Raw genomic sequence first — 72,089 nt, 5'->3', positions numbered from 1 at the left:
TTGAAAGATATAAATTGCAAGTGAATTTGAGATATTTACCTTTGAAGGATCTAGATATCATCTTTAGGATGGATTGACACTTTGTTAATTGGATTCTTATAACTTGTGATGAATAGAAATCATATCTTCATATTAGAAGAAAATGTAGTGAATAGTTGCATAGTGTGGAGAGAATTGTAAGTTAAGGTAAGTTATTCCATGTTGTACTTTGAGATAGAGGTTGATTATGAAGGTTAGATAAGTAGTATGTTAACAATGTGGAAATTTACACATGTGTTTCCAGAAATGAGAAGGTCACTTTCCAAGATAGAAGTAGAGTTTTCTTTGAATTTAGTGCTTGGAATTAGTGACACCTTATAGGATAGTCCTAACTGAGTTGTATTGGAGATTTGATGGAAGATGTTGTTGGAGTTGCATTACAATATTCTATGAGTAGTTGAACTCTCTCGTGTTGAGGTTAGATGTATTCAATTTTAATTCTCTGTACTTCTACTTTTTGAATATTTATCTATGATTTCATTCAAATGTTTGAGGTTTGATTTGTGTTTGTTACTTAGATGAATTTACAACTCATCTTATTTCACTAGTTTAGATTGAATTGTAAGACTAGTATTAAACTATGGTCCAATCAAATCATTCTACTCTTCTTAGAAGCCTTTGCATGATCTATTTTAATTTAAAAGGTATAATCTTGTTCAATTAAATGGAATTAGAGATGTCAACGGGCTGGGTAGGGTACGGGTAATAACTCCCTCGTACTCTACCCGTTGGATAAATATTTGTGTTGTACTATACCCATATCTATGCAGGTATCCATTATGCAGGTACCCACATATTTTTTTAATATCCACGGATACCTGCGAATATTTACAAAAGAAAATTTTAATATTTAACAACATATTTTAATCATAAATTCAAATAAAAATACAATGCATAACATTCATTAATATTAAACAAAGTGTAAATAATCCATTTAAATAGTGTTGAATGACAGTCTACAAAGAAATGAAGATTTTTTAAAACTAATTGATAAAAAGTAACTGATTGAAAATTAATGTGTTAATGTTTTAATCATGTTTTTTATTTAATTTAAATTACAGTATAGCAGGTACGGGTGTCCACAGGTACAGATACTATGATACCCGCACCCGTCCCGTTAACATACGAGTATAAAAAATATTCGTACCCGTTACCCGCAAATATCTATTTACAATATCCATTTCCTACCTGTTGTGAGTTTTATATGCGAATACTACTGCGAGTATGAATTTTTTAACATCCCAAGTGAAATAAAAAGAATAAAGAATACCAAACTTCATATGTTAATCTATATACATCACTTAAATCCATGTGTTTGTAAGTTTTTAATCAATCAAAAACATGTTCATTTTAAGAAGACTTTTGAAAAAATATTTTAATATTTTTATAACTCTAAAAAATTAGAATAAAAACATAAATTCAAAAAAAAAAGATTAACAAAAAACTAGATTAATCAAACAACAAATTCATAATTTTTCTAAGCAATTTGGCCAAACAAAGTATGAATGGATACAAAAGCTTTTTTCAATGGATTATCGTATGAAACACTCATTAACATATCTTAAATAACACAACTATAATTTAACCTAAAGGATAACCGAAGAAAACTCAAGAATCACTTTATATATGAAATTCGCACCATACGTGATAATTAGTACCAAATTGTTTATTGAACATTGCCAAAAAGTGGAGCAACATCATTATATTCATGTCTTTTAATAATTTTCTTTTTATAATTGTAGGGGATTTGGTCCAATAGATACCTAAGCATGCTTATTATTATATGGTTGATAATGGTGCTCATTGGATTTTGACTAGAGCTCCACCATTATGATACCATTCATTCTTCAAATCCTCATAGTGTGAATGCTTTATGTTCTATGTACATATTTTTCTTTGACCCCTTTTTTTTGTGTCATCACTTCTTCAACTTCCACGTGGGAAACAACACAATATCTGACTTTGACCATGTTCTCTACCTTACTTTAGAATGAAAATTTATGACGGATTAATACAAAGTTCTTCAATAAACACACCCATAAACATTCCTTCATTCGATTCAGGAATTTTCACGATCATATTACAAAAGTCTCAAATATTCTTTTAGAGATTCCTTTCCTTGTGCTATGCCAAAAGAACTCCTATACTTGAGGTTTTATTTTTTTTTCTTTTAATTTGACGACAAATAATTTAGAAAAATTCTTCAAAGAAGAGATAAAGTCACCCGTCAACTAATCCAACCATGTGTCTCGTAAAATTCTCGTAAATATCTTATTAGTTAGTAGGATACAAATGCTGTTGTACTTCACTCCCAAGTTACCAATGTTGCTACATCTAAATGGTTTAATCTACCAAGGATTCACCTCAAGTAACTATTATGAGATGACATAAAAGTGTTTCATAGGTTTTTTTACTAGTGTAATTTATTTCTAAAATTATCTAAATAGCATAATTTTTTTAAAAAAATTGAGATTAGACAGGTCGAGTCAACTAGACACGATTTCATAACGTAGAAGTTCTACCATGCAGAAGTAATTTCATTGCAAATGAGTTGAAGTGGTGCCAAGTCTCGACAACTTCTTTGAAAAAGTTGAAATCGCAACTTTGATTAAGATTAATTAAATTTGTAAGTCAAAAAGCAAAGTCCTGGCAAGACTTTAGTTTTGCTATGAAATGTATTGAAGTCATACATGTTGGGTATTGGGCTCCCTTCCTATGTGGAGAAAAGGCCCAAAACTTAAGAAGCACATGTCTCATTTAATCTAGTGGAGAGGGGGCTATAAAACAAAGAGAGAGGCAGAACAATAGAGTCAGAACACACTGAAAGCCCTAACACATAGAGGGAGAGGTAGAGGGAAAATTCTGTTCACGTTTTTCATAGAGCTGTCGCAGTAAATTCGGCGCTGCGGATTCGTTCACCGTTGGATCGGGCTGAAATTTTTACAGCAGGTTCGGAACTCATTACTCTTCATTCTGACCGGTCGGATCTTTGATACGAGGTCTTAGTTGGGAGATATTAATTTCGCACTGCAGCAGTGATTTGTAGAGGTTTCCTCTCTTGTTCTTCTCTATTTTGAAAGCTTTGTTGCTTTGTTATTTGGTTGGGTGTTGGCACTAACTTGTGCTATTGATTGAGACTCTTTTGTACTCTTGTTGATCATAGTGAAGCTATTTCTTTGGTCTGGACGACTCGTGGTTTTTACCCTTGATTTGAGGGGTTTTCCACGTTAAAAATCATGGTGCCTTTATTTGTGCTTTTGGTGATTTATTATTGCTGCTCTTTGATTATTGCTCCTCATAGATTCTTGCAAGTTAGGGGAAATTATATCCGCTGCATTCTCTGGTATATTGTTTGTTGTTGTTTTCCCTATCAGAGAGTGGCATCAGAGCTCTTGGTTGGGCTATATTTACTTGCTTGAATGATGGAGGCAAATGCAAAGATGGTTGCTTTGAATGGTACAAATTATCATTTGTGGAAGGGCAAGATGAAAGATTTATTATTTGGCAAGAAATTGCATCTTCTGGTCTTTACTACACAGAAGCCAGATTCTATGTCTAAAGAAGAATGGGACTTTGAGCACCAACAGGTATGTGGTTTTATTCGGCAATATGTTGAAGATAATGTTTATAATCATATTGCTAATGAGACACATGCCATAGCTTTGTGGGAGAAGATTGAGTCTTTGTATGCTTCTAAGTCGGGCAATAATAAATTGTATTTGTTAAATTGCTTGATGAATTTGAGGTACAGGGAGAATTCTTCTATTTTTGATCACTTAAATGAGTTTCAAGGGCTCCTAGATCAATTGTCAGGAATGGGCATAAAGTTTGATGACGAAGTTATGGGATTATGGTTGCTTAATACTCTACCAGAGTCTTGGGAGGTATTTCGGGTTTCAATTACGAACTCTGCTTCGAATGGTGTTGTTTCTTTTCAGATGGCAAAAAGCGATGCTCTTAATGAAGAGATGAGAAGGAAGGCACATGGTTCTTCATCTCAGTCTGAGATGCTTGTTACAGAAGTTAGGGGGAGAAGTCAGAAAAAGGAACATAAAGGTGGTAGAGAGAAGAGTAGGAGCAAGTCCAAGTCAAGATACAAGAATTTAGAGTGCCATTTTTGTCATAAAACTGGGCACATTCAGAAATACTGTTTTAAGTGGAAAAAGGAGAACAAAGACAAGAAGGGCAAATAGAGAGAGAATGATCATGATGATGATCGTGTCACCACTGCTACAGATGGTGATCTTGTTCTTCTTCGTGACTTTGAGTCCGTTAATCTTGTATCTGATGAGAGCATGTGGATTATTGATAGTGGTGCTACACTGCATGTTACACCTAGGAAGGAGTTCTTCACATCTTACACTTCTGGTGATTTTGGAGTGTTGAAGATGGGTAATGATGGTTAGTCTAAAGTGATTGGTGTTGGTGATGTTTGCTTGCAAACCAACATGGGAGTGCAGTTGTTGCTTAAAGGAGTCAAACATGCTCCGGATGTCCGTTTTAATTTAATCTCTGTGCAGTTGCTTGATGATTGTGGTTATGACAATCACTTTGGTTCTAGTAAATGGAAGCTCACTAAAGGTAACTTGGTTATGGCCAGAGGGGAGAAACAATCTAAATTGTATTGGACTAAAGCTTTGGTTGCTAAAGACAGTGTGAATGCTATGTATATGGAGGCATCTTTGTGGCACCGAAGGCTTGGTCATATAAGTGAGAAAGGGCTTAACTGCTTAGCTAAAAAGAATGTGCTTATGGGATTGAGAAATGCAGAAATGTTCTCATTGCATGGCTGGTAAACAAACCAGAGTATCTTTTAAGAAGCATCCACCCTCAAGGAAGTCAGAATTGCTTGAATTGGTGCATTCTGACGTTTGTGGCCCATTAAAGATAAAGTCATTTAGTGGTGCACTTTACTTTGTTACTTTTATTGATGATTGTTCCAGGAAGCTATGGGTCTATGCTCTTCAGCGGAAAGGTCAAGTACTTGAAAAGTTCAAGGAATTTCATGCTATGGTTGAGAGGCAATCAGGCAAGAAGCTGAAATGCATCCGTAGTGATAATGGTGGTGAGTACCGTGGACCTTTTGATGTTTATTGCAGGCACCATGGTATTAGACATGAGAAGACTCCTCCTAAAACTCCTCAGTTGAATGGTCTAGTGGAGAGGATGAACAGGACCTTGGTTGAAAGGGTTACATGTATGCTTTCGGAAGCAAAGTTGCCTAAGCACTTTTGGGGAAAGGCATTGCTTGCAGCTGTGCATGTTATTAATCTCAGTCCCGCAATTGGTTTGAATACTGAGGTGCCAAACAAAATTTGGTTTGGTAAGAATGTTAGCTATGATCATTTGTGTGTCTTTGGTTGCAGGGCATTTGTTCATGTTCCTAAGGATGAAAGATCCAAGTTAGATAAAAAGACAAGGCAATGTATCTTTATTGGCTATGGTGAGGATGAATTTGGCTACAGGTTTTATGATCCTGTTGAGAAGAAGCTTGTTAGAAGCCGTGATGTACAATTCATGGAAGACCAGACCATTGAAGACATTGATAAGGTGGAGAAGACCACACCCGAGAAAGATAGTAATCTCACTGATGGTAATCCGATGAGGTTGCCCGCTCACAATTTGGAGAATGTTGAAACGGAAGCTCAAGACAATGAGCAACATGGTGATGTTGATGATCAACAGTTTGGAAGTGGAGTAGAGGTTCCAATTGATGATGCTCAAGAGGAACATGATGATGATGATCTTGGTGATGTACCTGAACCATCTCAAGTCCAACTCAGGAGGTCTAATAGACAGAAACAACCTTCTACAAGGTATTCTTGTGATGAGTACATAACCTTGACTGACGGTGGAGAACCTGAGTGTTTGAAGAAGCAAAGTTCATTGCTATTACTGAAGCATGCAAGGAGCTGTTATGGTTGAAGAAATTCTTGCAGGAGCTTGGTTTTAGGCAAGATAACTATTCATTGTTTGTTGATAGCCAAAGTGCTATCCATCTTGGTAAGAATCCAACTTTTCATTCTAGATCCAAACATATTGATGTGAGGTATCATTGGATACGTGATGCTTTGGATGCTAAGTTGTTGGAGTTGGAAAAAGTTCATACAGATGATAATGGTGCTGATATGATGACTAAAGCATTGCCAAGAGGGAAGTTTGAAGTTTGTTGTGAGATGCGGTTATCTCCACATAGTTGTGAGGGGGAGATTTGTTGGGTATTGGGTTCCCTTCCTATGTGGAGAAAAGGCCCAAAACTTAAGAAGCCCATGTCTCATTTAACCTAGTGGAGAGGGGGCTATAAAATAAAGAGAGAGGCAGAACAATAGAGTCAGAACACACTGAAAGCCCTAACACATAGAGGGAGAGGTAGAGGGAAAATTTTGTTCACGTTTTTCATAGAGCTGTCGCAGTAAATTTGGCGCTGCGGATTCGTTCACCGTTGGATCGGGCGGAAATTTTTACAGCAGGTTCGGAACTCATTGCTCTTCATTCTGACTGGTCGGATCTTTGATACGAGGTCTGAGTTGGGAGATATTAATTTCGCACTGCAGCAGTGATTTGTAGAGGTTTCCTCTCTTGTTCTTCTCTATTTTGAAAGCTTTGTTACTTTTTTATTTGGTTGGGTGTTGGCACTAACTTGTGCTATTGATTGAGACTCTTTTGTACTCTTGTTGATCATAGTGAAGCTATTTCTTTGGTCTGGACGACTCGTGGTTTTTACCCTTGATTTGAGGGGTTTTTCACGTTAAAAATCTTGGTGCCTTTATTTGTGCTTTTGGTGATTTATTATTGCTGCTCTTTGATTATTGCTCCTCATAGATTCTTGGAAGTTAGGGAAAATTATATCCGTTGCATTCTCTGGTATATTGTTTGTTGTTGTTTTCCCCATCAATACAATACTGTGACGACTTATGTGTTTACGGATTATATTGAAGTCATTATTTTGTGACGACTTCTTTGTTTTTTAGCTTAAAATATTCTTAACTTTAATCAAAGTTGTCTCAGCATGTGATGATTTTAACTATTCCGAAGAAGTTGTTGAGACTTGACACAACTTCAAAGCATTTGCAATGAAATTGCTTCAACATGACATGACTTCTTCATTACAAAGTCGTGCCAAGTTGGTACAACTTGTTAAAGTTTGATTTTTTTTTAAATTGCAACATTTTAGTAATTTCATATAAAAATTACACCATTTTGGTAAAAAAAAAAGGTGTTTGGTAAAAAAAAGGTGTTTGGTAAAGTCAATAGGTTAACTAGTAACTTATTTGACTAGTTTATAAACTATTTTGACCCACACAATTGATGAGGTATTTACCAACACTTTATATTAGTAAAACTAACTTATAAACTAATCAAATAAGTTAATTGTTATAAGAGAACTATCTCTTAATGGTGAGTACATTTTTTTTCATCAAACTATATTTAAGAAGATATTAATTTTCTATGAAGAAGGTTAAATATGTTTTTAATCTTTAAATTTTAATACGAATTTGGAATTTGTTCAAACTTTGATATAATTTAATCTTCAAACTTTTAAAATGAATAAATATATAATTCTCTTAAGCCAATTTTGTTAAATTTTGTTGACGTGTTATAGATAGTGTTTCAAACTACTGTTTATACCATATTTAACATATTTAAAACACCGTTAAACACGTGAAAAAGAAAAGTTGAGTTCAGAAGACAATATTAATTTAACTTTCTAAATTTGGAGATTACGATTATATTTAACTCAATAAAAAAAAGAGTAAAAACTAGTTTTAATGATGATATTTTTGTTTAGAAAGAAAAAAACAAATCATGATATATAAATTTTAGATCTCATCCTTAAAAGTACAAGTTTATATATAAGTTCAACTTAATGAGTTTTTTCATATATATATTTAGCATTGAAATGAAAGAAGTTGATTACTTTTAAGTCAGTACAGAAATATTATAAAAGATTCATCCAAAATTATGTTATTATTTCTCTATTATAGATAGCTCTTTCACTCTGACTTCCCTCTTGTTAATGCTACGCGGCGACAAACTAAAGTTGTAATGTGTACGTGTGCATTGCCAATCAATAAGACAAAAAGAAGAAGAAGCTAATTTTCCATTAGAAACTAAATATAGAACTAAATAAAAATTGAAAAAAATAGAAATAGAAAGAATGAATTTTTAGATGGACGTAATTGAAAAGAAAAAAAATAAAAAATTAACTGCACCTCAGTTAAATTATTAAAAATACAATTTAGTATTCTGATAACTATAAAAACAACTCTATCCTCACCGATTTCATCATTTATATAGAAATGTTCAAAAGATTATTAAATCAATTAATGTAGCAGTGTTTTTTTTTTTTTCTCTGTTCTACACACTGAGCATAAATGGGAGACGATCGTGACGCAAAGCATGCATGCATGCAGTTGCATGAAAGCTGTGCCACGCTTTCAATTTCTTCTGAGAAAATGGTAACTGCGCCATTCATCGTCTTCACAAACATTTATGTTATTTTTGTTTCACTCGGCTCTGTCACCTTTAACTTTATTACATCTTTATTTCATACTCTTCCATCGATATCTTTATCTCTGGGAATTATCAATTTCTTGAAGCAATAACTAAACGTTTCACTGTACGTCCTTGAAAGGTGTGACGACCGAGAGTAAACGATAAAGAGTTATTGGCATATATGCCAGGTCAAACTCTTTTAAAATATTAAAAATCAAAATTTAAACATGTGTTTTTGAAAAACTAATTTGTTCATCATATAAGAGTGTACAGCATTCCATTCCTTAAACCATCTCTTATTGGAACTATGTTATATAAAAAAGTTTAAAAGAAAGTGCTATAATATTAATTTCTTTTAAAATAAGTTATTAATACATTATTAGTCAGGTCACATATTTCTTTTATTTTAAGCTAATGTGATTAAAATAGTATATTCTTAATTTTTTTAATTTATATAATTTTTGTAATTAAGTATAATATTAAGAAGCATTATGTCACATATATATAACATTTTTGTGCATATATCTACAAATAATTATAATCTATTAATAATTATAATTAATAGATTTTTTTTCTAATGTCACTGTTAATTAAGTGAGAACTCGACTTTTATGTATAATTTTAAAAAACTAATGTATTGTACCCTTTTACAAATTATATTATATTAATTATAGATTAATGTATATAGATTCAGATAGCCAGAATATTAGATTTTCAATCATAATGTTTCTGTGAGAAACATTAGTTTCTGTTTCTTGAAAGTTTATTGTTATTTATAGTGGTCACTTATACCTATTTTAAATACAATTATTTGATCTCTTATATTTTTAATTGAGTTTGAGTAAATTATCATTTAATTTTAAATTTACCTTTTATTACTTTCTGACTTAATCTTTAAAATTTATTTATTTTTATTGATTTTTGAAGGTATAAACTAAAAAAATGAAATTTGAAAAAGAGAATTAAAAACTCAACTCAAATCTCTATCAAAACTAATTTGGATTCATAACTTTTTTGTTGAAATCACCAAAACTATCACTATTCCTTCTCACTCGTATCTTCTTTCTAAACTGATTTCAATATTTGGATTATCTACATTTTTCAAAGTTTACCCTGCTATGCATCAGAGTGACCTCGAATTATATCTAAGATGCATAATCCAAAAGTAAGGCGATAGATAGCATGCATATCGACACGCTGCCATCTAACTGTTACATGGTCCAAGGTTATATAAATTTTCCACCGATTTAGTATAATGACAAATAAATTATATCTGATCGATTACTGATACATGCATGGGACCATGCTAGATACGACATTATTAGGACATAGTCAACTTTCATTGATATACATTATCCATTATGAGTCCTACTTTTTTTACAAACCTACATACAAAGTTTTGTATTTTCTTTTTCTCGACATCGGGTGGGTGAGGATGATCAAGTTGAAAGTAAATAAAGAAGTTTGACTTTAAATAGTTTTTGAAACATTTTTTTTCTTCTAATAACAAGACATTATATATGTTTATAATAATGACCAAGTAATGAAAAATATGTTTAATTTTTCAATTAGAGAGACAAATTTCTTTGGTAGTCAAAACATTGGTAGCTAATGTTAGTGGCTAATTAGATACCAATTCATAATAAAAATTATTTTGATTACCAATTTAGAAACCAATTATAATTTTTTATTTATAATAGAAATTATTTTAGTTACTAATAATTTTAAATTTATATAAAGGTATCCAAATTGATCACGATAGTGATTAATTATTTTTATTCAGTATAAATGGTAATTATTTACAAATTTTCTTGTAGTAATAGGAGATTATTTCATGCTATTATTATAAATAAGTTTTGAAAAAAATTTCAAAATATTTTAGTAAAGGTTGAGACAGTTCACACTAGCTATATGTTAAGATTTTAAGTATGAGTTTGATCCTACATAGAGTAAAATGAAAAAGATGTATATAATTTGTGATGATTGACTCAATAAATCTTATTAAAAGTCATAAATATATTTGATGCCGTTTGATAGCTAGAGATCATCTAATAGTTCAAATAAGTGATCAACAGTCATTTGAATGTCATAACCCATATGCATGAATCTTGATCATTACTATGCATGATGTTCATCGTTTCTTAAGCAATATGATACATTCTCTCCCTCAAACTAGATGTTTTCATTTCAGAAACACACTTCATCTTGTTTGAACATACATACATCACTTGAGCTTGAGTGATGAAAAGTAATGAGTGCAATGATTACACTGTTGTTCGATCCAATAGAGGAAAAAAAAAAAAAACTAAGGAAACAGTATCATATTATGTTTCCAAATCATTCTAAACATCATTTGGGTTGCTATAATGCTTTAAAAAGAATACTAATATTTAATATAATCAACCTATCTTCCAATTCCATAAATGCAAATATGTTTATTCTCACTTCTATTTTATTAATTCCTTTTAACTAAATTGAAGTGTTCCAAGTTGAAAAACTCTCTTGTGGTACTTTCAAAATCTCAAATCAAACCTTACAACGTTCTCGCTTAACAAATCATCCAATGAGAAGAAAAAAAAAACATCTTGATAGAGAATGATTTATTTATCTAAACTCAAGAACTGACAAGTTCATATTAATCTTCATCCTTTCAGTTTCTAATGGAGATAATTTGATAGCACAGTAACAAATCAGAGCTTTTTTTTTAGAGATAATATAGAATGAAAATTAAAAAAATATTTATTTATTTATTTAAAATTTATCTTAATATACAGCTATATCGTACACCATTTACTGGTTCTTTCGTTTAATTATATACTTAAAAGTTTTCGATAAAACCAATGTATTTGTTTTTTAGCATGTTATATTAGAATCTTTACATTTAAAGTACTCTTCATTTTACTAGTAAAATGACTATTTGAGCCATACACAGAAGCAAAGTAATCTCTCTGTTCTCTTATTTAATTATAAAAAAGTAGTTTTGCATAACTTGAAAAAGATGGTTTAAAAAAACTTTTTTTTTCTTTCTCTTTTCGCTTAAGATTTTTAATAGAAACAAAGATCACGAGTAGTCACTAAACGCCAAAGTAAAAATCTCTCAGAATTCGATGACTATCTTAAGGTCATAACAATTTGTACGTGTAAGAAGTATCATCACAAAAGAAAAAAAAAAGTTGCTTATTGCCTATCAAAAGGATGTGTGAATAACTTAAAAAGGGCACTTTATAACTTATTAGTTCAAAATGAAATAAGAAAAGGAAAACAATAAACTAGTTTGGGTTTAACAACCATTTTGAATGTTTTTCTTTGTTTGATTAGGGTTTTAAAATTTTGTATACAACCATATATGAAAGTATACATTAGCCAAAAAGCATCAAAATGAATGTTAAGAGCTAGAAATGAATTAGTGGTTAAGCATTTGCAATAAGGTATTTTATGACACTACAGCTTTTTAACCAGTTTTGTTTGAAGAATTGAAGAGGTGAAAAAGACTTTTGATGAGTGTCAGGGACCTTGAATAAGGACAAAACATGCAAACTCATCATCCAAAAAGAGTTCTGCAAAATAGAGTTAATAAGTGTGAAATGTGAGATCTACCAAGTACACATGAAATATGTTGCATAATTTAAATATTTTACTTATTTCGAAAAGGTAAATTGTTATGCATTTACTCTGTATCAAAAACCCCATTACCGTGTAAGAAAACATCTGGGGATGTGTAACATGAACTAAATGCAGCAACTAGAGTGTGGTCCTTCTTTTTGTCTTTATAAATTGGTCCCTTTCTTTATCTTAATCTTGTATCTAGAAAAGAAAACAAGTGCTAAAGTTGTTTGCTTTTTGAACGCCTCGTACCTGTTTGGTGGTCCAACAGGGTTAAGATTGCAGTTTGTGCAGAAAAAGGAAAGGATTGTAGTGGTTTCACCAGATCTTTTCTTTTAATAACAGTGAAAAGACGGCAAATACATGTCTCTATGCTAAAGAACCAGTGATAAATACATAATAAGTGTAGGTCATTTTTTAGTGTATTATTCTATGATTTAAATGCTTTGACACCATAAATAAGATTATGTGTCATCATGAATAACATAATCAGAATTCAAATACTAGTCTAAGTCTCATGTTAAAGAATGATATAAAGGTTGAGCAAGCAGAAGATCCATAGTTTTAAAATTTTTTATAGGTTAAAATCATGTTTCATTTTCCTTCAAAGATCATCATGTTTATAATATATTTCGGTTATAAATTCTTTTTCTTTCAACTCTATGTTCTAATATAAAAGGGGGTCACAAGTTCATTTTTACCTAATATACTTATTAGTTAATATTTTTGTACTTTAGGATATCAGGACAACTGAGGATAAGTATAAGATATCAAAGACATAATGTTATCTAACATGAGCTTCTAATAAAAAAAAAAAAACTCTTATTTCTAATATGTTATATATTAAATGAAGTAACCAATGTTAGGACATCAAGCGACTCAGAATTTGGTCGATTAAAAATATCTTAGTATATATTTTAATTAGTTACATTTTTTATTGAATACTCTTAAGTGGATTGAGTTCAACATAGAAAGTATATTTATTCATATTCAAGACCCTCCGCTCCTATTTTGTTACACCAAAATTCTTCAAACTCTTTAGTTTTATTCAATCTTAAGAATTAACTTAATTGAAAATAAATTAAAGAAAGTTGAAAAATAATCCAGTACATGTAAAATAAAAAAAATAAAAAATCAGAAATAAAACCATATGATAGGTTCACCAATTTGTAATCCCAACACATCATCTGCGTTGATTCGACTGAGGTATTTTCTAACTGTGCAAGTCAAATAAATATGTACTTTAGATTAGACATATAAAAAAACAACATTACCAAAACGACAAACCCTAAAAGTTGCTTACTGTTCAGCAATTTGTGTCACACCTCTGCAGGAGAACAGGTGTGTCTCTTTTAATGTGCACATCAACGTTCGACATGCATACTTATCACAGTTTTTTTCTCCAAATTCACTTCATTTGTGTGAAAATAGGGTATATAGATTCTCTGATAACCAACAACAATGAATGTAAAATGTAAAAATAATTACATCAACCTGTAAAAAATTTCAAAACAAACACAGTATTAATTAAGTTGAGTAAAACAGGTTATGACAGATTCAGAATGTAATTGTTTTCATTCTAACCACTGAATTACAATTTTCTGCATTCTGTCGAATATTGGAAAAAAAAAAAGTTTCTGCATTCTGCATAAAAAATAAAAGACTTCTGCATTCTGCATGTACTTTTTTACAGCAGACAATTCTGGTGAAAGTAGTTGAAATTGTTATAATCCCAAAACTACTGATTGAAAAACAATGGCACATGAATTAATTCCGTGATTGTGATGAAAGGGTAAAAAGAGTTATGGGGTCCATGGTGTAACATATATCTGAGTAGGACAAGGGGAGCTAGGTTAATGATAGCATGGAGAAAGATGTTCCAACTACATAAACAAGAGAAAATTTATTAGTATAGTATTATTATGTGGCCTAAGGGAATTGAAATGCTGTGTTGTTACTATTATTATTGAATATAATGGACCGTTCCTTTTTTTTCTTAGTGGAAGCCGAAGAAGCACACTATATTATGATATGATATGGCCATGTCTTGTTGTGTTGGTTGGTTGTGTGGGGTATCACACAAAGCACCCAAATTAATTTCCTTGTCTTTCTGGTTGTCCATATTTTTGGTCTCACACACCCTCATTGATTCTTAATTAAGACCTAAAAGCACAGAAAAATGGAGCTGCATATAGAAACTTCAAAATTGGACAAAAGAAGTGGTTCTAGCGTTTATGCATGTTATCTGACTTCTCTGACTTCCCTTCATCATTCCCATTTCTCTTTCCTCAGCTTTTCCATAATTTTTACTCTCTCTCTCTCTCTCTCTGTAATCTTATCTCTTTTTCGTTTCTTTCTCTTCACCACCTCATTGTGGTGAATTTTTCAAAAAACTAGTCCCAACGATAGTACAATATTTATACCTGCGTCCCCCCTCTTGTATAGTTCATATTCTCCAAAGTCCAAAGTAGCTTCTCACTACAGATTCTCTCCCTTTTTTTTTTATAGTACAGTACTATGTAAGTGCCTCTTTCCACTTGCATTTCCTTTCACCCTTTCTTCTATTTCCTACATGCATTTTTAAGCCTTGTCCCGCTTTAATCATTGTTTTCTCACTTTTTCTGGGGTCTGGTTTTGATTCTCTGGTCTTGCGGAGTTCAGTGAAGGCTCTCTCTACCTTCTGCAAGTAAAAACTTTTGCCTGTTCATTTCAGGAATCTGTGTTCACCTCTGTTTTTGTTTTAAGTTTTCATGACAGGGATGCATTGTGCCTGCTATTTTATTCTAAAAATTAGATCTAAAGGGGAAATATTAATTTCAGTTTCTCTCAAACTTTGTTTTCATAGACTCAGCCACAAACTCGGTGGATTGAGGTGGGGTGGGGGTACTTATCTTCTTTCCTTTCAGCTTGTGCAATTTTTCAACTTTCTGCTTGATTTCATTGTTTTGAACAAGCCTTGGGTGGTTTTGGGCCATTGCAAAAGATGTTTTTTATCAGAAAGTTTTTCGAACGAATTGATGAGTAATGTGGGAATCTGTTGGTTGGCATCTTCAGATAGCTTTTGGTTTTCAGTTCCAATATTTGTTGGCTGAAATGTGGAATTTTTTTTTTCCATTTTATGTTTTTATCCTTTATCCCAAAAAGTGTGTAACGTATACTTTAGGGCTGTAATAATGCCCAAGCCTGGTGGGTGTTTTTCAGATGTGTCCAATAGTGTTTTCTAATGCCGATGGGTGAAAATCAATTATGGCACATAAGGGTACTGAAAAATGATAAAAATCTTGCTAGTCACCGAAGACAACAATCAAGATTTGCCGTCTATATTTCCATGCATGAGTTCATCTATGTTTTCACTCATTCTATGATGTGAACTCTGTTAATTTTTTTTCAGTGATTGAAGTGCTTCTTGTATTTTTTAATTTTTTTATAAAAATATGCTTGAAATGCATTTGGACAAAGTGACACAGTCATTGGAAGCTCATGAAATATGCATGCATATCATCCATTGTGAGACACTCTGCATCTGTGATAAGAGCGCTGTTTTAACTTGCTGAGAGCTGGTCTATCAAAAAAGACATCAAACCTTTGTCACAGAAGATTTGAATCAGCTACAAGAGAAAAAAAACGTTTCTATATTTACTTTTTCATCATCTCTACTTCTTTTCCTCATGCAATCCTGATTCTTCTCCTTGTTTTTTTTTTTTTTACATATTCTATTACTCCTTTTAGTACATGTTTCTACCCTGCATGGCTAACTGGAAATTTTGTTTTGGTGTTTGCATGAACTGTTATTTAAATAATAGTGAAACATAGTAATGTCCAGACATTATTTTAACAGCTTTGAGTTAGGTATTACGGGAGCAAAGGTAAGGGAGTTGTTTTTGTTGCCATTTTTCTGTTCTGATGTTTTTCTCCTTTGCAGCGTATCACTTCTCGGTCTAAAGAAAAGAAAAATGAGACAGTTTCTACATCAGAAAATCTGCATGCATTATTTTTAAATTTTCTTGAGCTGGAGAGTTGCTTCTTTAGAGAGATTCATCAAATGAGCCAGCATCTAGATGAAATTTATTTTGCAGTTGTTACTTGTTCTTAAGATTTTTTTTTTTTTTTTTTTATCTGTGATTACACTTTCAGTAATATTAAATTCCTTTTTAATATTATCTTATGGAAGGAGATTCTCACAAAGTCTTTATGCTTTTTCTGCAAAGATGATTTGTGATTTAGTTTCTAAAACAGGTTGCATGTTTTCTTTTATGAGAAAGAGTTGCTCAGGCATGCTTTCTTTGTGCAGAGTTTTGTATGATCTGAGATTTTACTTTGTCATAACAAATAATGTGCTTCATCATGAATGCAGATGTGAAAGAAGTTAGCTGATAGCAGATGATGATGATGATGATGACACCAAACTTGAACCTGGAACCTGAAGAAGATTTCAAAATCTGCAGCCAAGTTGGATCGAATGAACTGCTACAAGAAACAGCACAAGATTTCATGGACAACACCAGCTCCTCCTGTCTCACAAAGGCTGATCCTGATTCAGGTTCTCTGTCCCTTGACCTGACTCTCAAATTTAATCACAGTGATGAAGAGTTCAAAGGTGCAAGTTACACAAACAGTGAAGTGGGAGCTGAAACTCATCCCCCAGCTCTAGCAATTCCCAGAGTTTTCTCCTGTAACTATTGCCGGAGGAAATTCTTCAGCTCTCAGGCATTAGGTGGCCACCAGAATGCTCACAAAAGGGAGAGGACAATGGCAAAGCGTGCACTGAGAATGGGGATTCTCACTGATAGGTACACAAGCTTAGCATCTCTGCCTCTGCATGGTACTTCTTTTCGCTCCCTTGGCCTTGAAGCTCATGCTGCAATGCACCAAGCACAAATGCAGTCACTGAGGGTTCCTGAAATACTACCTGCTCCAAAATTCACTAAAGACTATTTTCGGACACCGATCTTCGTGGATGATGATGATGGTGGTGTGTTTTGGCCTGGCAGCTTCAGAAAGAGGGAAGGAAGGGGTGTTTTTGGTGTTAATCTGAGCCCTGATGCACATGCTTTCAATCCGAGTACTAGGTTTGTGGCAACTGCACCTCCACCACAGACACCTGCAACTCCTGATCTCACTCTCAGGCTCTGAGATTTCTCATCCTCCAACAGACATGTCTGTTGTACAAGCCTCCTCATGATGTTCTCACTGTAAAGCTTTTTAAGCTTTTTCATGTTTAGTTCCATTCTCTTCAGAGTTGAGAATTTACGGTAATTGTACTACTGTACAGTGAGACCTGCATTTCCAATGGCTTATTTTAGTTTATTTCAATTTCCGTTATCAAGCTTTTTCTTTGCACTGTTGTTTTCATGTTTGTTGTAGCTACTGCACCATGCTCCATGGGTTGCAATGTCAGTTTCTGCTTGTACTTCTGTTAAGAATTTAGTATTCAAAAAAACATGTCTTTTATTTATTGCTTTTTCTTCAACCATGGCTTTGTAGTTATTAAAGTCTATTTCATTTCAATGCTTCTTTGGTAGAGGTTTGGTAGGTCAATGGAGAAATGTTACATCGGATTTACTCAAAAACTACCATAAATTTTCTGAACATTAAAGCTTACGAACTTTTCCAAGCCTTGGTGTATGAGAGGCAAGAATCATGCATCTCAAGACATGAAATTGTCCTTTAAAATATTTGATTTTTATTGAAGTTGAGTTGGATAATTCTGGTTTTTAGAAAGTGCATGTCTGTATAATTTAATATTTAAGAAAATTTTGTCATACAAAATTGTCAAACAAAGTGTAAACTGTATTTTAAGTTGCATAGCGATGGAACCTTTCAAAGAATAAAATAACCAAAAAAAGCATAACTTTAAAGACATATTTTATAGAATCATGTCTCACAATTTGCCACATATGTAAGAGATGACAACTAAATTTCATTTTTAAAATGTGTAGACAAAAAAAAAAATTTAAAGATAAAGGCAGTCAACACTGATTTGCATTTTAAAAAATAATTCAAAAAAAAACAATTTCTCATAGCAGATCACATCGTTTTTGTCGAATAATCTTTGGTTGGTTGCTTTTTGATTTTGAAAAAAAATAAATTGAAAACTTTATTTTATTGTAGAAAATGCATTTGATCAAAATTAAAAATATCCAAACCATCATGTTGTCATATGTAACACTATTTCTCTCTTTTTTTATTAGCTGAAACATGCTACCCACTTGGCTCTTCACCAACAAAACAATTGAGTAGGCATTTGAAATTTTTGTCATGGAAAATATTTCATGAACTCCATATTCATAGAAAAAAGTACAAGGTGTATCTTAAGGATAATTCTTTTTAGGAAACAAAAGTGTATTTCTGTTAAATACTAAAAAAGCTTAATTTAGTGCTGAGTTAGTGTTAATATATGATAAATAAAATTAAGTATTTTTAATTCTAGTTTTTATTACAAAATTTTGTTTTAGAATAGTTAAATTTTTTTATTTTCTTTTAAGTATTTCTCATTTGATTTTACAATCAGTCAATACAATAATTGTTACTTCGTCTTTTATTTCTAATAATTCATCAATTAACTTTTATATATTTTATTTGATCATTTCCAATTTTTCAATCAATTCGTCCTAAAACAAGAAAAGACGGAATTGACCCATGATCTGGAAATAAAATGAAGTCGTATAATCTAATTTATAAAAAAAAAATCAAATGATAAAATATTTAAAACAAAATATATTTAAACATTTAGTGTTTATGTAAGGCTGCCACAATTTTTAGAAAAATATATCTAAAACTGTTGTTTTCAGAAACACGAACACCATGACTAAAGAAAGATATTGTACACAAAAATATGTTAGACGGGTACAGAAGGAGCACTACGAAACTTAATGGCAGCATCCCATGTTGTTGACATCCAAAAACAATACTGAAAATGTATTTGGTTGATGCTGACGTGCTCTTTCCATCCATACATTCAACAAAACTGTTTTCTTCAATCAAATTACCTAAAATTATTTTTATTGTAAAACATTTTCATTAAAATACGTAGATGTCATACAAAATTCGAGACTTCAAATGATCTACAAAAATAAAAAAATTATTATTTAAGTTTTGAAAAATTTAAACTAAAATAAAAGTAATATTAAAATGTCTGTCTTTAAAGTTTCGCATTAAAATTGGAATTGGATGAAAGTGTTAAAATTTATATTGCTAGGACCACATAAAGCAACATCGTATACTATAACTCTTATTATTATATTGGAGAAAACTAAATAAGATTCTTATTCCTCAAACAAACCTTTCAGAAACTTTGAACGGTAATAATTCTTTTGAGAAATTTAAAGTAAATAATGTGACTAAATAAACCCATTTAAATTTTAGGTTCCATATTAATTTTTTTTCATTGATATAAAATTTTCTTACAAATTTCAAGGTATATTTGTACGAAATAAATATGATAGATTGAAATAGTAAGTAGATACACTTTGTTCTATTTTTCAATGTTCAATAACTCACCATAATAATGAGATTTGTGAACGATGCATGGTTGGTAAACAACCAAGAAAGAGATTTCAGAAGTCAGCACATCAGAGAGCCTATTCCAAACTGGGTTCTCTTCGCCTATTCCAAACAATATCTGCCACCACGAACAAATTTAAGATAGAGAAACATGTACATCTACAAGTTTAGGGAGGCATACACACTGATATTACTCCCTACTGTTGAATCACCAAAGTTGTTTCACATGGGTTTGATTTTGGAACAATTTTTTGTTTGGTGGAGCTATGATGCCAACCTAGAGCATCAATGTGTGCAAAATGTTTTGTTAAAGGGTTAGAACACTCCTCAAGTGCTCTCTTTAATTTAAATTTATTCTTTGCTGATAAAAAAAAAAAGAAGAGCTAAATAGCCATTGGGATTGGTACCTATTGAAGGAAAAGAAAAGACAAACCAAATAAAGAGTTAAAATACTCAGAACTAATGGTAATTCAAAAGAGTTTGGTGAGTTTTGTTTTACAAAAGGCATAAAACATGAGGTAACAATTGTTACCACTTTGTTAGATAACAACTCTTTACTTGTGAAAAAACTTTATTCATCTCTTGTTGTTGTTGTTTATTCATACAATACACAATACAATTTATAGACTCACATTTTCTGATCGTTGTACTCTCAGCGGTAATAAACGACTATAAACGACTAACTTATTAACTACCTAAACTCCAACGGCTAGTGCATTAACTACCCACAACGGTTAGTTTCTTACAACTACTAGTTACCCATAATGGCTAATACATTTAAGTTTACTAAAAATCCAACAAAACTCCCCTGTAAACTTAAATGTTTCTTTTATTCTCTGTCTTCGTTCCTTTATTCTTTATCCCGGCTTCCCATGTTCAATAACTTTTCTCACATTATACTTGTCCCTTTCATGAATAGTCAAGTTCTTCACTTTCTTCATGGCTGCCTTCGCTTTCACTTTGTCCGTGGTTGACCTGTACTTCGCTTTTCCTGTGGCTAACTTGTTCTTTGCTCTCTCAGTTTTTGCATTCTTAGTGGTAGACTTGTTCTTCTCTTTGGCCGACTTGTTACTCATTAGGTTCTTTGTCTCTGTGGCCAACTTGTCGTTTAACTGAGTTCTTGTCAATAGGCCGACTTCCTTTTGAAAGATCATACCACACCCACGTATTGTTGCGCTCAATCTCTTCATCCATTTCAAGTCGCCACTTCTCATCTTGCACCTCCAATGCAACTCTTAGATCCTTCTCAACTTGCAACTGTTCTTGCAAACTTGAAATATCTTGTTCAAGTTTCAAGCGCCACTTTTGCAAAGCCCATTTCCTTCTCTCTACGCTTGCTTGTAGAATTGAATTGTCTTTAACCTCCTTTTTCAATTATGTGTTGCAAATCTCTTTGTGCAATCTCTAACCTTTGAATTACAAGCTCTTTATCTTCAAATTTCGAGCTACTTGAGCTTTTCACATGCTCCATTGAGCTATCTGAGTACTTTACTTGCTCCATCGACTTAACCGAGCTATGTAGGCGCCCCACTAAGTTAACTAAGTTGGCCTCATGCTCCACCATGTTGTCTGGGTTATCTACATGCTCCACCACCCTGTATGGGCTATCTGTATGTCTCACCATCCTATGCAACCTACTTGGTTGTCTTGCCGAGCTATCCACGCTACTCGACTGTCTTGTTGAGTTATCAACTATACTCAACCTTCTTGCTGAATTCTCCATGCTACTCGGTTTTCTTGCTGAGTTCTCCATTTGCTTATGCTCGGCCCCCGAGCTACGCGCCATCATCAAGAATTTTGCTTCTTCTTTTCCTTCTTCTGTGAGGCTAATCGTCTCTTCTTTTCTACTCTTAAATTGAAAATCTTTTGCAAAATGTTCGACCTTACCATAATTGAAACACTTGCCTGAGTAACAATCCTTCGCATAATGGCTATACTTGCCATACTTGAAGCACTCAACATTTGAGTTGCTTAATCGACCTCTTCTCGATGGACCTCGTCCTTTTCCATGCCAATTTTGTTGACTTGACTATTCTTTCTCTTCTTGTCCTCGACTTTGACCACTAGGATCGCTTCCTATACCTCCTCGGTATCGTCCTCTACCTTAAGTGTTATGAGCCTCTCCTTTCATTTGAAGTAGTTGATTAAGTGGCTCCGCCTTCTTCTTCTTCTTCCGTTGCTCATGTGCCTCAAGTGACCCAACAAGCTCTTCAACCGTGAGCATTGATAGGTCCTTGGACTCTTCTATCGCGCACACCACGTTCTCAAAATCATTTGTCAATGACCTCCGAATCTTCTCCACAACTCGGCTAGCGGGTAACGTCTTTCTGTTTCTAGCAAGTTGGTTCGCCACGGTTTCAACCTGAGTTATGTACTCGGCTACTCCTTTTGTCTCTTTCATCCTCATGCTTTCTAACTCACCCTTGAGTGTTTAAAGTCGCACTTGCTTCACTCGGTCATCCCCCTTATACGCCTTCTCCAATATGTCACATGCTTCTTTTGAAGACTTAGCACTTGCAATCTTCTCAAAGTCGGACTCGTCCACAACTTGGTACAGGATGTACAAAGTTGCCTTGTCCTTCACACCTACTTCTTTCAACACTTTCAATTGGGCATTTGACCAACCTGTAGTGTTGGCTGGTTCATCGAAACCATCTTCACCAACCTCCCAATTTTCTTGGGAGCTAAGAAGAGCCTTCATTTTTAAACTCGAATTGTCATAGTTGACAACCTTTGTCAACTTGGGCAAGGAAACACTATTTGTAAGACTAGCCATCTCACTCTCTTTTTTTCGCAAATACTTAGCTCTCTTTATTCAAACACTCAAGCTCTTTAGCTCTTTTGCACTCAGACACTCAAGCTAATTGGCTCTTGATACCACTTTGTTAGACAACAACTCTTTACTTGTGAAAAAACTTTATTCACCTCTTGTTGTTGTTGTTTATTCATACAATACACAATACAATTTATAAACTCACATTTTCTGATCGTTGTACTCTCAACGGCAATAAACGACTATAAACGGCTATAAACGGCTAACTTATTAACTACCTAGACTCCAACGGCTAGTGCATTAACTACATACAACAACTAGTTTCTTACAACGGCTAGTTACCCATAATGGCTAATACATTTAAATTTATTAAAAATCCAAAAACAACCCCTTATACGCCATACCACAACAGTTTGGCAAAGAGGAGAAACAAAACATTATTGGATATGACCTGGTGTATGCTTAAAGGCAAAGGTCTACGACACAACTTGTGGGGTGAGGTTGTATCCATCGCAACCTATGTGTTAAATCATTATACTACAAAGAAACTTCATGAAGTTACACTAGAGAAAACCTAGACAAGACACAAACCAATGATTCACCATTTACGAATCTTTGGATCCTTGGGCTATTGACATGTACCAGATGAAAGAAGAAAGAAGTTCAATGATAAAAGTGCAGTGTTTATATTTATAAGGTATGTGAATCACCATGTTCTTATTAGTAGAGATATGGTTATTGATGAAGCCTCATCGTGGAAGTGGAAAGGTTAGCTGGAAAGCAGAATTCCTTGTGTTTTTGAAGATAAAGCTGCAATGCAGCAAGTGCAATAGAGGTGGGAGAGACAAGAAGATCACAAATGCGAGATAGTTCATCTAGCTTTCCTGACATGGAACAATCAGGTGGAAATAAGTAGTTGAAATTAAGGAATGGAAAGATGCAATAGTGGAGGAGTTAAAGACTATAGAAAAGAATAAGAGATGGAAATTAATGGATTTACCTCTACATAAACACCCAATTGATGTTAAATGGGTGTTTAAGGTGAAATTTTAGAATGATGGAACCATAGCCAAACATAAGGCCAGGTTGGTCGCAAAAGGTTTTCTGCAAAAATATGGTTTGGATTTCACTAATGTTTATGCTCCTGTGGCGAGACTTGAAACAATGAGACTAGTTGTTGTTGTGGCTAGTTGGAGAAATTAGCAAATCTGTCGATTAACCGTGAAATCAACATTCTTAAATGGTCCTATAGAAAAGGAAGTGTACGTGAGGCATCCACCGGGCTTTAAGGTGAAAGGAGAGGAGATGAAAGTATACAGGCTGAGGAAAGCTTTATATGGCCTTCGATAAGCACCACGAGCTTGGAATAAACTCATTGACTCATTTTTCTATGAGTAGGAATTTGTCAAAAGCAAGGTTGAATTTGGTGTTTATGTGAAAGAAGATTCCTATCAGAGGTTGTTGATTGTATGCCTCTAAGGTGAGACTCACTACATTCGAGATATTTTAAACTATGACATCATCAGCAAGGTTCCTACTATTATAGGATTTCGGTGACCTTCCCTTACCCTTGTGTTACTACCACCATTTGTTCCTACCTCTCCTTATGTATAATTATACAATCATTGCAGAAAAGAAAAGAAACAAACACAAAGAAGAAAAGATAAGGGTAAGCTAATGTATTTAAAAGAAGAAACTCAATATAGAAGCAATAATAACTTATTATAAAGATTTTCAAATCATATTTTGGAAATAAAATCAATTCTTAGTTCAATCTTTCTCAATTTTCCTTTACTACTACTACTACTACTACTACTACTACTACTACTACTACTATAATATGTGTAGAGCATACAATCTCTATCAAGACTAGTCTCTTTGTTCTTGTTCCAATTCAACAATCCCACTATAGCCCTAAAGCCTTACAAAAACTCTCAGGTTATTTATTCAAATGAAAATTCTCAATAAAAACCATCCACGAAGCACAAAATAGTTCAAATTTATCTAAAATAATTTATCCAACATCAGCCCACACAACTCTATCCAAAATTTGAAGTACATTAAGCCTAAATAACTCAAACAAAGAAATACATCTAGACACTACTTCTGGAAGAATAGTGTATTGAATGGACTCATGAAACTTTACAGATCATGCCTGCTTCCAAATCCTCTAGTGATCTTCCAACACTCACTTGCAATGTCCCTAACCAAGCCATGACAGGGTTCACCCCACTAGCTCCCTAACTGGGATCCTCTTTCATATCATATTGTCTGCCATATGGAGCCCCATTTGACTCACACCACTATATATTAGACTCCATGAGTGAGATATCAATTAAGTTAGGATAGTCTTAACACCCCCCACCCCAAAGTCTCATTCAATACACTTGGGCTCACCCTAGATTAGCATTTTCCCTTGGAAATCACTTTTGATAACCAAAACACACTAAAGTTTTCACAAATAATCCTACATTATCAATCATAACTCAATACAATCATAAGTATAATTTGTTGCATGCAAAGAAAACTATTTATCAAAATATAAACCACATCTAGTATGAAAAAGTCTTACAAAGTTAACCCCCTGATGCTAAGTAATTGTTGCCCAATGCCACACAGTCAAGGGCTCACTATCTCACCAACACCCGACGATATTCAAGTGTCACCCGTCGACAACTAAGCACCACCTAGTGGTGAGATCCCTGGAACGCCTCTGCTTGCAAATTTTTAAAGTGGTGCTCGACGGAGCTTACTTAACACCCAATAATGATGCAACAACAATTGGGTTTTGGTGTAAATTAAGTGCCTTATCTAACTTTAGATAATTCTCATCTCTCTCTAGCCATTAATCACCATTTATATAATTCCCAAAACAATGCCTTTCATCAATCAAAATAGATTCAACATACCAACCGAGTTTTACTTAAATTTGTTTGTGTACTTAATATCCTTAGGCTATAACTTTCAAGAAATATAATGGTTGTAAGTACAATCGCAATGCACAACAAAGACATACAAATAATTCAAACATAAGGTCACCAGTTTAACATACCATCATCAAGATCACACTCATTCAACAATTTCAAATAAGTCATCTCTTTTATAACTACATTTATACAAACTTCATATTGGTAACAATTTTAGATATAATATCCATTTAATACTTTCATCCATACTAAAGTACTATTTACCAATCGTAATCTTCATTCATATAAGAATTAATTTACATTGTTCTAACATATTAATGTTAGGAAACTTTGTACTTTATTAATATGTTAGGAAATGTTTGCTTATATATTATAACATGACTAGATATTTTTGTACTCAAATACTTGTATTTGAATTTTTGAGGTTATTAAAGCTAGATTCGAATATTTTATGTTTAAATTATTTGCTTTAATGATTTCTTAGATATTATATAAATTTTCTATAATGATGAACTTTAATATCTTGCTCCGCATAAGTATTATAGGAAAAAAGTAATCACTAAAGCTGACAAGCTATGGATTAATCTGTAGGTAATTACATACGGATTAATCTATAGGTAATTATACAATGATAAATCCGTAGATAATTACATACGGATAAATTCTTAGGTAATTACATACGGATAAATTCGTATGTAATTATCTACAGATAAATCCGTATGTAATTACCTATGGATAAATATGTATGTAAGTTATGTGTGACTAATTTACCTACGAAGTTTTGTCGGTAGGTAAAATTGTCTTACCTACGAATTTTCTGACTTACATACGGATTTTTGTTGTAGGTAATATGTTTTTTTTCTTGTAGTGATATCAAATCCCATTCAATGATTCTCATTCTAGTGCATATTTCTCATATATGTTTAATTCCATTAGGTATACTCCATTTCAATATCTTTCTAGATACAATATTCTAGCCACGCTTCAACCCTCTCAATACCTTTTTCATTCTATATTGATACATCAGTATGCATAAAACAGACTTTCCATTCATTCTTCAACAATTTCAAAAAATTAACATTCAAGACATATTTATAATTCAACCTTCAAACGGCTAACCATATCCACACAATAGTGCACTAAAAATCCAGAATTCATATTCAATTTAAGTTTATATTAGGTTTCCATTTTCCGCTGTTATAATTATAATTATCAATTAAAAAAGACCACATGACTAGTTTCCCTTACCTTAAGGTAAATTCTCAATATTCCTCTGCCCTTACACAAGTCCAAAGTCTAAAGTAGCTCTATCTACACAAAGATGAGTTCAATCAATGATCAGAGCATGATTTGATGATCTCTAATAGATATTGATCTACCTAGAGGGTAGAAAGACCACATGAAACTAAGGGAAAGCCCCATACAAGGGAGAAAATATATTACTTTAATGAAAAATGGTTTAAAATTTAACTTACTCCAAAGATGAAATTAATCAGTCCAAAATGTTCCTTTGCTCCTCAATTTCATTGTGGTGCAATTTTATTTTGAAAACAAAGTAAAAATTGGAGGTGAAATTTGAGACATAAAGGATAGGTAAAAAGTGATGGAGGCACTAGCGGGAGAAAGAGAGAGAGAGAGAGAGAGAGATAAGAACAAAGAAAAGAAAAAAGGGAGGGGGATTCAAATTAATTCGTTGCAATATGATCCAAGAAATGTCCTTGAGAATATCCAGTGAGTCAATGAGATGAAACTAGAAGAGCTTATCTAAAATGGGGTTCAAATACAACTTCAAAATTATTGTTGATGCTCCTAACCATCTAGATTTCAGGAATTTATTAACTATGCTTGAATTATGTCAACCTTTGGCAAGAACAATAAATTCAGTGACATTTTACTTGATTGATATTTTAATTCGTCTTATTTTAACTTTTCCCGTTTCTACAACTACAACATAAAGATCATATTTTGCAATGAAGATTATCAATACAAAACAACTGAATAAAATGGAAGATGAAGTTTTTGTGGATAATATGATTATTTACATTGAAAAAAAACTAAAACTTTTACTTCTTATTCAATTATCGATGAATTCAAGATTTTGAAGGAGCGAAGGACAATGCTTTAGATATATGTTCTTTATTTTATAAAAACATTTATACTAAATTATGTACTCATTTTTATTGTATTAGTGACAATAATTAAATATATAAATTTTGAGTTATTATTTTGGCTTCCCTAAATTGTTGGTCAAGATCGCCATTGTCCTAGTCGAGGGATAAGGGGAACAAGGGGTTTTGGAACCTCATTTCCATTCCATAAACGTCATCAATGTTTCAACCTCAAGTTCTTTGAGATAACATCATTAGGGTCAATCACCGCATCCAATGTATTATCTACTTTGGAACATGTGGAACTCTTATCACAATTTTATCCTTAAAAATTGTCTCAAAGGATTAAAGGAGGAATGTATGTTTAAAATCTCCTTAGCCTTGACTCCTAAGCAATGTGGAAGTTATGGGTGCAATGAAAAATATCTAATAATATATAATAACATGTAATAGCAACCAATTTTAGAGACCAAAATAATTAGTCACTAAATTTACTAAGTTAGTTACAATTTTATAAACTAAGAAATATTGGTATCTAAAATAGTATATACTATGAATAAAAATTACAATTGATTAGTAAATTAGAATCTAAATTGGTTTCTAACATTAATTACTAAAGTCTTACCTACTTATCTATTCAAATAATATAGGCTTAAATATACATTTGGTCTCTATTTTTGTTGTTTTTATTCAATTTGGTCCCTGTTATCGTGTTGTGTTCAATTAGGTCCTCATTTTCGTCAAATTATGGTCAATTTGGTCCTTACTAACGGTGTTTAAATATCAACAAAATCTACTACAATTCCATAAATTCAGGTAAGCACCTGCATATATATCGTAATAATGGATTAAATGACAAATACTCTTTAACAAATCATATCTCTTATTTTTACATCCTTTAGACATCTCGGTCAAGCTCGAAAAAACCTCTTAATACAATATTTTAGAGGAAGTAATCACTCAATTCTCAGACTCACTCTTATGTACTCCAAAAATTCATAAATAGAAAAAGAAAATAAAAAAAGGTTAAATAAATGTTTTTTTTTCTTTTCAAACAAATAAAATAATATTTAATTAATTAATAAAAAAAATTAGAAAGTCCTTTTTACAAAAATTGATAAAACAAACAAAAAGGGAAGAAAGATAAAAAAAAATATGGAGTCCGATCCATTTTTGTTACTTTTATACTTTTTGCTTGCTACACTCCTATTTATATTTACATCTCTCCTCCATCATGAGCTTGAGCTTATGGTCCAACATGTTATACAAAACTACCCTTATTTTTGTTTTTGGACCAATAAACCAATCTTTTTATAATCCATTTTTTCTATTTTTTTTTTTGTTTAGTGAGTATGAGAATACGTGTCCCTACCATACCTTTCTTTCACACATTAACAATACGTCTCCTTACCATTTCTCCCACTTTGAACAAATTTTCTAACACTTTCTCACCACCTCTATTCACCTATCCTCTATCTTCACCCACATTTGTTTTTGTTTTTCTTCCTTACCACCATTTGTTCCACTCTCCACATTGCAACCTCACAACTCTCTTAAAAACTCCGTCACCTCACGTTCCATCTACATCCCCTAACTTTATTCATTAATTTATGAACTTCTATAATCCAATTTTTTCCATTCCACTTTAATACTACACATCACCACTTTCTTCTCCATTTTTAGCAAAAAAATTCACTCGAGAGGAGCATCATCTTCATATCACTTATTCCTTCACGAGTAACCTGAAGCACATCCCATATCTCCTTAGCACAAATGCATTGCGATATGCTAAAAAATTCATCGAAATTTGAGTTTGAACTTATTATATTTTTTATTGTACGGTTATATTACGCTTTCTTCTTTCCTTCTTCAGTTCAGATCTTCTAGGACTTTTCTACTTGGACATTGTTAACCACATGTTTTGGAATAAAGGAACCATTTATAATGCATCCATATACCTTGGTCAATGGACTAAATAAATATTTCTCATTTTAACTTTCCAAAACTAATAATTAACTCAATTAAACATATGAGGCCTATGAATAAAGGCTTCTTTATCAAAAGGCAACTAGTTCTTGATCATTTTTCAGAAAAAAAAACCAACATCTAATTTTTGAATATTTTACAAGAACCAGTTCTAGATACCAATTTAGAAACCATATGACAACGTTCAAGAGGGGGTGGATTGAACTCACTCTAATTTTTTTTTTCAAAAACAATCTTTATTGCTTTTCTTTTGACCAAGTATATGAGATAAAATGTAAACAGATCATTTATTCAGTCAGTTTGAAAATCATTTTAGTTGATTGATAATTTGAATAACATATCAATCATAATAAACTCATATCGTAGATAAATCAAGTTATCATACTTGCATAAATTGTTAAATGTTATGCTTTGCTTTAGTTTAATCGAAAGACTTTAATATGAAATTAAAGATCAATTATGATAGATTTTACAAAACTTCTAATTGCATGAAACTTTAAAGAAAGATAGATAGAACAAGCGTAAGATTTATACTAGTTCACTCTTTAACTGCTACATCCAATCTATTTTGCAACCTAAGCAAAGTGTTCCACTAAAAATCAAGATATTACAAATTTATTATACAAACAAGACACAATACTACAGTCACACTTTTGGAACCCTACAAGAAGTCAACACAAACATACAAAACACTATTTCTCACCTATGGAATCTACCAAATAACAAAGAACTTAATAAGATAAAGTTAAAGAACAACTCAACCCGAGAATTGATTCGCTAAACCTATCAAAAATCTTATATCGAGAGAAATCTACAACGATATGGCCAAAATTGTCTTAAGAACTATTTGATTTGTTTCACTTCATGTCATACAACACTTATTTCAGCTCCAACAAGTTTTACAAAATGAATTCTTGAAAAATCTATCTCACGTGTGAGCTAAGTGTTTTATAGATATATTCTCTTATATGTTTAATCAATTAAGAGTAACAAACAATCTATTGATTTCACTTAGTTAACGACATAAGTTGATTGACAATTGTTTTAGTCGATTGAATTGTCCATAGTATACATCCCACAAGCGTAGAGCATTTTAACCTATTAAAATTTAGTTTTAACAGACTAAAATATTTACCAGAAATCAAACCTTGATAACCAAGCTATTTGAACAAATTAAAAGTAGAATTAATCAGTTAAAATATTCTTATAGAACATTTTAACAGATTTAATTATACTTTTAGTTTACTAAAATATACTTATTTATCAAATATGATTTTAATCAAACATTCTATCAAAGATTTAAATATCATATATCCTAATACATCAACATAACTACTAGTATATCTTTGGACGACTTCTTCAAGCTTTATATTCTGTGCTCCAAGTCCATGTGTGTTGGATTCATCAAATCATCTAGGCTATCTTCCCTAGGTTAACAACTTATTAAGCCATGTTGAAGATCCATTATACCTTTTTTCAGTTACTACTTTTGAAATCACGTCCAAAGTTGATTTTGTTGTAGAATTTTGTTCTATTTCCAAGGTTATCTCATGTCAAACTATCCCTTGAATTTCAGATAGAATAACACTTTAATCAACAACTTTTATCTTGGAGAAAATACAACTCGACAATTGGTCCAAATGTGCCTTCAACGCGTTAGATGATAGAGTAAAGGATATAGACTAGACAAGTCATCGAACAATACCCCATCAAAAATGAGTCATCTATATATGTAAAATCTATAAGTAATACAAATTACATAATTTAAATTAAAACTTCATTCCCATTTTATTGAAAATTTCAATAAAAAGAAAATTTTTTCCAAACAAAATTTATTGAAAAGTAAAAACATAAGACTAAAAGGTTATCCCAAATATTTCCCGATATTGACCACTCTCCCTAGTGTCGTGCATCTTCCTTAGCACATGTACTATCATCTACTCCCATATAAAATACAATCATTGTAGGTGGAAATCACAATCACAAACAAAGGGGTGAGCAAACGTAAATAATAGTTGTCTTAACTATAGTTTTCATCACATTATAAGTTAAAAAGAAATACTTTTCAATAAAAATCATAAACTCAAATAACACATCCTATAAACACATGTGATGTCACCAACGCAAAGATCTCAATATACAGGTTGTCAACTGTAACTCATGCACGTAACTTACTAACCATTCGCTCACCACTAGACCTAGAACTCCTCAATGCTCCTAGAGTCTTACGGATAGAGTTCACTCCCCAGTACTCCCTTGGAGAGAGTTACGAGAAGTTCACCAATTGTAGCCAAGAACCAAGACTTTACCTCTTACTGAGATTCACACACAAACGTATCAACAATCATCCCCTACCCATACAAGATTTCTCACACAAAACCAATACACCACCAAAACTTGTTCACAAATAAGACATAAAAAACCAAGTTTAAACAAGTTAAAAAATCTTAAAACAATTAAAACGAATAAAAAGTTAAATTGATAGCTACCCCTACCTCTTACTTTTCACTTCTTCCTTCTTCCTTGAGTTGCCACGTTTTTACTAAAATTCATTCCCTAAACCTTGTCCTCCTATATTTGTAAGCCTAATATCTCAAAGGGATTTGTAATATTTTGTTATCATTTATTATTATCTAACAATAATATATAACAATATATAAGGATATTTTTTAATTTGTGACAATATCTAGTATATAGTAATATTCAAGAATATCTCCTAATATCTAATAATATTTTTTCTAGTTCAATAATTATTCACTAAATCTTATTTCTTAGAAAATAAATCCTTTAAATTATAACTAACCAACTATTGTATCAGATGATACAAGCATCAAACACTATATGCATTAGACAATGTTGGCAAAACACATATTAGATGTGTCCAACACTCCTTCTTGTCTTGAATAATCTTTTTTAATCTTCCAACTCTCTAGGGAATAAGATAACGAGTCTTATCTTCAAACCAAATGTAACAATATTTGGATAATGATATGCAATAAAGAACTGAATGTTTCTCAACTAGGCCTACCCTGAACTTAATGTGTAGTCATTAATATATACTTATATCATAAATAAGTTATTAAGTTGTTGCAGGTGTAGAGGTCACAAATGTAACTAATTGTGTGGATAAGTGCTTTGAATAGATAATGGAATGTAAATGTGCTTGAATAACATGCATAAACTTTCATTGCTTTATTCATTAGAAATATGTGAATCTCCTTGTTAATACAAATACATATCTTTGAATGACTCGGTGCGACATTGTTGTTTCATTTTTCAAATTTGTTTCTTGTACTTCTTCCAAGAAAGGAAAAAGAGTTAGCATTTAGGATGATTAAAACAATTATGTTGCATGGAATTTCGCTTCTTGTGACAGTGTCTGATGTGAAGACTTTTGTGGAGAGTTATACTGGTAAAGGAAGTATTGCAGTTATGAAGCTAAGACATGGTAAAGGTTGAGTTCGAAGAGCATTCACTATTATTCAATTCACCATAGAAGAGTGTGTTGCATCTATGATATCGATGGCTAAAATCGTTTTAAGTGGATTGCGATATGGAATCGTTTGTTTAAAAGTTCGAGTATTGGAAAATGATATTGATCAAAAGCTAAGAATGGATTTTCCTGGTTTGGAAGGTGTAAAATTGTATTTTGGCTACCAGATCTCGAAAGGAGAGTTTTGTATTTTGAAGACAATTTTCAAGATGTTAGTTTAAATATTGGGAGAAGAAAGAGAAATGTGGAGTTGAAATTTTCGTATGGCATCAGGCAATACAAACTCCATCTTTCATATAAGAACCCATTTTGTTAGTTCTGAATTAGAATCAAATGATTGAGTAATGATTACTTGATTTTCAACTTTGCACATTACTAGACTTGGTTTTTTAATCAAGAATTGAGTTCCAAGGAATCTAAAATGATCTTTGTATTCCAACAATTCAGAGATGAATGTTTGTCAGTCAAGAGTGAAGATTGAATGATTATAACTCAGTTTTGGTTTTGAATTCAAAATAACTCATTTCCAGTTCTTTAGTTTTCTGTAAACCCATTATATGTAGCATGGTACCACTGGTACCATATTAAGGGGAGAGAAATTAACTCTTTACATTCATGCAATTGTAGGATTGGTTGCTTTCATAGCTAAAAATTTACATTTTAGAAAATAGTTAGATGCATTTTAAATTTTGTAGTAGAAAAGTTGTTGTCATATGTTTATTTTGCTATTAAATAGGTAATTATGGGTATTATATACAAATATTTTATTTCCTTGCTTTATTAGACTCCTAGTTTAGTCTTTACCTTTCTTTTACCATTTTAGAATATGTCTAGGTTATTGATTAACATTTTGATTCTTAGAATTGGTAGAGTTCTTGCATTTCAGCTTATAGAATTTTCTATAGTTTTCATTAGTTTTCTTTGTTGCTAGTCTTAGTTAGGTGTTTAAAACTTGAAGGAATCAGTTTAATTGGTTTTTAGTTGCTGTTTTAGGATTAGCTAGGTTTATGTCCTGTTTCTACTAGGTTTTGGCTTGTTCCTTAGGTTCATGTAGTCATATTTTGCTATTTTAGTTTTATGTACTAGCTAGGACTTTAGTGTTGAAAATTGTAGATGTATGCAACACGTATTGGGCCATTTCTACTAGTTTTATAGTGCTGAAATTTATAGGTGCATAGGTAGATTTTGAGTTCTTAGTGAATATGAGTAGTACGATTATAATTTTTTTTTCTTAGTTTAGCATTCATTTCTATGTTTACAAAAGAAAGTTAATATTAAACTATAGTACCTCTCAAACTCTATTACTTTGTTAAGAAGCCTTTGATACACGACAATCCAAAATTCCTAATGTGCATAAAATAGACAAAACACAACTCTAAAAGGTCACATTTTTCTGTTGTGATAGTTTTGGTTTAGTTGAATCCAAAATACATGAACAAGCCTACATCTATTCAGAGTTAGAGTTATCAAATTCATCTTCATAGTAATTTTCACTTTCTTCCTCTTTGTTGCATTCTTCCCATTCATTTGTTTTTTCATCCATATGACCTTCAAATGATGATACAATGATGGGTCCACTTCTTCAAAACCAACTTGTACATCTTGCAATCCCTAAACTTCTTCAACTTAAATGATCTCATTAACATGTGAAATTTCCTTCACTTGGTATGACACTTTGGCTTCTACATCAGAAGAATCTATATAACCTCTACACTTGGTCTTTATTGCAACGCACCAACCACGTTTGTTTGTTCCTGATGCTGGATATGGTACATAATACACTTGTTGTACATTATGTGCAATGATAAAAGGATCAAACAACACATATCTTCTATCCATTTTAATATCCACAGTGCCATATTTCGAATCCACTCTTGTACCTCTTCTTGATGGATCAAACCAACCACAATAAAATAATATAACTTTCTTTTCAGAGGTTGAAGAATTGTACTCCACCTTATACATTTGTTTAATCCCACCATAGAAATCATCTTCACCTCATTTTATAAGACCCTTTATATGAACCCTGCTATTTATTGTTTTCTTGCCTTGGCTCCATGCATGAGTATGGAATTTGTATCCATTTACAAAGAAAGTGTGCCATTCTTTTACACACCTTAAAGGACTAAGTGATAAATCTTTGAGATGTTGGTTACTCACACTTAAAGGATCCTTATGAACCTACAAACATGAAATGTGTGAACCTATTGAATGAATTATTAAAGAAGCCATGTAGAAATTAAATTGAAGAATTTGATTATACATACTTGTTCCCTGAATCACAAAGGGAAATTTGCATGTATATGAGTTGAAGCTTTTGATTCAGAAATTTGATTGGATTGTAAGAAGGAGCTGTCCATACATATGATGATATTGGGTCAACAACAATTTAATAAAATCAATAAAGTATTTTGAATAAAATCAACATTTGGGTGGCTTACTCAAGGTAAGGTTGAACTTCAGTGCAATTGATCAATACATGGACATGTGCTGAGGTCAATTCTTCATCAGTTAACCAATGGGTTGATTCCTTCCCAAAGTGACGGCCCAGTTGGTCAAATACCTCTAAGGTCGTCGGAAGCCTTTCACTTTCAATTTCAACTTCATTTCTACTACTTTGTGGTCTTAACATAAAAGTTGTTAAAATAGTGGGAACAAAAATGAGTTGTGTCCCTTCAACCCTAATTTTACTCTTAACTAATCGTTTAGCATATCCCATGAACCTACAATTATAAAAGTGGTATTAAAGGATTGAAAATTATAAGTCACAAAATTGATGACTAGGTCGTATAATTACCTTTCAAATGGGTACATCCACCTATACTATACTAGTCCACCAAGTCTTGCCTCATATGCTAAATGGATAGAGAGATGTTCCATAAAATCAAAGAATGATGGGGAAATATTCTTTCCAACTTGCATAGAATGATTAGAATATTTTCTTCCATGCTTTTAAGGTCGTCCTCATTCAATGTTGCACAACACAAATTTCTAAAAAATGACTTATCTCGGTAATGGGGTTTAGAACATGAGTTGGTAAAGAACTAAATGCTATAGGAAGGAAGCATTCTATGAATACATGACAATCATGGCTTTTCATCCCTGTCACCTTTTTCGTGTTGATATCAACACACCTTGACAAATTGGAAGAATATCTATATGGCATCCTAAGATCTTAACATATTCATATACATCCATCATTGTGTGTTGCATCATTAGTTTTCTTAAATTCTATTTTCACCACTATTACAAAATAAAATACCACAAATGTAACCCAAATAATGAATGGTACGGAAAACATAAAAATAAAAAAATTTAAAATGCAAAAAAGAAAAATGTCATAAGGTTCATTCTCAGAGTTTAAGAAAATTGAACCTAGAAAAGGACTTTGCAGTCAAACCCCGTATAAATATCGTTTTCCTATGTTGAATATGTTTAAATATCCTTTGAAATATTCATTAGAGTAAAATTGAAGCACCAATATCTATCAGAAATATTGTCCTATTGTTCTCCAGCTACCCACGCTACCTTTTTGTATATTCTTTATTTTTTAAAAGGTAATATTTAAAAAAAATGCACATAAATTCCAAATTGTGCCATTGGGAAAACAGGCAAAGTACGTCATTTGGGTCGAAATTTCATGTGAGTGGACATTCTAGAACATAACTATAAGATGGTATTTCAAATAAAAAATAATAATAAAATCCATGTTAATTTTATCTATTAATTGGTGGAGATAAAAATATTAAAATATTGAATTAAATGATGTCTTGTTATGGTCTTGTGATTCCAATTTCCTTATTATAAAAATTTCAAATTTATTTTAATTTATAAACATAACTTTTATAAGCCTAAATTCTAAAATAAAAGAGAATAGAATAACAAATTTATTTCTATAAATTTTTTCTTTCCTTTTCAAAATTATTTTTTATAAAACACTTCCCACAAGTTTTTTATTTACGATTCTTTCTTTACTTTTTCTTCTTTATAATCAGTTCTTATTTACAGACAAATTTTTTAATTTAAATTTTCTTAAAATTTGTCTTCTTGTATATAATTATTTCTTCAAATATTTATTTCTCTAAATTAATATATTACATACACTTATTTTTTAATATTAATATTTCTTTTACAATTCAATAATTGCAACTATATCATAAAATTTCCGTTTTTTTCTTATAATTCTTTCTTTTCTCTTTTTGTTAAAATGGTTTTTTTATTTACATGTTTTTCTAATTTAAATATCTTTGAGATATATGAATTTATAAAAAAATTCTTTATCCAATTTTTGACTTGTCTAAACAATTATATCCTACACCCTTATTTTTAAAATTAAATCTATATTATCAAATTTCATTCCAAACTATATTTTTAAAAATGGTATTTTCTTTAACAAAATATTTCCTTCCATTATTTTCAAAATCAAAAGAAAAAACAATTAAGACATCCAGTTTGGAATTCTAGCTAGTTTTTCGCTCATCCTTAAGTAGAGCTGTTAAAATGGGTTGGAACCCGCGATCCAACCGGCCCACCACGGGTTCATGCCGGATTGGGTTGAAATTTTTTTATAAATTTCAATACGGATTGATTTTTGATGTTTCAACTCTATTCTTAAGAATGAGTTACCCGTTTCGACAACTCTATTCTTAAGAATGAAATTCTAAATTGACGAGTTTTCTTTGTACATATAATCTACATGGTGCCATAGGGTAAAAAAAGTAAAGTAGTTTATGTAGGTGAAAAAATTTCAAATGAGTTCCACATCATGAAAAAAAGTGTTCTTCTATTCAAGTGAGTGGAACATCCGAAAACAAAACTATAAGATGACATTTCAACTAAAGTAACAAAAAAAAATATATTTTAATTTTGATTGGGAATAATATTGAATTAGATGATGTTTTGTTATGGGGACAAAAATATATCATAGGTGCTTAAATGGCCAATTTGATAATGCATTAGTTGAGCTAATCTTGAAAGTTATGATTGTTTATTAATCAAGAAATACGTGTAAAATCCATGTATGATATATGCTGTAAGTTATAGATTGAGTCACCTTGAGGAGAGTGATGTACCAAATTCCAAATATGGTTTATTTCATTATTAATGTGTTTGCAAATAACAAACATCATGGATAATGGTTAATTAAAATGATATAAGACAATTGATCCAAAATGATACATTTTTTGACTTGTGGGTGGAGTTTAATAAAATTTTCTATTCCACTTAGTCATCACGGTTGTCGAGTCCTAATTCGTGAACAACGATGTTGCATTGAGAATCAATTGTTTCTGTCATGAACCCAAGGGGATTTACAAAGCGTTCCCTAGAGGTAGCACCCATGTTGTTGGTGAGGATGATCCTATCAGACTTGTTTGGCATTGCCTCTTGGCATTCTCCCTCATTTGGTGACTTTGCAACCACCACACAAATGTCATCCTGATGATCACCACGGACAGGGATGCGGTATAAGCCATTTGCATCAGTTGTGCTATCCTTCTTATAAGTCATTGTGTTATTCTGTTCGTTGATGCATTCCAGAGTCACATTCACACCTACAAACACATTTTCAAGCATTCCTTATGCTTCATCAATGGCTTATGATAGGGACATAAACTTCATCATGATAAATTGTAACATGTATAACTGTAAATGAATTGGGTGTTGCATGATTAGGGAAAGTTACCTGATAAGGGGAAGCTGAGTCTAGACTCAAATGCAAAGTGGCAAGGATCACAATAAATCTTGCCTTCAACATAGAATTTTTCAGATATTTTGCGAGCCAATGTAGAGGAGAAGCACAAAACTGAGACAAAGAGGACAACAACAACAAATGACCTTGCCATGGTGATTAATGGATTTTTTATTTTATGGGTTATTGATGTTGTTCCCCTTGTGATGAAAGAATGATGGTGCTATGGAATCATTTTATAAGACAACGAATGAGATTTTGTTTTGTCTTTGTGTGGTCACCATGTCCATCCACCTTATTTGGACGATTAAAAACTATTTCAAAAAGAACTTTCCTTAATATTTGCTAATTCAACCATAATTTCGGAGTCTTTATCTCATAATTTAAATCTACGTGCTAACATTAATATTCAAAACAAAAATTAACAAAGACTTATATAATTGAATCCTTGTCCACAATTTATTAATATTTGTAGGTAAGGAAGTTTGAAATAAAATATAATGTAACATATATGTTATTTTCCATCTTATTTAGTAAATGTTCATATTACATTTTTAAATATATAAATAAAAAAGAAAAAAAACACATAATTTTCGTAATATAATTTTTAGATTTTTTTTCCTACACCACCTTGATATTTTTTAAGAGAACACAATACAAAATAATTAAATAAGATTGAGTAAATGATATTGTAACATGATAACTATATATATTTACACATCAAACTTACCCAAAGTCATTCACATCATTAATATCAAATAACTTTATCTCTTTCTCCATATATATATATATATATATATATATATATATATATATATATAAACTAATTGTGAAAACTATCTAATTCTAATTTCTATTATAAAGTTTTGACATAGTTTTTATCTAATTAATTTTTTATAAATATTATCTATCTAACCTTATATACAACATGGTAAATTTATATCATTTAATTGAGTACCTATAATCTTATTTATAAATAATTGAAATGATACTTGTTGGCATATATTTATTATAGCTTAATTTTTCCTAAACTTAAGAATGATACTTATCTCTAATTTATGAACAAATCAAAAACATAGTTTTTTAGTCTGAATCCAATATGTACCATATAGGGTCGACCAATTCCCGATTAATAGCTAGACCTTAGGCTAGGAACTTGTCCATCTCCCAAAAGGAAGGTCAACTATAAACCTAGAAGCAAAATAACCCATAAAAGGCTGGAAAGCCTAATACACCTCTGATAATCGGCTAGTTAACGGTTGTATCCAAGAGTCCAGACCGGGTACTTAATAGCCCAAGTAAGACAAATAAAAAGTAGGCGGCCAAATAGCAGGACACTCGACCAAAAGTAGGGCACGTGTCGGTAAAACGATAAGTATGAAACCCTTCTCCATAGACGTAAATTGGAAGAATTTGTTAAATATCGAGCAGACTCTCCAGCAGATTGGGCTCCAATGTTAGGCCCACAAAGCCCATAACTAGGCCCAAATCCATGACCAAGTTAGAATCCACGTCATACTATAAAATGCCAGGTAATGATCCTTAAAAAATTAGTATAAATACACGTAGTCCTAGATAATTAGACTCACTTTCGTCATTAATTTCTAATCCTAGATATTTGATCGTAGAAGAAAAGCTTTTTGTTGACTTGAGCGTTGGATTATTTTTTGCAAGTACCTCCACACACTTTGAGCTACAAAAGGACAAGAACTTAGAGGATGACTACCACCTACAAGAGAGAAATCCATTCAAAAGTCTTTTAATCTTTATGAGGTACTACTTTGGCCTTGTAAGAACAATTGACGCTTACTGTGGGGTCGACTAATGTTTCGCAAGAAAATGACTACTAAATGGTTTCCAACATTAGTAGAATGACTGAAGAGGTAGACTTTAATTGTCTAAACAATAAGTATTTACCTCTAACTATTTGATAGTTACAACTACAACTGTCTTATAAGGACATAAGCCCTACTAAAAGCTTGCTACAAGGCTACATAGTAACTGGCCTAATAAGGCTTAATCTAAATACAATTAAAAAAAGACTAGTGCATCATAAATTTTTTTATTCAAATTTAAATGATTTCATGTTCGCTGAAGTTGGGAGAGGGGACAAAACCAAAACGTAACAGCACTTATAAGATTTCCTAAATTGTTTTTATGAATCTAAACTTGGTGTATGACATTTAATCTTATTTTAAATTAAGTAATTTAATTATAGATTATGAAACTACAAATATTGTTTTGGATTACGTAATTTGATCCATAACCAGTTTTTGGATTTCGAAATTCTATAGCACATTATGCTATTTGAATATTCGAAGTATATTGTGATAAAGGTCTTTTAACTATTATTTTAGATTAAAGGATAGAAGAAGAAAGTATGGAGGAGAAAGAAGAAAAAACTGCAAAAATAATGATAAGGTAGAATCCAAACATAATTGGATCAAAAATACATACTAAATGATCAAACATTTCAAAATATTCATAATTTGTAAGAGATTAAACTAAACGATAAAGTTTGATTAATTATAATAGTAAAAAATATTTAACTTAGAATTTTTTTCTTTCTTTCTAGCATTTCTTGTTTAAAATGTTATTTGACTTTAATGAATTATGAAGAATGAGTTATGCGGTCATTTATAAATGAAGAATAAGTTTTTATTATAAAATTAACGAGTATAAATAAAGTGTACACTAAAAATTAAAGTTGATGCACAACATATAACTTTTATGCACACAAAGACAAAAGCTATTAACTTTTTATTCTATACAATAAAACTTATGATGCACTGATACTTCAATTTGGATCATGTATCCGTGTCCATCATGTATTGTGTCTGATACTTTAGGATACTGTAAGCACCTCCACCCTGAATCAATGGAACAGTAACACAGACCAGAGAATTTGAACGAAAAAAAAAGCAACACTAGAGAGGCCAAGGAATTATTTTATTCAAAAGTTCCTTTCTGCAGAACACCAAACGTTCCAGAAAACAAGAGAATCAAAAGAGAGATGAATTCCCGAATCTTGTTCCTCCCCCTCTCTCCTCTAACGGTTTCCTCTCTTAAACCCCTGCTGCACTGCTAGGTCACGTAGTCCTTCAACCACACACTTTCTCTCTTGGCTCGTATGCTTCTATTGTTGTCCTTGCTAACCGCCACGTGTTTTCCTCTCATTAAATTGTCACTAACGGTGTCCTGCTCATTTTCTGTCTGCCCCTGTAACGGTATTCCTTTCATTACAATACTCCCTCCATCAAAATCAACCTTGTCCCCAAGGTTGAAATGAGGGTAGGCCCGTGCAATCAACAAATTATCTTCCCAAGTGGCTTCTTTTGGGAGTCCATTTTCCCATTGGATCAGAGATTGCTGGACCTGTTGCTCACCTCGAATGATTGTCCGGGACTTTAAAATAGCCATTGGTTGAATCAAAGGAGGAATCTCACTGTCACAAATTGGCAAGGGAAGGTATGGCTGATCATGTTGGCCACGACATAATTTCAGTTGCGAGATGTGAAAAACGGGATGAATCTTCGCTGATGTGGGTAACTGAAGTTTGTAAGCCACCTTCCTGATTCTATCTATCACCTTAAAAGGCCCAAAATACCGAAAGCCTAACTTCTGATTTTTGCGTAAAGCCAATGAATGTTGTCTATAGGGTTGAAGTTTCACCAAAACTAAGTCTCCCACCTGTAATTCCACATCAATTCGTTTTTTATCTGCATATTTCTTCTGGACTTGTTGAGCTCTCTGCAAATTGGACTTGAGCTTTTGAAGTAAGTAATCCCTAGAGAATAATTGTTCCTGGACTGAGAGAGGGTCGTCCGCTTGCGGAACATATGGGAGTATCTTCGAGGGCTCTCTCCCATACACTATTCGAAAAGGAGTCATACCCGTGCTTATGTGATATGCTGTATTATACCAATATTCCGCCCATGACAACATCTTCGACCATTCCCTGGGAGCATCAAAAGTAAAGCATCGTAAATACAGTTCTAGACATTTATTGAGAACCTCAGATTGTCCATCTGATTGTGGATGGTACACGGATGACATTTTGAGTGTAGTACCACTGAAGTGCCACAAAAACTTCCAGAATTGACTAGTAAAAACCGTGTCTCTGTCGAATACTATGGATTTGGGTAATCCATGTAATTTGACGATGTGCTTAAAAAATAGTTCAGCCACTAATTTGCTAGTGAAGTCTTGTTTCATCGGAATAAAGTGGGCCGCCTTAGATAACCTATCAATAACAACACATATGACCGTGAAACCCTGCGATAAAGGAAGGCCCGTAATGAAATCCATGGCCAAGTCCTCCCAAATCTGGTTCGGAATTGGCAGTGGCTGGAGTAAGCCTGCGGGTAGTGTAGTAGTTGTCTTAGCTTGTTGACAAACTAAACACTGTTGAATATAAGTTTTGATGTCTTGAGCCATCCCTTTCCAATAGAACTAGGCTGTAATTCTGGCCAGCGTTCGAGAAACTCCTGCATGTCCTCCTATGATAGAGCTATGAAACTCCTTTAGTATCGTCTGAATTAACTCATGGCCCACTAGAATGACAATTCTGTTCTTCCATAATAACAACCCTTGATGTATAGAATAATTAGGCTGATCCCCCGAATTGTTGACGTACTCCGTAATCAAGGTCTAAATGTCGCGGTCCGTACTTTGTGCTTGCTGCAATTGAGTCACTATAGTAGGTACGGCTTGAGACCAAGCTGCATAAAATGATCTGGAAAGGGCATCCGCTGGTATATTGTCTTTTCCGGGCTTGTATTCTATAGAAAACTCATAACCAAGTAACTTATGAATCCATCTTTGTTGCTCTGGCGTTGGTAAGTTCTGGTCCATTAAAGTTCTCAAGCTTTTTTGATCTGTTCGAAGTATAAATTTGTGACCAAGAAGGTAGTGTCTAAATTTGGCAACTGCCTCTGTTAAAGCATAGAGTTCCCTCACATAAGCTGATTGCCTTTGCATGGCAGGAGACATTTTTTTGGAAAAATAAGCAATCGGATGCTTGCCCTGCGTCAACACCGCCCCAATACCCATTCCAGAAGCATCAATTTCTAAGTGAAAGGGTATGGAAAAATTTGGCAAAGCCAAAACAGGACCTTGTGTTAAAGCTGTTTTCAAGGTATTAAAAGCTTTTTTTGTTGCTTCAGACCAGTGGAAGCTATCCTTTTTCAATAGTTCCGTGAGTGGACCAGCCAAGGTTGCATAATGCTTGATAAAGCGTCTATAGTATCCCGTCAATCCAAGAAAGCCTCTTAATTGTTTGAGGTTTTTTGGTACTGGCCAAGCCATGACAGCTTTGATCTTGCTCTCATCCATCGTAATGCCTGTAGCAGAAACTGTGTGACCCAGATAATGTACTTGCTGTTGTCCAAAGGAGCATTTGGAGAATTTGGCATAAAGTTTGTTTTGTTGTAACAGTTGCAATACTCTCTCCAAATGTTTTAGATGCATGCACCAAGATGGACTATAAACCAGGATGTCATCAAAAAACACCAAAACCGACTTCCTGAGTATTTTCTGGAAGATATTATTCATGAGAGCCTGAAATGTTGCCGGTGCATTGGTGAGCCCAAAGGGCATCATCCTCCATTCGTATAAGCCTTGATGTGTTCTAAAGGCAGTTTTATACCTATCCTCCTCCTGCATCAAGATTTGATGATAGCCAGCTCTTAAATCCAATTTGGAAAAAAAATTTTGCTCCATGAAGCTCATCAATCAATTCATCCACTGTAGGTATCGGGAAGCTATCCTTCACTGTAATTGCGTTCAATGCCCGATAATCTGTACAAAAGCGCCATGTCCCATCTTTCTTTTTAACCAATATAATTGGAGAAGAGAAAGGACTAGTGCTGGGCACAATTAGGCCAGTATCCAGCATCTCCTGCACCATAGTTTCAATTTGCTGCTTTTGGCTGAACGGTATCGGTAAGGCCTTACTTTAACCGGATTTGAACCCTGTAATAAAGGAATGGTATGTGTATGAGATCTGTTTGGAGGAAGATCCCTGGGCTCTGCAAAGACCTCTTTATAGGTATGTAGCAATAGAGCTAACTCAGGCTCCATATCAAGTGGAAGTTCGAGAAACTGATCCTGTGCCGTGCGGGATGTGTGAAATTGAAGACAATACATTTCCTCAATAGCATGTGTGTGAAACATGCGCCTGAAGTGATTAAACTAGGCTGGAGCGGGTAGCTTTGGTTGTTCTCCCCGTAAGGTTACAAATTTATCATTTAACATGAATTTCAATGATAAATTGCTATAGTCCGAAATATGAGCTCCTAACGTGGCTAACCAGGAAGTGCCCAAAACCAAATCTGCACCGGAGAAGGGAGTAAGTATGCTGGCAACTGGATTGTGTGGTTTTGGATGTTAACCTGCAAGTTATTAACGAGACCCTCCACCACCAATGCACTTCCATTACCCACCAGAACTTTAAAGTTGGCAATTGGTTCTACTGGGAGCTTAAGACAAGCCGCAATTCTGGGTTGTAAAAAATTATATGAACTCCCACTGTCCAATAGAACCTGAACTGGCAATCCATTAATAACCCCCTTAAATCGCATGGTGGCAAGACCGTGAGAGCCCTTGAGGGCATTAAACGACAGGTGTGGTTCAGGTGGCGGTTGAGGCTCAATATTGTCTTCCGAAACACTGTCTGAAAGTGTGGAATTAGTCGCGAAATCTTCTTCATCAAGATGCAACAATAAGTACTGTTTGTTGGGACATCTATGAGAGAGCGAATACTTTTCATCGCAAGTGAAACGCAGGCCTTTTTCACGTCGTAATTGAACTTCGGCAGGAGATAACTTCTTGATCATAGCCTTGGTTACCGGAGGAGATGGAGTGCTCTTGTTTAACAGAGGCGGTAACGCGGTGGTTTTTAGTGAGTGTGTTGCGGTAGGGAGTAATGGATTCGACGGAGAACTCTTGGGACCATAAAATTTGTGTTGAGCAGCATACTTTTCTTCGAATAATTTGGCCAAGGACACACACCTCATCAAGGTTTTGGGGTCTTGAACCAGTACGTCGCGACGGATGTCTTGACGTAACCCGCCTACAAAACAGTCCAGGAGAGCCTCTGAGGTAATCCCTTGAACACGATTTGCTAGGGTTGTGAATTTAACGTAATACTCGTGCACTGATCCTGACTGTGTGAGTTTGAATAAATCTGAACGGGGGCATTCATAAGGTGAAGGCCCAAATGACATTTCCAAAGCTCTCGTGAACGCCACCCAGGATGGGAATGCATGATTTCGAGCTTGCATTTGAAACCAGGGGACAACCTCTTTTTCCAAATGCACTGAAGCAATAATTAAACGTTGATCATCGGGGGTATTGTAGTAATCAAAAAACTGCTCTGCCTTGAAGATCCATTGGAGCACGTCGGACCCATCAAACTTAGGGAAATCCAGTTTAACGTTGCGAACTTGGAATGATGGGGAAGAAGAGGAAACGCGGTGGCCTATATCAAGATTCTGGATTGCCTTCAAAATGGAATCCATCGAAGTTTCGAGTGTCTCGAAACGAGTAGAGTCGTCACGTTGACGCTCTAGAAGAGCAGCAATCAAGGTTTTCAAATCCTTATCTGTCGTAGCCACTGTGGAAGCCAAGCGTTGCACGTCCACCATTGATTCCTTCATGCGAGTCAGCTCCCCTTGAAGTTCCTTCAATCTGGTATTCTCTGCCATGAATTACGATGAAAGCACCAATGTAAGCACCTCCACCCTGCAATCAATGGAACAGTAACACAGACCAGAGAATTTGAACGAAAAAAAAAAGCAACACTAGAGAGGCCAAGGAATTATTTTATTCAAAAGTTCCTTTCTGCAGAACACCAAACGTTCCAGAAAATAAGAGAATCAAAAGAGAGATGAATTCCCGAATCTTTTTCCTCCCCCTCTCTCCTCTAACGGTCTCCTCTCTTAAACCCTTACTGCACTGCTACGTAGTCCTTCAACCACACGCTTTCTCTCTTGGCTCGTGTGCTTCTATTGCTGTCCTTGCTAACCGCCACGTGTTTTCCTCTCATTAAATTGTCACTAACGGTGTCCTGCTCATTTTTTGTCTGCCCCTGTAACGGTATTCCTTTCATTACAGATACTTTATCAATACTTATCAATGAAGTATTTAATTTATAAAGTCGTAGCATACTACAAGAAAATATTTGAATAATGACCAATTTTAGTGACAAAAAATAATTAGCCATTATATAGTGACCAAATTGACAACTAAAATAGTTTCAAAAAATTATAATTGGTCTCTAAATTGATATTTAGAATAGTTTCAATTATGAATTGGTTTCTAAATTGGTCACAGACATTAGCTACCATGTTTTGACTACAAAAATAATTGGTCTCTAATTCGAAAATTTGGATTCACACAATAATAATCATATAATTATTATATTTTTTATGAATTATTGTACACTTTTCAATATTCATATATCACGTATCTATCACATATCGTATCCTATTATTTTGAAAATAAACGTATTGACGTATCAAGATATTGTCATATCTGATACACATATTGTATCTGTACATCATAGAATAAAACCCATTAATTTAAATAATGCAATGATTATCATATAATAAATTATTTAGAGGAAAATTTGCTTGGCAATTGTAGTCTTTATTGTTTACCTACCCATAATGATCATTACATAACTCAAAATAACTAATTAAGCTCCACCATTATAATCACATCATATAAACTAAAATAAGAAAGAAGAATTAAGATTGATATAGAGAAAGTGAGAGAGTTTTGTTTCTTCTTCAATAATCAGCACCTTTAGAGCTTGAATCGAAATTGACAAATCAAAAATGAAAATAACAATAAACACAACTAATGGGTGGAACCCAAATCCCAAATCAACACCTAATGATCTTACTAAATGATCATTCTAAGTTTTCTGACAATTAAGTTTGTGTAGATTTATTGTTGCACCTCCATAGGTTTAAGACTTATTTGCCCTCTTCTCTCCTCCACTGATGCATCCCTCACCCCTTCTTCCTATCTTCCACCGACCCTTTTTTCTTGAAGGAGACATTAGATTGTCAATAAATCAATTAACTTATATATTATGGGATCTTATTGAAAATTATATTTAAATTCAAATAAACAATTACCAAAATTCTGCTTAGTTAGAGATTACAACTATATATTGATGAGATTGTTTATGAACTAAATTTAACTTAACTAAATTCACCTTAAACTAGTAGCTCACCCTACACTTCCACTAAATCCTAACCCATTTTCTCTTCACAGAGTTTTGATTCGTAACCCATTTCAGCCTCTTCCTTTCATTCTTATCGACAATTTTCAAGAAATGAATTATTTTTCTTTGCAACTAAGCAGAGACAAAAAAAAACACTGAAATAAAGAAACATACCTTTAAAGCACTCTCAATGTTCTGAAAACGCATCACCCTCACCTTTATTTCAATCTCGTAACACTACAACAATGTTTTGAAAACATAAAATGTGAAGAAGATTAGGGTTCTGCACCAATGGTAAGAAGGAAGAGAGGGATTTAAATTTTTAGTAATTTAGGGATTTAGGGATGAATGAAGAAGATTACTCTCCAACTGAATCAAGAACCAAGAGTGAGTGAGCGTTGGAAGAACATGCTTCTTCTTCTTTATGAGCCTACACGAGATGGTGAGCGCGAGAGGGAGATGAAGGTTGAATAGTGAAGAATGTTAGTGAACAATGGTGAGCGAGTGAGTGTGAGAGACACTCTTCTTTGTGAGTATGAAAGCAAGTTTAATTTCAGGGAGGGAGCGCGAGAGTGTCGTGAGCAGGAGAGAAGGTAAACATATTTGAGTTTTAATTTTCAATAATTAATTGTGTTTAGATTCATATGTAAAATCAACAGGTATTTTTTTTATTTACCTACCAAAGTTCTATCATTATCTATAGATAATATATTTCGAAAAAGCTCCCGCCCTAATGCGGCAAAATTACATACGAAAAATCAGTAAGAAATTTATTTCTCATTACCTACGGACAAATCCGTATGTAACTAGATTTTCCAGATCCATATATAAAATTCGTATGTAACAACTAATTTACATACGGATCAAAATTTGTATGTAATTATTTGTATGTAATTCGCGTTTTTCTTGTAGTGTCCTTTTATGAAATTTCTATTTATTTATAAGCAGTTTGTTATTAAAATATAATAGGATCTTATTATTTTAAAACATTGTTACTCTTAACATATGATTTCTAGGTTCTCACATTCACTCCCATTTTATCATCATAATTAAATTCATATGGTACGAACAACAAATATTGGAGTTCATTGATTAAAGAAAATAAAACATTTTCTTGTTCATTGATTACAAGAGATGCGTAATTTATATTAATTTTATTAGTAGTTTTAAATGCAAATCCAATAAACTATATAACATCACTCGATACCATAAAAAGGTATTAGCATGTAAAATGAAAAGAAGAGAAAACATGAAATAAAAAGGTATAAACATGTAAAATGAAAAATAGTCTCAATTTTATTTTATTCTCCACTTTTTTTTAGGGGAAACTCTAATGCTACTTTTGGTACGAAAAATAGTTTAAGTTTTATAACATGTTTGGGTTTAAATATGGAAAATGACAAATGTATTATGTTTAATAAATGGAAGGAAAAACAAAAAAGAATAAAAAAGAATGAACACGCAAAATGAAAAATAGCTAAAGTTTCAATATTGTCTTCTAAATTTTGCATGATTTCTTTATGTCTACTATCTTTTGTTCTCCGTATTTTCCTTTTCTTACTTTCGTGTTATCCCTTCATTTCACTAGGTATAATTGATATTTTCCATCTTTATGTCTAAAACATAGATTTATTAAATGAAATTTAAAAAAAATGATGGTTTTAGTTTTGATTATGTGTTTAAACAAATAACTATAAAATTTAATTTTTATGTATATCATATCTTATTAGATGCGATGTATCTAGCCCATCAAATGCAAGTTGTTTGGTTGGACAAATGAAAATATTGTTTAAGATATGAATCCTAAAGCTTTTGCTGAACATACATAAATGAGTATATTTAGTCAAACAAATTTTTGCATAAATATACACCACAAAAGTTATTGGACTTATCGACAAAAAAATTCGTTGGTAATACAAATTTTTAATATCGACGAATTTTTTCGTCGATAAAATTCGTTAGTAATTACATATCCTAAAATTTATCGGTAATTTAAAATTCATATTATCGACGAATCCGTCGATAGATTCAGTAAAAAGAGCGCAAAATTTGCGCCCAAATATGACGAGATAGATATTATAAATTAAGTTGGTGGTGAAAATAAGAAGAGACGAAGAAGAAGAGAAGAAAAGGAAGAAGAAGGCTAGAAGCAGTATAAAGAGAAGGAAGTGGAGGAAGAGATGTCAGAGGCACAACAAATTCAAGTTACATTTCATAAGGTAAGCTACTCTATTTATAGGAAAAAAAGATAGATAGGTGTCTCCAAAAAGTGAAAGAAAATTCTAGTCTAAAAAGCTGAATTTTGGAGCCAAAAAGGAGTATGTGGAAGGTCTCTCAACCTTAATGGCATTTGATAATAGAATTGAAAGAAGCTTTGGTTCAAGATACACAACTTTGCAACATTATGCAATTATGTTTGCAGAACAAACCTCCTAACCTAAATTATGCAATGTCTAACTGATTATTATGTTGGAATGTCATTTGGTTCTACCAAAAGGACATCAATTGGTGTAGAAGATTATGTATGAATTCCATAATCCTTTATTTGATGATCGTTAGGGGTTCACAAGAACTTTACATCAGATTATCATAATTCTAGTAGATGGGTATGCAAAAGGATATTAAAGATTTTGTCCAAAGCTCTCTCATATGTCAGCAAGCTAAACATGATACGTCTTTACCTTCAAGTTTTTCGAAACCTCTATCGACTTCCCTAAGACAATTGTGTCTGACAGGACTAAGGTGTTTACTAGCCATTTTTGGCAACAATTATGTTAGTTGAGTGGTATAACTTTGAGCTTAAGCCCTACTTACCATCCTAAAACAAATGTGTAGATGTATCTAAGGTGCTTCCCTTTTGATAACTCAATCAACAATCGAAATTCCCCTAGTGTTCAGGACCAACTAGTTTAAAGAGGTGTTATTCTGCAGAAATTGAAGAGCAATCTGCAACGAGCACAACAACACATGAAGAAGTATGCAAATGAAAAACACAAGCACTTTAAACTATCAATTGGTGATATGATGCTGGTGATCGTATTCATCCAATGTTTCATTGTTCTCAACTGAAGTTGTGTAAAGGGGATAGTTAACAACCTTACGTGACATTACCTATTACAAATTATGAGCTGGGTCAAGTGTTACAACTAGAAGTGGTGCTAATGACACGCGTTATCCTCATAAACAACCAACATGTGCCACATATCTCATTAAGTGGGAAGGCATAGATGGGGATCAAGCTATACATGGGAATATGTTGCAACTGTGCATATGGCCTTTCCGGAATGGACCCCTGAGGACAACGTTCTTTTATAGGGGAAGGTAATGTAACCACTACAAAAGAGTGGGAATGAAGATTGAGAAGATGAGGAAAAATTAGAAGGACACGTGGCAGAATCAGGAGGAAGGAAGCGTAGCACAGAAGAAAAAATAACTAACTTTAAACTGACAGATTTTGTGTGAGCTCGTGCCGTGAGTGAGATAAATAACAAAATGATCAAGAGAGAAAGGACATGGAATTGTTGTGATGTCACTCCCTTCCCTTAGGAACCTTCTTTTCTCAATTTGGTTGTAAAGTCTCTTGTGATGTTTTACTCTGTTGCATTAGTCAGAAAATGGCCATACACTAGCTAGTGAAATAAAAATTCATATACATCCATTATTGTGTGTTGCATCATTAGTTTTCTTAAATTCTGTTTTCACCACTGTTACAAAATAAAATTCCACAAATGTAACCCAAATAATGAATGGTACGGAAAACATCAAAATAAAAAAATTTAAAATGCAAAAAGAAAAATGTCATAAGATTCATTCTCAGAGTTTAAGAAAATTGAACCTAGAAAAGGAATTTGCAGTCAAACCCCGTATAAATATCGTTTTCCTATGTTGAATATGTTTAAATATCCTTTGAAATATTCATTAGAGTAAAATTGAAGTACCAAAGTTATCTATCAGAAATATTGTCCTCTTCTTCTCCACTTACCCACGCTACCTTTTTGTATATTCTCTATTTGTTTAAAGGCAATATTTTAAAGAAAAAAATGCACATAAACTCCACATTGTGCCATTGGGGAAACTGGCAAGGTACGTCATTTGGGTCGAAATTTCACGTGAGTGGACATTCTAGAACATAACTATAAGATGGTATTTCAAATAAAAAATAATAATAAAATTCATGTTAATTTTATCTATTAATTGGTGGAGATAAAAATATTAAAATATTGAATTAAATGATGTCTTGTTATGGTCTTGTGATTCCAATTTCCTTATTATAAAAATTTCAAATTCATTTTAATTCATAAACATAACTTTTATAAGCCTAAACATAAAATAACAAATTTATTTCTATAAATTTTTTATTTCCTTTTCATAATTATTTTTTATAAAACACTTCACACAAGTTTTTTATTTACGATTCTTTCTTTACTTTTTCTTCTTTATAATCAATTCTTATTTACAGACAAATTTTTTAATTTAAATTTTCTTAAAATTTGTCTTCTTGTATATAATTATTTCTTCAAATATTTATTTTTCTAAATTAATATATTACATAGACTTATATTTTTAATATTAATATTTCTTTTACGATTCAATAATTGCTACTATATCATAAAATTTCCATTTTTTTTCTTATAATTCTTTCTTTTCTCTTTTTGTTAAAATGGTTTTTTTATTTACATGTTTTTCTAATTTAAATATCCTTGAGATATATGAATTTATAAAAAAATTCTTTATCCAATTTTTGACTTGTCTAAACAATTATATCCCACACCCTTATTTTTTAAATTAAATCTATATTATCAAATTTCATTCCAAACTATTTTTTTAAAAAAATTATTTTCTTTAACAAAATATTTCCTTCCATTATTTTCAAAATCAAAAGAAAAAACAATTAAGACATCCAGTTTAGAATTCTAGCTAGTTTTTCGCTCATCCTTAAGTAGAGTTGTTAAAATGGGTTGGAACCCGCGATAATTTGGTATTTTTGTGATTTTGGTTTGTATTTGGATTGTATTGAAGTTTTTATTTAGATTTTAATTATAATTATAATTTAGTTTTGATTGAAAAAAAATTTTAAAAACTGGTATTTTATTTATTAAGTAAGCGTGTGAATCAACTCGTTTAGCCCACCAACGCGTGGTGGACTGTGTCGAGTTCAAATTTTTTTGGCTCGCTAATAAGTGAGCCGGGTTGGGTTGGCTCACTAAGTAATCAACCTGAGGTGGGTTGAACCGGGCGGGAGCGAGGCGAGTTACCCGTTTCGACAGCTCTATTCTTAAGAATGAAATGTTAGAAAATGATTACTCAAATAATACTAATAATAATAAAAATAGAAAATGATATTAATAATAATTATTAAATCAATAATAATACTAGGACAATATATAAAACAATGAATATTAATCAGAGATCAACAATTATTTTAACAATAATAAATAATAGATAAAAGGTAAGAAGTACAAATATCCTAGGTTGAGGCACGCATAGCGCTAACCTTAGAGAGAAAACGCCCCTACAGCACAGGGCTAAACAAATACACACTCATGTGTTTCAAATCAGATGTGTTTCTCTCCCAAGATACAACAACCCGTCAGATTGATCGAGTGTAGCGAAGGATCTCCGAACCTTATGAACACCACTGTTTTAAAGATAATATAGAGAAGAAAAGAAGAACATTTCAGAGAAAACTCTAATGTTTGTTGTCTTTGTTGTTGTCTTGTTGTGTCTTTCCTCATGCACCTAGGTGGTATTTATAGGTAGAAAAAGGAGACAAAGAAGTAAATAGTAATAAGAATATAGTCGTTAGTCATTAAAAAACATTAACCCATAAATTGAAGGTTTATTAGTACATGAGTAACAGTAGAATTTCTATTTTAATTATTTATTTTTTAAATTATATTAAAATATTTCTAACAATCCCCCACATAATTTAAAAAATAAAATAAAACAAAAAATATATATTATCTTTTTAAACAAAATATTGTAGTTCAGTGTAAGGAACCTTCCGGGTCTGACCCTTACACCTAGTGCTTATAAACTTCCACCCGAGAAAATGCAGAGACTTGATTGTCTTGAACTACATCCCCTGTGACCAAGTTTTAGTAAATAACACATAAAATATCGGTGTTCATTATAGGTTCTAGTCAGTGGGTGCACGTTACGGCCTTGTGCATATATCTTGTTTCATGAGTGTCACTTAGAGACTTGCCCATGTCTCACAATGGCGGCCCCACCATCACACTCACTAGGTAAACCCTCAAAGGGTGGTTTGTGACTCACACCCCTACAATAATCGTCATTGGGTTTATTAAGAGGTATTTTATAAAATAATGCACATACCTCAACCATTGGGTTTATTAAGAGGTATTTTATAAAATAAGCATAATAATGCACATACCTCAACCTTATTATTGCCACAATTTATAGTACACCTCGCCATAGGAATGAGACATAAAATTTAATCAAATTATTTGGTGTACTTTAGTCAACCACAACTTCGTTGTTACCCATTGAACTCCATTCCATGGGATCGCCATTCATGTGGAGATGGGTGTCCATTGTTGCAACTAATTTATGGGCTATAGTCTCATTCCCCTCGATGACTTAAATTCTTGTTGATGCATCAACCCTTTGATAAGCAGATCTGCAATATTTCTTTCTAACCTGACAAAGTCAAGAGAGATAACCATAAGTAATTAAGTTTCTAATACATTTGTCTCTCATCATTGTCTGTCAAATTTTCATTGACATTTTTACTAGAAACTTTAAATATAACAATTTCATTGTCAATATGCATTGAACAAATGGAATAATTTATGTTTGCATAGTAGATCATGACAACAACTTTTTTAACATATTTTCATGATAGTACACCTTCATCCAAGGTTAAAACATAACTATAACCAATAGTTGATATTGTGCCACCAAAATCAATATCCAATTCACATTAATATATATCATTCAATAATCTCAAGAAATTGGACATATTGTCATAACTAGAAAAAACAAAAATAATATTACACTAGATGGCAAAACAGTGAGGTATATATTCATTCACTTTATAATATATAACCAAGATTTTTTTTATTAACATGCATGTTAACCATTGCAAGACACCTACACACTTTGAAATATTTTAAATGTGATTCTTTTTTCTTTCATAACTCATAACAAGTTTTATCACAATCTTTTGTGTTCAAAATATGGTAAGCAAGATATAGAATTTCACTAATATAATGTTAGGCAAGCTAGAACTTGAAGCATAACATTTACCATATCAAACAAAAACATTTTTTTCTTTCATTGCACCATTACATTAACACCATATGAAAATGTTGCTTAATGAATTATACCATGAATTTTACATAAAAACACTCATTTGTAAAGACATGTACCATCACTTCTCTATTTAATTAATTTTGAACCTCAAAATCTTATAATATGAATGGTCTCTAACCAAACTTCTCAACAATTATAACAATAGCATGTCATATATCAATACTTTCAACATATGTAATAACCAAAGAAAAAGTTACTAAATATTTTATTACAAGATAAAAACACTTAACTCAAACAAGTTATCACAAATATATCATTTACCAACCAAAACACATGTCTAGAAAATAATTTATTGTAATAAAAAAAACCACTTCATAAAAACTCTTTTTTCATAAATCTGATAATTTATTAGTCACTTTTTTCATATAAATATCAAGCTAATTTTTTCTTCTTTGCAAATGCAAAGTTTAGTTCAAGTGTTTTCCATAACACAATAGTAATTTTAGTAAGACAAATTATTTTATAATTGTTTTCATACAAAACACTTAAAATATATACATGATATAGAACATCTTTATTAATGGTAAGAATAGACAATATTGAAGCATGAATTAATATAACAACAAAAACACTAGCTTTAGACATCACAAAAATTTGTTCAATGAGAAGGAATTTCATTTATCCATAATTTCATTTATTGTTACCAATAGAAATAGAAACAATTCTACACATAAGATTTTAGGCTTAGTTGAAACTGATTTAATTATAACCATAAGAAACACTCATAACATGTGTTTTCAGTCTTCAACTATATTGTTTTTAATTTAGAAATGAATATAAACGAGTAATCAAAAATAGAAATAACAAAAATAAGTTTTTCTCTCTAAGAATGTTAGAAAATGATTACTCAAATAATACTAATAATAATAAAAATAGAAAATGATATAATAATAATTATTAAATCAATAATAATACTAGGACAATATATAAAACAATGAATATTAATCAGAGATCAACAATTATTTTAACAATAATAAATAATAGATAAAAGGTAAGAAGTACAAATATCCTGGGTTGAGGCACGCATAGCGCTATCCTTAGAGAGAAAACGCCCCTACTGCACAGGGCTAAACAAATACACACTCATGTGTTTCAAATCAGATGCGTTTCTCTCCCAAGATACAACAACCCGTCAGATTGATCGAGTGTAGTGAAGGATCTCCAAACCTTATGAACACCACTGTCTTAAAGATAATATAGAGAAGAAAAGAAGAACATTTCAGAGAAAACTCTAATGTTTGTTGTCTTTGTTGTTGTCTTGTTGTGTCTTTCCTCATGCACCTAGGTGGTATTTATAGGTAGAAAAAGGAGACAAAGAAGTAAATAGTAATAAGAATATAGCCGTTAGTCATTAAAAAACATTAACCCATAAATTGAAGGTTTATAAGTACATGAGTAACAGTAGAATTTCTATTTTAATTATTTATTTTTTAAATTATATTAAAATATTTCTAACATAAATTCTAAACTGACGAGTTTTCTTTATACATATAATCTACATGGTGCCATAGGGTAAAAAAAGTAAAGTATTTTATGTAGGTGAAAAAATTTCAAATGAGTTCCACATGAAAAAGTGTTCTTCTATTCAAATGAGTGGAACATCCGAAAACAAAACTATAAGATGACATTTCAACTAAAGTAACAAAAAAATATATATTTTAATTTTGATTGGGAATAATATTGAATTAGATGATGTTTTGTTATGGGGACAAAAATATATCATAGGTGCTTAAATGGCCAATTTGATAATTCATTAGTTGAGCTAATCTTGAAAGTTATGATTGTTTATTAATCAAGAAATATGTGTAAAATCCATGTATGATATATGCTGTAAGTTATAGATTGAGTCACCTTGAGGAGAGTGATGTACCAAATTCCAAATATGGTTTATTTCATTATTAATGTGTTTGCAAATAACAAACATCATGGATAATGGTTAATTAAAATGATATAAGACAATTGATCCAAAATGATACATTTTTTGTCTTGTGGGTGGAGTTTAATAAAATTTTCTATTCCACTTAGTCATCACGGTTGTCGAGTCCTAATTCCTGAACAACGATGTTGCATTGAGAATCAATTGTTTCTGTCATGAACCCAAGGGGATTGACAAAGCGTTCCCTAGAGGCAGCACCCATGTTGTTGGTGAGGATGATCCTATCAGACTTGTTTGGCATTGCCTCTTGGCATTCTCCCTCATTTGGTGACTTTGCAACCACCACACAAATGTCATCCTGATGATCACCACGGACAGGGATGCGGTATAAGCCATTTGCATCAGTTGTGCTATCCTTCTTATAAGTCATTGTGTTATTCTGTTCGTTGATGCATTCCAGAGTCACATTCACACCTACAAACACATTTTCAAGCATTCCTTATGCTTCATCAATGGCTTATGATAGGGACATAAACTTCATCATGATAAATTGTAACATGTATAACTGTAAATGAATTGGGTGTTGCATGATTAGGGAAAGTTACCTGATAAGGGGAAGCTGAGTCTAGACTCAAATGCAAAGTGGCAAGGATCACAATAAATCTTGCCTTCAACATAGAATTTTTCAGATATTTTGCGAGCCAATGTAGAGGAGAAGCACAAAACTGAGACAAAGAGGACAACAACAACAAATGACCTTGCCATGGTGATTAATGGATTTTTTATTTTATGGGTTATTGATGTTGTTCCCCTTGTGATGAAAGAATGATGGTGCTATGGAATCATTTTATAAGACAACGAATGAGATTTTGTTTTGTCTTTGTGTGGTCACCATGTCCATCCACCTTATTTGGACGATTAAAAACTATTTCAAAAAGAACTTTCCTTAATATTTGCTAATTCAACCATAATTTCGGAGTCTTTATCTCATAATTTAAATCTACGTGCTAACATTAATATTCAAAACAAAAATTAACAAAGACTTATATAATTGAATCTTTGTCTACAATTTATTAATATTTGTAGGTAAGGAAGTTTGAAATATAATATAATGTAACATATATGTTATTTTCCATCTTATTTAGTAAATGTTCATATTACATTTTTAAATATATAAATAAGAAAAAGAAAAAAAAACATAATTTTCATGATATAATTTTTAGATTTTTTTTTCCTACACCACCTTGATTTTTTTTCAGAGAACACAATCATAGACAAAAAAATTAAATAAGATTGAGTAAATGATATTGTAATATGATAACTATATATATTTACACATCAAACTTACCCAAAGTAGTTCACATCATTAATATCAAATAACTTTATCTCTTTCTCCATATATATATATATATATATATATATATATATATATATATATATATATATATATATATATATATATATATATATATATATATATTATAAACTAATTGTGAAAACTATCTAATTCTAATTTCTATTATAAAGTTTTGACATAGTTTTTATCGAATTAATTTTTATATTATCTATCTAACCTTATATACAACATGGTAAATTTATATCATTTAATTGAGTACCTATAATCTTATCTATAAATAATTGAAATGATACTTGTTGGCATATATTTATTATAGCTTAATTCTTCCTAAACTTAAGAATGATACTTATCTCTAATTTATGAACAAATCAAAAACATAATTTTTTAGTGTGAATCCAATATGTACCATATAGGGTCAACCAATTCCCGATTAATAGCTAGACCTTAGGCTAGGAACTTGTCCATCTCCCAAAGGAAGGTCAACCATAAGCTTAGAAGGAGAATAACCCATAAAATGTTGGGAAGCCTAATACACCTCTGATAATCGGCTAGTTAATGGTTGTATCCAAGAGTCCAGACCGGGTACTTAATAGCCCAAGTAAGATAAACAAAAAAAGTAGGCGGCCAAATGGCAGGACACTCGACCAAAAGTAGGGTACGTGTCGGTAAAACAATAAGTATGAAACCCTTCTCCACAGACATAAATTGGAAGAATTTGTTAAATATCGAGCAGACTTTCCAGCAGATTGGGCTCCAATGTTAGGCCCACAAAGCCCATAACTAGGCCCAAGTCCATGACCAAGTTAGAATCCACGTCATACTATAAAATGCCAGGTAATGATCCTTAAAAAATTATTATAAATACACGTAGTCCTAGATAATTAGACTCACTTTCGTCATTAATTTCTAATCCTAGATATTTGACCATAGAAGAAAAGTACCTCCACACACTTTGAGCTACAAAAGGACAAGAACTTAGAGGATGACTACCACCTACAAGAGAGAAATCCATTCAAAAGTCTTTTAATCTTTATGAGGTACTACTTTGGCCTTGTAAGAACAATTGGCACTTACTGTGGGGTCAACTAATGTTTCGCAAGGAAAGGACTACTAAATGGTTTCCACCATTAGTAGAATGGCTGAAGTGAGAGAAGAAGGACAATTGCAAGCAAACTTGGTTTTTATCCTACAAGGATAGGCTAAGATGCATTAGGAGTTTGTGGAATTTAGGAAGTTAAGTGTCGACGAGATGGATGCGCTGAGGCAGGAGAAGTCAAGGCTTAGGAGAAAGGAAGAAGCTGAAACGACCAATGTTAGGGGAAAGGACAGGGAAGCCCCAGACCACTCCAAGAACCACCAACATGTCAAAACCTCGCACACCACTAAGGAAGAAAGTGAGTAGAACCCTACTCCCTAAACCGTTGGCATCGCCTAAACCAACACAATGGTGAAGACCAAGAATCGACACCTTTTTATAGATGGCATCACAAAAACTCCGCTCCTTAAACAATGGGAAGTTTTTACTCTAAACCACTATGATGAGAGTACTAATCTGGACGAACATATCTTTGTTTATATAATCCAAGTAGGCCTCTACTCAATTCAAGACGTCGTTATGTGTAAAGCTTTTCCCACAACTTTCAATGGTCTGACCTTAGAATGGTTCACCTCATTATGGCTCTATTCATTAGACTACTTTGAGACCCTGTCAAGCCTGTTCATAAGCCAATTTTTCGGTAGCCACGCCTATCCCATACCTCCTTGTCACTTCTCAAGGTAAGCCAAGAAAAGGATGAAATGTTGAAAGCCTTCATTGAGAGGTTTAGTAATGTGGTGCTAAACATAAAGAACCTGAGCCTAGAAGTTGTCCTCTAGTACATGGCTATGATGTTAAAGTCGGGCCCTTTCGCCAATAACCTTTGCATGAAACCCCTAACCACCATGAATAAGTTGAGGTTGGGGGCTGCAAATTACATTCGCGTTGAAGAAATGAGAGAATTGAGGAATAATCTTCGCACTGAAACTGCACAAACTAAGAAGTAAGGAATTGACCGAGAAATGACACAAAATGGAGGTCCCCGACTCAGGGAGCCCATACCACCCCAGTTCTTGCAATACGACCCCCTTAATGCACCACGTTCTCGCATCCTCGAGGAGGCTCTGCAAACGAACATGATACCACCACCATGAAAGTCTCTAAACCTCCCAAATGCTTACATGAGAAAATACTATAAATATAACTACAACAACGACCACAACATGAGGAATGCTCGACCCTTCGAGACAAAATAGAGTAGTTGGCCATCTCAAACGCTTTGTAAGACATTACGATAAAATAAGTTCGAGGTTCGGATACAAAAGGAGTGATAACCGATACACCCAACGAACGGATGAGGACAAAGAAGGTAAGAAGGAAGAAGCGACACCGCAGGAAGACAAGTGTCTGGACGAGAAACCACTGTTGATAGGGACGATAAATACTATATCAAGAGGATTAACAGGATGAAGGGCATCGTCATCAACCAAAAAGCAACACCTACAAGTCATACGGTTGGTTAACGTCATATCAAGAGCTTATCGAAGAAAGAGAATGCCGCCTATCACCTTTACAGATGTTGATTTCCAAAGAGTAGATATGGTTCAAGAAAACCCACTGATGATCACCAATGAAATAGAAAGTTTCACAATTAAGAAAGTTTCACAATTAAGAAAGTTCTCATCAATCAAGGCACTTCAATAAACATTCTCTGCTAGAAAAAGTACAAGCAGTTGTTGCTACCAGAAGAAGCAATGGTGTTGTACGGCAAGACGATATATGGATTCTCGTGGAAAATGTATCTACAAGAGGGTACACAGATTTGCACACAATATTTCGTGAGGGAAACCTGACAAAAATAATACATATTTGGTACCTAGTCATTGAAGTGCACACGTCCTATAACATCTTGTTGGGAAGGCCTTCACTAAACATGTTGGGAGTTGTGGTGTCCACCCCCCACCATGCAATGAAATTCTTATCAGCATTCATAGACATCACCACCATACATGAAGATCAAAAGTTAGCAAGATAATGTTACATAGCAAGCTTACGACACTCGACCCTCGTCTTGGCAACTAAAAACATAATACGAGCACCTGACAACGAAACCATCTTGATAGGCAAAGATCTAAACCCTTGGTTAAGAAGTGACACACAAATAGAACCGGTGGGAGAGACAAAGGACTTTCCTCTCCCAGAAGGACAAAGTTTCAAGGTAGGATCCACGATGGATGAAAAAGACAAAGTAACTGTAGGTCGAGCCCTCACCCAGAACACATACTTGTTCACCTAGATAGTCGCAGACCTCCCAGGTTCTTTCCCAAAAATTGCTTCACACAAGTTATCCATTTTCCATGAGGCTTTACTGTATCGTAGAAAAAGAGAAAGTTAGGGGAAGAGAGGGAACAAGTGGGTAAGGTTGAGGTCGTTAAACTCTTAAACGTTGACTTTGTCAAAGAAGCCCACTATACCACTTAGCTCTCTAACATTGTACTAATAAAGAAATCTAGTGGAATGTGGTGGATATGCATGGATTACACTAATTTGAACAAGGCATGCCCCAAGGACGCCTACCCTCTACCCAGCATAGACCAACTTGTTGACAGATCCGCCAACCATAGCATCATAATTTCCTAGATGCATATTCTAGCTATAACCAGATCCCAATGGCAGAATCAGAAATGCTTAAAATAGCCTTTATCATGAAGCAATCTAACTACTACTACAAGGTCATGCCCTATGGTCTTAAGAACGCCAAAGCTTATTAATAATTAATGGACAAGGTTTTGAGACACCTTCATAGTATAAGCGTAGAAGTGTATGTGGATGACATAGTGGTCAAATCTCCTAACCTAACACAACATTCCCAAGATTTAGCCGAAGTTTTCACGGTCCTAAAAGCTTATAATATGTGCCTTAACCCGAAAAAATGTGTCTTTGGAGTAGATGGCGACAAACTTCTAGGATTTATCCTAACTCGAAGGAGAATTGAAGCAAACCTTGAAAAATGACGAGCAATCAATGAGATGAGAAGTCCCAACAACATCAAAGTGGTACAATACCTCATAAGGCGACTAACGGCAATATCATCATTCTTGCCACATTTAGCAGACAAGACACAATTGATGATCAAACTGCTAAAAAAGTCGACTATCTTCACTTGGGACAGAAATTCAAGAAGGATTTGATCACTTGAAGCAGATGCTTACATCCCTTCCTGTATTGTGCATTGTTGTAATAAGGATGCAATTATCATGATCCTTATCCAATAAAAGGAAGGAAAACAAGAACCAATATAATTTGTCAGCAGAACCTTGCAAGACCCAGAAACCTGGTACCAAATGGTCGAAAAGGTGCCCTTTTCCTTTGTCACCATGGCTAAAAGATTGAAACCATACTTCCAAAATCATCACATCATCGTTAAAACTAATTATCTTATACATAGGATATTTCAAAAACTTCATTTGGCAAGAAGGATGTCATTTTGGTCCGTGGAGCTATCTGAGTTTAATATTTAATACGAACCCAGAGGACCGATAACGGCTAAATGCTTAGTAGATTTTGGCAAACTACACAAGCAACACATGCTAAAAGAAGAGTGGTGGACATTATACGTTGATGGGTCATCAAACCCAAAGGGAGCAAGAGCTGAAATGGTGCTAGAAGGACCTAATCATGTGTTGATCGAAAAGTCTCCACATTTTGGTTTTAAAACATCAATAACCAAGTAGAGTATAAAGCCATTATGTCCGGGTTGACATTAGCCAAAGAAGTAAGCCCAAAGATTGTTGTGTCGGTCGAACTCTAGACTTATCATGGGCCATTTAAACAATGAGTACCAGGTTAAAAACCCCATTTTGCTTCAGTGCTATCATCTAGTTCGCAATATTATCCAAAGTAGTCAATACTAAGAAAAAAATGAAATATAGATCCCTACTCCAACAAACTTTGTTGGCCCCCTCCAATGGTAGAACTAACAAATGCATGAACATTAATAGTGACAAATAAACATGGAGTAACTACACCATATTTTTTCCCCTTGGTCATTCGCTAAATGGGGCATGGACATCCTCAGACCCTTCACCCCGAGAAAAGGGCAGGTCAAGTTCCTGAGAGCTAGCGTTGACGACTTTACCAATTGGATTGAGGCCTAACCATTAGCATCTATCACGACTCAACAAGTTCACTAGTTCGTCTAGAAGAATATCAACTATCAGTACGATGTACCTCATAAAATTGTTATGAATAATGGGTGGTAGTTCATATATAAGGAATTGTCGAAATTCTATATAGGCCTCGACATCAAACATATTACTAGCTCCATGGAACACCAGCAAAGCAACCCCTAAGCTGAAGCTGCCAACAAAGTCATCCTCGTCAAGTTGAAGAAAAGACTTGATTGATCAAAAGGGCGGTGGCCAGAAGATCTGTTGGAAGTCATGTGGGCCTATCAATGTACCCCCTAGTCCTTGACACATGAATCCTAGTTCAGCTCGGTGTATGACACACAGGCTATCATACCTCTCGAAATAGGAGAGCCCTACCTACTACGACAAAACTTTAACGAGTACCAAAACCAAGAAAGCATTAGTAGAAGCCTCAATCTCTTGATGAAACAACAAGAGAAAGCGCAAATCCGAGATACTAGACGAATGGCAGCTAAAAAATACAACTCCAAGCTCCAACTGTAGAACTTCTTGAAGGGAGACCTGGTGTGGTGCATGGCTAGTAATGCAAGGAAAAAGGAAGCGAAGTTCTTCGTCAATTGGGAAGGACCATTTCGATTTAGTGAAGACGTAGACAAAGGAGCATATCGATTGGAGCAGCTATCGGGGCAACCTATACAAAACACCTAGAATGTAATACATTTATAGTTCTACTTTAACTAAAAATTCATCGATCACCTAAGGGATTTGTAACCCTAGGTGTACTCTTTTTCCTTACCTAGTCTTTTATTCCTAAGGGGGATTTTGGCCAGGAAGGTTTTAACGAGACACCCCTATCGAATAAAATAAGGGTTTATTAAAATTACATGTGTTGTTGGCTGAAAGTCCTAGACGTTCCTCGACGCCTATCTTGGTGGTCCTAGTCAAAAATATAATTTTCTACGTGTTCCATGTCGCCTACCTAGGTGGTCCTTGTCGAGAAATTTATTTTCTTAGTTCCATGTTGCCTACCTAGGTGGTCTTAGTCGACTAAATAATTTTATACATGTCCTTATTGCCTACTTAGTCGGTCCTAGTTGAACGAATAATTTGATACGTGTTCCTTGTCACCTACCTAGGCGATCCTGGGCGAACAAATAATTTTATATGCTTTCCTTGCCGCCTACCTAGGCGATCCTGGTCAAACAAATAACATTCTATGCGTTGCCTGTCGCCTACCTAGGCGATTCTAATTGAACAAATAATTTTCCATTCTACACATCAATCGCCTAAATAGTTCTAGTCGCACAAAATTACCACATAAATGCCTTTATTCATTAAAGCAAAGGATATTCAACAACAAAATAAAATACAGAAAAGAAGAAATTTGGTGTAGCAAAGTAACAATGTTTTATATACAAAACAAATGCTCGTTATAGTACCCGACCATATGTAAAACGAACAAAGAAAAATGAAGGTAAAGATTAATCAAGAAATTAGCAAATCAAACGTCTCCTACAATCTCTTCCTCGGCGTTACCAAACTCTTCATCACCATCACCAAAATGAGAAGGGCTCACCGTAGCTGTATGGTCGGCCGAACCACCATCATCCTAGGCACCGGCCGCATCAATGGTCATCTTAGGATCTTCAAAAGCCTTAAATACATTGATTTCATCTTCATCAATGAGGCGATTGCCATATATGTCCTTGTTCACATCGAAGCGTGTATCCTTCACTAACAATTCACTATAGAAAAACTCAACCAGTCGAAGAGTCTTGTTGAAGCATTAATATGTTCGACCACCACATACTTCTTAAGATCCATCAAATCGATTTCCACTTCAACAACTCTTCCCTTCCATATGAGTCCACCTGTGACTTTAACTCTTTTTCCTAGTCTTTAGCTTTTTTCTTAAAATCTAGGCACCTTACCCTTCAGGTCCCTAACTGTTTTTTCTTATACTCTAGAGTCTTCTCCTTTTAGCCTATGTTGCCTTCTCCTCCTCATACTTGGCCTAAAACAAGGATAAATCCTCTGCCCACTTGGACTTATCTTTGTCCCTCAACTCCTTTTACAGCAAGTTGCTTATCTAAAGCAAACTAAAATCCTGAAGGCAACCCCTGCTATTTGGGTGCAGTTGCGTAGATACAACATTTGGAAGCCAGTGCACACCCATAGAGAACTCGTCAAAAGGTAACATTACATGCAGTTGAACAAAATGGCACATCTACATATAAAAAAATCCTTAGAATAGTGTTTTCGGCCATTGCAAACATTATCAACAACACTCACTCGCTCCAACACACTATGTTCGATGATATACCCTTCTCTAAAACCTAAATACTTAAAGCCACAAGTTTAGTATCCTAGACCACCTATACAAAGAAAACTACCCTCTGACTAGTGGGTTTACTCACTCATACCCTACCTTACGAGGCAGATTATTCCCGGCCAACTCCTCCGCAGGATCTTCCCTAACATCGAGAACCGTTTCTATCACTAGTCCATCGATCCTAAACATAAAATCATCCAAAGAAGAAGTAGGTTGAGTACTCTAGCTACCCGACCCATCCACAAATTCCTTACTCCAACCACTATTAGACATACTTTATAGTTAGATGGTTATTGGTAAATACAATTTTCTTCTCCAAGATATCTTAGCAACAAAGACAAAAGTGTAGCTCTTAATAACAAAATAAGCATAAATGATCTGCCATTTGAAGCCAACCCCACCAACCCTCATCTTCTTGTTCATCATAATGTCATCATTACATCTTTGCCAACGCCATAGTAATGCAAGCCATATCGCGACTCTGCATCTTTCGCATTTCCTTCAATTTGTGTGCCAAGCTTAGTACGCAATTTTACATTAAAACTCTTCAGCTTCAAAGCCAAGCCCATCTTCCTCACCTTCCCATTAGTCATATCACACCCTTAATAAAACCTTTACGTCATTTACACTCTTTGAGGTTGGGGGCTACCATACCCATAGGGAGTAGACCAAAGAAAAACAGGAATTTAGGAGTTTTTTGTTTTTCTATAAGAAACGATTTGAGGACACGAAAGATAGAAAAACCAGGAACCATAGACAACTCGACCTTGCACAAACCTCAAAATGTCGGCATAACCTATGAATAAGACCATTAAAACTCCTCAAACCTTTAGCAAATGAATTACAAAAGGTTGGGGGACAGATGTATCATATAAGGCCGACCAGTTCCCGGCCAATGATTAGACCTTAGGTCATGAACTTGTCCATCCCTCAAATGAAGGTCAAGCATAAGTCTTGAAGCATAATAATCCCATAAGAGGCTGGAAAGCCTAATACACCTTGAAAACCAACTAGTTATCTATTGTATCCAAGAGTCCAAACTGGGTACTTAACAGCCCAGGTAAGACAAACACCAAAAGTAGGCAGAAAAATAGTAGGATGCTCGACCAAAACCAGGGCACTCATCGGTAAACCAATAAGTATAAACACTCTTCTTCATAAACGTAACTTAGAAGAATTTGACAAAGATCAAGCAAACTCTCGAGTAGATTGGACCTCCAATGTTTAAAGGTAATATTTTCAAGAAAAAAATACACATAAAATCTACATTGTGCCATTGGGCAAAAAGGCAAAGTATGTTATTTGGGTCAAAATTTCATGTGAGTGGACATTCTAGAACTTAACTATAAGATGGTATTTCAAGTAAAAAATAATAATAAAATCTCTATTAATTCTATCTATTAATTGGTGGAGACAAAATATTAAAATAATGAATTTTATCTATTTGGCTTCCCTAAAGACTCGTAAATTCCCAATTTTGAATGGTACGATGATAAAACAAATTAATTACATCATTTTAGACCTCATAAAAAGAGTAAGAGATATTAAAAGGTATATATTAAAAATATTGAAATAACTTTGGTAAGGGCATTAAAGTTGTGTTTGGATTAAGGAGAGGATTTGAAGGAGAGTGAGTAGATAAATTTGAAGGGTTAGAGAGGTGATTGTTGTGTTGTTTGTTTTTAGGGATAGATGAAGGGATTTGAAGAAAAAGATTGTGAATAATTTGATGAATGTGACAGATAAAAAAAGTTTTAATAGATTAAATTCTAAGATTACTCTTTTGTCCCTATAATGAAAATGAATAGAAAATAAAATTTATTTAGGTAAAATTAATTTAGAATTAATAGAAAATATAATCAGTTTAGTTAGAATAAAAATTTAGTATATGTAATAAATTTAAAATAAAATGTGATTGGTTGAAAAATTGTTTTAATTTTTTGTTGAATTAAAAAATTAATAATTTTATTAGTTATTATGGTGAAGGAAAACTTGCCTGCAAAACCACACCACAAACCAACCACCACACGCACACGTTAATTTAAGAAAAAAAGTGAAGGACAATTTTGGTTATTTGCATTGGATAAATAGTAAATCTTTGCTCATTTCTTCAATTATGCAAAGATGGAAATATGATACTCTCTCGCAAATCAGTTCCTTCAATCACCTTCAAATTTACCAAAACAAACAAACTTTATCACTTACAAATCCATTTGTTTGAATAGTACATGACCAAAAGTAAACACACGCTACAATATATAGTATCCATTAATTCAAACTAATCCAACCATATCCACACATTATGACATGGATACTACCCCCAAAATTAGTAATAGACAACGCTTATTTAATTATACGTTATATATCAAAACAGAAAAGGCATCATTTTATTAAATAAAGACTATTAAAGTGACGACCCATAAATAAAGCTTTACTTAAAAGGCGCTATATATATTTCTTTTATAGTTTCTTTTAATATTTTAATATAAACCAATAGAGAGTGTTTTTAGAGTTCAGCACTACCTATGTGATCTTAATAGACAACGTTTAAGTAAAAAAACCATATCTAATTTAGCATAATTTTGCCACCTCGTTTCCACTAAAAAATTGTTTCAACCTCCACTTTCACTCTCTACTTCCATTTCTACTAGCACAACTTTCACTCTTCTTTTTTTCCTAATTGACTTTTTTTTTTCATATTCATTATTCTCCTCTCAACCTTAACGAATGATTAGAGCAACCTTTTTTATCACCATCGCATGGAGATTTTTGGGTCTCTTCTTTTTCCTCCAAGAGACACACGTACTTCACAATGGAGGGATAACTCTCATTTTCTCTAGCTTTGATCCAGTCATTTTGTTCTCTCTACCTAGTGCAAAGCAAAGCTAAGATTCCTTCCCTTTCTCGGCCAACGTCCATCGCTAAATCTCGTAGGGCTAGACCTCCATTTTTTTCCATTACCTCTATTTGGGCTTGCTATTTGTTCTTAGGCTTCGTATTCCCTTGTTGCGGCTGTTAGAATTAACTGACGAATTAATTCTATTAGTGACTCATTTGAAATATTATGATGGCCCAATTGTGATTTAATAAAATTTAAAGATCTATTGGTTATTATTATTATGGGAAGTGATAATAAAATAAAATAAAGATAAAGATAAAATATAAACCAACTTGATGGACGTTTGATGAGATGCCTCTAACCAAGGGACCCACAACAAGAGCAATGGCTAGGAGGATACAAGAGGAATGGGCCTCCAATGCACATACAAGGCCCAAGATGAACTTTACATGGGCCAAGGAAGATGTGAAGACCTAGCCTAAGACTCTTTGTTTGTAAATATTAGAATAGAGTTTATTTTTGGGCCTTATATTTTGGGCTTTGTAGAATAAGGTTTTTGTTTGGGCCATGTATTGGGCCTTGGAGGGTTTTTGGGCTTTGAAGAGAATTGGACCAAAGAAGAGTTGGGCTTGAAATTGGCCCAACAAGAGGGAGAGCGCATTTGTGAGAGGATCTAGATCCTTCTTGCTCCAAGCTTGGTCACCAAGCTTCTCTTATGCGCCTAGAAGCAAGTCGCATGTGACTTGCTTAGGTGGCAAGTCACACTTGCCTCATGCTCTCTTTTTGGCTCCAAATACCACATTCTAGATCCTTTTTCCCTCCATTTTTTTAGACCACTTAGCTCTCCTTTTCTACTATAAATAGAGAGCTTAGGATCCTTGTATTTTCATTCATAAATATAGTAGAGAAACTCTATTGAGATGATTCCAGACTCCTCTCTTTTTGTGAATCAACTTAGGCTAGAGTTCTCCTTCTTGGTTTCCTCTAGCCCACTTCCTTAAGTGTTGGCCCAACCTCACTTGAGAGCTTCTCCAAACACCAGTGTCGCACCACTTCTCCTCTCCTCTTCTAGCTTCCGCACCTTCATCATTCTCCATGGAAGCTTCATCAATTCCGCATGGCTTCTCCTTGGCTTCCTTACTCTTGAAGATGGACTCATCAACGTTGGTTTATAAAAAAGGGATTGGCGTTCTGTCTCTTGCCATAATATTTTTTCACAGTAACCCATCAAGAACGTGTGAGAAGAGAAAGAAAGGCAAAGAGATAGATTCGGAAATGGTGGTTGAAGAGCACATTACAAATTTGAAGAACGAATATTCACAAGACCTCTCATGGATCAAGATTAGTGCTCTATTATGTTTTATCGTGTGAGAATCCTAGATCTTAAAGATCCTTAATTAGTTTAATTGGAATTGTATGTGTGCTTTTACTGTGATGGTGTTTTTATTTTAATTGGCATTGAACGAAAATATAATAAAACCGTTACGTGTGAAAGTGTTTTTTATTTTAATATTGAAATGAAGTGTGAACGTGCCAATGAAAAACTGATGAAAAACTGACCAATGAACGTGAATTGGATGCTTTTGCTAAATTAAATAAATGCTTAGTATTATTAAATTGAATGGAGATCATTCTCAAGTAACGTAAAGTGAAAAAGTAGAGTAATGTTTTTATTGGTTTACGTCACCAACAAATTTATATTTATTTTATTTATATAAATAATTCATAATTTTATTTTAATTTGTAATAATATTTATGTTTGTTATTGTTAAATTAAAATTAATGAGGATGCTATATAAAGTTTATAGCAATTAAATATGTATTTATTTATTTGAAATTAACTATGATAAATTTTGTTAGTCACCAAAGTGGCCAAAATTTTAAAGTTTTTTGTGATTTCAAATTATTAATGTTTTTATTTCAATTACCCATATGAATAATTAAATTTATGGGTTAATTTAAATTCATTAATTATAAGGCTTTTAATAATCGCCCAAAGGTTGATTAATTGTTCTCATAATTAATGAACATGATTGTAGATAATTTTGTATGCGTCACTAGTTTTATTTATATACCCAAAGGTAGTGGGTGTTTCTAGTTGATGCATATTTTAATTATCAATAATGTTATAATATGATTAGCATCATTATGCTTATGTTTGTGTATTATTGGATCTCCCAAAGGAGAACATTAGTATGCATAGAATGATTGTTTATGTTTGAATATATTTTTACGTTTAGTTTTATGACTTAAAGCATTAATGTTAGGCATGTGTTAATTGCAGTCTTTGTTCTGGTATCTTTACACTCGCATGTTTTGTCTATTTCAGTCTTTAATGGGTTGAATTTCCCTAACTGGAGTGAGCAAGTCCAATTTCACTAAGGTGTGTTGGATCTTGATCTAGCTTTTCAAGTTGAAAAGTCGGCTGCTATCACGGATGTTAGTAGCAACAAAGAGAAAGCCCATTACAAAGCTTGGGTGTAAATGGGTCTTTAAGACTAAGCGTGACTCTCAAGGCAATATTGAACGTTACAAGGCCCGACTTGTTGCCAAAGGTTTTACTCAGAAAGATGGAATTAACTATAAGGAAACATTTTCGCCTGTTTCTAAGAAAGATTCTTTTAGAATTATCATGGCATTAGTAGCTCATTATGATCTTGAGTTGCATCAAATGGATGTTAAAACTGCTTTTCTGAATGGGGATTTAGAAGAGGATGTCTATATGGACCAACCGGTGAGGTTCGCTGAAGAAGGAAAGGAACACATGGTGTGTAAACTTAAGAGATCAATATATGGACTTAAGCAAGCTTCTCGGCAATGGTATCTTAAGCTCAATGATTCTATTGTGTCCTTTAGATTTAAGAAAAACATTATTCATCGGTGTATATATCTGAAGGTCAGTGGGAGTAAGTTTATATTTCTGATTATGTATGTTGATGATATCTTGCTTGCGACTAATGATCTTGGTCTATTAAGTGAGACTAAGAGGTTTCTCTCTAATAACTTTGAAATGAAAGATATGTGTGAGGCATACTATGTGATAGGAACAGAAATATTCTGTGACAGATCACAAGGATTGTTAGGTTTGTCTTAGAATGCATATATTAATAAAGTTTTAGAGAGATTTGGAATGGATAAATGTTCAGCATCTCCTGTTCCAATACAGAAAGGAGACAAGTTTAGTCTCATGCAATGTCCAAAGAATGATTTGAAACGGAAACAAATGGAAAATATCCCTTATGCATCTGTTGTTGGTAGTTTGATGTATGCTCAAACCTATACGAGGCCAGATATTAGCTTTGCAGTTG

At 33.2% G+C, this 72,089-nt stretch overlaps 3 protein-coding genes across 5 annotated transcripts; 1 reads left to right on the top strand and 2 right to left on the bottom strand.

Annotated features, from left to right (window-relative positions):
• The first annotated feature begins 14,301 nt into the window (after positions 1-14,301).
• LOC114171921 (zinc finger protein 7-like) lies at positions 14,302-17,608 on the top strand. Of its 3 annotated transcripts, none has more exons than XM_028056697.1 (2): positions 14,302-14,657; positions 16,493-17,608. In XM_028056697.1, the coding sequence occupies exon 2, from the start codon at positions 16,519-16,521 to the stop codon at positions 17,269-17,271; it is 753 nt and encodes a 250-aa protein (XP_027912498.1). In that variant the 5' UTR covers positions 14,302-14,657; positions 16,493-16,518; the 3' UTR covers positions 17,272-17,608. The 3 variants fall into 3 exon arrangements, with proteins under 3 accessions (XP_027912498.1, XP_027912510.1, XP_027912503.1); XM_028056709.1 differs by lacking the exon at positions 14,302-14,657 and adding an exon at positions 14,664-14,824; XM_028056702.1 differs by lacking the exon at positions 14,302-14,657 and adding an exon at positions 14,664-15,021.
• Positions 17,609-37,997: 20,389 nt separating this feature from the next.
• Positions 37,998-38,814, bottom strand: LOC114174721 (olee1-like protein). Its single transcript, XM_028059563.1, has 2 exons — positions 38,612-38,814; positions 37,998-38,480 (listed from the first exon to the last, which is right to left on the bottom strand). The coding sequence occupies exons 1-2, from the start codon at positions 38,769-38,771 to the stop codon at positions 38,152-38,154; spliced, it is 489 nt and encodes a 162-aa protein (XP_027915364.1). The 5' UTR covers positions 38,772-38,814; the 3' UTR covers positions 37,998-38,151.
• An 18,243-nt stretch (positions 38,815-57,057) lies between these two features.
• LOC114174719 (olee1-like protein) lies at positions 57,058-57,874 on the bottom strand. Its single transcript, XM_028059560.1, has 2 exons — positions 57,672-57,874; positions 57,058-57,540 (listed from the first exon to the last, which is right to left on the bottom strand). Exons 1-2 carry the CDS (start codon positions 57,829-57,831, stop codon positions 57,212-57,214), a joined length of 489 nt encoding a protein of 162 aa, XP_027915361.1. The 5' UTR covers positions 57,832-57,874; the 3' UTR covers positions 57,058-57,211.
• Between the last annotated feature and the right edge of the window lie 14,215 nt (positions 57,875-72,089).

The sequence above is a fragment of the Vigna unguiculata genome, chromosome 2 (assembly GCF_004118075.2).
Source record: "Vigna unguiculata cultivar IT97K-499-35 chromosome 2, ASM411807v1, whole genome shotgun sequence".
In the NCBI taxonomy this organism is placed as follows: domain Eukaryota; kingdom Viridiplantae; phylum Streptophyta; class Magnoliopsida; order Fabales; family Fabaceae; genus Vigna; species Vigna unguiculata.
This window is presented reverse-complemented; position numbering and strand designations above follow the sequence as displayed.

What these genes read in the sequence shown, in the direction of transcription:
- LOC114171921 (XM_028056697.1), top strand. Translation starts at nt 16,519, where the DNA reads ATGATGATGATGATGATGACACCAAACTTGAACCTGGAACCTGAAGAA.
- LOC114174721 (XM_028059563.1), bottom strand. Translation starts at nt 38,771, where the DNA reads ATGGCAAGGTCATTTGTTGTTGTTGTCCTCTTTGTCTCAGTTTTGTGC. An exon ending in ACTCAGCTTCCCCTTATCAG is followed by an intron (nt 38,481 to 38,611) that starts GTAACTTTCCCT and finishes ATGTGTTTGTAG; the next exon opens with GTGTGAATGTGACTCTGGAA.
- LOC114174719 (XM_028059560.1), bottom strand. Translation starts at nt 57,831, where the DNA reads ATGGCAAGGTCATTTGTTGTTGTTGTCCTCTTTGTCTCAGTTTTGTGC. An exon ending in ACTCAGCTTCCCCTTATCAG is followed by an intron (nt 57,541 to 57,671) that starts GTAACTTTCCCT and finishes ATGTGTTTGTAG; the next exon opens with GTGTGAATGTGACTCTGGAA.